Source organism: Colias croceus, chromosome 4 (assembly GCF_905220415.1).
Source record: "Colias croceus chromosome 4, ilColCroc2.1".
NCBI classification, from domain to species: domain Eukaryota; kingdom Metazoa; phylum Arthropoda; class Insecta; order Lepidoptera; family Pieridae; genus Colias; species Colias croceus.
In genome coordinates, this window is record NC_059540.1 from 12717270 (window position 1) to 12778217 (window position 60948).

The following is a 60948-nucleotide window of genomic DNA, read 5'->3' on the forward strand; positions in this document are numbered from 1 at the left end:
TACTTGTGACAATGCGGATACAAGTGTGCACACATTGTTTAAGGGCTGCTACGTAATAAAATAAATTATATATTTATGAATATTATTAATATACAATTGAAATATGTACTATACCTAACAATTGCAATAGAATCACTAGATACCTACAGTCGGATTATTAATTGAACTTAATTAATAACAAGTGACATATTGAACATTGAGTTTTCCCGCGTATTTCTCACAATATTCTGGTCGAGGCGGGCTGATAGCCCTATTGTTCGCCCGTACCGCGCCTGTGTGCGTGTGTGCGTGTGATAAGAGGTCGCGCGATAACCCTGCCGAGGCCGAAGACTCGAAAACACTTAGCGTTCCAATCGAAAGGGAGTCCTATTTTAATTTGATAGAGTTATATTTGAGTCGTATTGTATTAGCGGTTAAGTGCACATCGTGGTATTTATAGCGATAGCATGTGGTACCTACACTAGCGACAAACATGCCACTTTACACATGTGCTCGCGCCTCGCGCCTCGCACCACGTGGAGAGGGAATTCGGAACTTTAATGACTGTGTTAGGTTACACATTTTATGAATGAATCGCAAATTTGAACTTCAAGTCAAGATATGTATTTGGCGTATGGAACTCAACAATGATCTATAAAGCACACTAGATTTCCTTCGTAGTGTTTGAACAAACACGCTGTCTATACTTTACTTACAGACTACAGTTGATTTATAATCAATGATCGATGCATATAAATAGCATACATAATATTATTATTATAGACTACTAATAAATTGGCCAATTAATTATGTATACTTAGATAGACTCTACATAAATGTAGAGTAAATATTTAAATGATTCGGAAAGCTCTCACTACTTAAATAAAACATTAATCTTGCAGTAAATTCATTGGATAAGACAAACTAGCATAGCATCCTGGAAATTATCCTTTTCAATTGATTTCCATTTGGTTTTTAGTCTTCAAGATTATGACCGTTCTATATATGTACTTACATAATGAAGATCTAATAAATGTTTGTAAATAATGATAAATAATGAAGAGGATAAATTTAAGGAGACAAATAAGTATGGTAATCCTACTAGGTACTATTATAAAGGCGAAAGTTTGTAAGTATAGATGTATGGATGTTTGTTACTTTTTCACGTAAAAACTACTGAACCCATTACAATGAAATTTAGCACACATATAGAGGGTAACTTGGATTAACACATAGGATAGGTTTTATCCCGGAAATCCCACGGGAACGGGAACTATGCGGGTTTTTCTTTGAAAACGCGGGCGAAGCCGCGGGCGGAAAGCTAGTTCTATATAAAAATAACAATAAAAATTAATATATCAAACCATTATCTCAAATTGATGGGGCGGGTCATGGAAAAGTCAACAAAACATCAGACTCATAAAATACGATGATTTAACATAAGAGAAAATTAAAAAAGAAACTCTAACACTGCTGGTTAATGTTTCAAAGCATTTGTATATACGAAACAAGGTAACGTGGGTGTTATAACTTGCAAATAATTAAGATAAATAATATACACTATTAGTAAAACAATTTATCAAATGATAATCAATTTTGGAGATGATATAACTGTATCTCCACAGCGGCAAGCACGTGTTGTGTTGTGTAGTGTTGTATCCGGATAGCAAGGCGCTAATCACAAGCAAATTGTCGATAATTGCGGCCACAAACATCGATAAGTTCAACGCCTGGCATATCACATTGTTGCGCGTATTTTTAGAATTCTTCTTCAAAAATACTAAGGTTTGGAAACTTGGCTTTGTGTTTTAGCGAGTGGAAGATAATTTATTCAGAAGAGTTCCTTAATTGGTGTGACAAACAATAAGCTACAAAATTAGAGGCGGTCAAAAATGTACGTACATATCATAAGTCTTTTTCAAACATAACACACCAGATCGTGATATCGATTCCAGATGAGAGCGAAAAAAATTACCAAACACCATTTTTCTAATAGGAGGATCGGATATCTCAAAACATCACCAGGAAACCAGCATATTCTGGATTCAGGATTAAGTATATGGCTTAAACGTGTAAGAGGTCGCCTGTATCTTCTTCTCAGTTCTTTCACGATTTCGTTCTTTTCCTTAAATACTCTTTTAGTGTATTTTATGTAGGTACATCTAGCATTTGGAAAAAAAAGCGCAGCACACCAATTGAGAAACATAACGACACCGCGATCTTTCCCATAAAAGAACTCTGTAAAGTTACAAATAATTTTGTGAAATCGAAGTGTAGGAGCGATTCGAGTTTGGTGTAAAGGTGCGGCCGGGTGGCGAGGGTGCCGCGGGGTGAAACGAATAATTGTCACAATAAACTGGCCGTAATGGAGTGCGGCGCGCCCGATGAGTTAATTAGTGCCCTCCCCCCCCCCTGCGAGTCTCGCCGCACCCCGGACACACCCTTGCTGGTGATTTTGGCAACTTTCTTGCGCGGATTTGGGCACAGCGCCCGAGCAAGTTCGTATGTGTGCCGTGCTGCGATTTCCCTTTTCAGTACTTATTGGCATTCGATTTAAAATGATTTTGTCAATGTCAGCCCCGATATATATATATATCATATGTAACTGTATGTTACTGTATATATCAGCCCGTATGTCTTTCTGCTCCAAAAGTTAGAAATGTTTTACTCACCAGTCTTTCAAAGAGTTTTAAATTATAAAAATTTTCAAAGTTTTAATGCAGAACATGAGTGAAATTGTAATTTATTACAGTAAATAAACTATCAACCAACAGATCTATCTTACACGTTTGATATAACCAACCCCCGCGGAGTCATACGTGAACGAATTGGATACTGATAATTGTAACAAATTGTTTTTTCATTTCATTTACACGGAAATTGTAGGAAAATATTTTATCCATTTCACTATATTATTATCTACGAAGTTCATTAAATCGTTTTGAGCACTTGTATTTTTTCCACGTAAATCAGCGACACTTTTAACAGTCGTACCTACCCGCTTTCTGGGCGTTAATAACAACCAAAATTATTAGTAAACGGTTATTATATATCCCTTGTATGAAATGTCGCAAATATGATTGTACTGGCAATTTAGTATTCTCGCGAGTCCAGCCGCTAATCGCCTCGTTCAGGATCGAACGAGGTTTGAGACTTGGTAACGTTTCGACAACAGGTTATTGGTAGACCTGTTCTCCAACCTCTTTGGACTCGTTTTAATGGAACCAAATTACAATTAAAGCCTCATAACCAAAGACCGGAGCAAATGAAACAGTATACTGGCAGTAATAATCAAATTAATGAAAATTGTTTGTGGTATTTAAACGTGACACTTGACAAAAACTTTCCTAGATAAAACCCAATTAAATAAATTTAGAGATCAGTGATCTCGTACATTCCAATCATTTCTCGAAAAACTCAGTATTCTATTTATAATTCATAATTATAATTGATAAATAAATTATCCTTTCTATGAGGTATTTTATAAGATCGAATCCATCACACTCTACATTACACGGAGATAAAAAAGCGATAACGGTTTATTAATTTATACTGCGATGCATTCCACAGCTTACCCGAGATCGATTGCTCATAGGCAAGCATTCAGATTGGAATTCAAGGAGGAAGGTGTGTCGTGGGAGCTGCTTCGCGACGAGCAGGTGACTTTAGTGCAAGGTCTCTTGGAGCATCTCGGTTCCTGCTCCATTAAGCTCAAACTCTGCACTCATTTACATACACACAAGGTAAAAACTGTGGAATAGGCCAAAATAATAATGTTGAGTCTCCGTAAACATTTGCAGATTGGAAGTCAATTTGCATGAATCAACATGCAGTCTCAGTCGATGTTTTATATTTTTAATTAAGGAAATACTGATGCGTAATTCAATAAAAATTCATAGATTGTTTAATGTTTATTAATTTAATGCAAATCTGGTTGATGTGATTGCTTTAAATAAAGTATTAGCTGCGCGACGTAGTAAAGCGGTCGTGCTCTTTTTTATTTGTTTTTATATAACTATTTATAATCTTGTACTTATTCCATATAATTTGGCACACAAATGAGCAATTACCGCATAATTTCTTAAGAATAACCTTTTCAATAAGATGTAGAGAACGTTAAAGTTTTGAATGTATCAAAATAATGCGCCCATTCGTGTTTCGGAGCGACTTTTTGCGCGCTTGGAACAAGTGGAGTTAACGGTGCAGCGCGGGCTCTAAAGAGGTCGTTGGACCATATATTATATACGAACATATATCGCAACTTTTTGCCAATGTGATCAATCATGGTTACCCTTCCGACGGTCTCTAACACTTTTTATATTGGATCTCGGTTTCCTGATCTCCTAATATGGCACTGGTGTGGAGTTGCAATTATTTACAAGTTAATGACGCCAGTCGCTGGCTCCCTCGACTGCTTCTTGTCTAGTCGTGAATGTCTGATACTTACCAAGTTTAAAGTTATTCTTTAGTTGTTTCTTTGTTTGTTGTTTTGTTGGTTCTTTTTATTTTTTTAAGTAATTAGGTTCCAATCCATCAAAAAAAAATCTTCGTTACCTAGTTATTTTATTTTATCAAAACACATTTTTATATACTTTCTCATTTAACCAACATAAAGAAGTTATTAGTTCTTTGAAGAGTTTCCTCACTTCTCTGATAGCAGCTCACGTTAATTGACTTTGATCTCAGGCCGAGCCACAAAAAGTCGCAGCGCTGCGCAGTTAGGCAGCTCCAAGGCTCCATGCCGGAAGACAGGCTGTCTCACGGCCCTCGTCAGATTTACATTTTATATTTATTCTAATTTTATCACTAGTAAAACTGCTATTTTTTGTCTATTTCGTTTGTAAAGCTTATTAAGTACATTATTTATTTATTAAAAACTAGCTGGTCATACTGGATCTGCCCAGGTTCTGCCAGGTTTTTCATTTTTTTTTTACATTTATTGTCTTATTCCAGATGGGCACAAATCCAACAAAATAAAAATCATTAAAATCTGTTCAGCCGTACTTGAGTTATAAATGGTGTAAATAACAAGATTTTCTATAAAAGATAGATTGCATACAAAGTCGATTCATTGAGTTATCATCAATAAAATATTAATCATAATCATCGGTAACTCAACTTTCAATGTTTGATTAATTGAAAATATAAGAAAATACCGAATACGTACATTTTATGTTCTTGCTCTTGAAATGTTTAATTTTAAATTACAAGAGAAAGAATCAAATGCACGTTTTGTCTGAATTTAAAGCATATAAATTACCCATTAAGCTATTTACCTATTTCTCCTACAAACTGAAATCCATTTTAAATGGAGGATACCTAATTAATAAGTTGACACTTAAATTAAAGTAGATAATAATAGATAATTCCATAACTAGGTTTCCTTTTATAAATTGATATTATTTATATTCTGTTTTCTATATCTCTGTACTACTGTAAGGTAGAATTTATTAATGAAATCTATACAAAAGTCTAAACTTAACTATTTTTTCTTTTCTTACGTAGTGGAACTTTCCATGGAAAGTAAAGTACACGTCCATCACATTTATCGTGTTTTTAGGAAGCTTTTCCCAAACTTAATGACTTTTTTTGGACGAACGGAAAATTCCAACACAATGCCAAGTCAAACCAAAGCTATACTCGTGCGATCCAATTTATTAATGACTGTTTTATATTAATTAAATTCCTAAACAGTAAATACGTCCAGTGAGTCGACAAAACGCTTGCGTACGTAAAGTTAAAGGTGACATAAATTTGAATGCTAAGAAGGGGCGACACACATTACATGTATATCATTATTTCGGTTCTATAATTTGGTGGTGTTATTCTAAAAACATTTTTTTCATAGAATTATAAAAAAACCGTTTAATTTATTTATATTATATTACTTCGCAGAATGAAGTGAGTTTATTTTTCAATCGTTTTTCATAAACTGTATCATGGATAAATATGTACTGCGTTCTATGCTCATTATTTTGAACTCTTATTCTATTCAACCAATTCTTAAATTAAAATTTTCTTAATAAAATTAAATGTCCCTAATCTCTATCTCTCACCAAGCTACGATATGAATCGTAGTCGATCACGAATCTTGGTTTCAATTAAAATTGGTTTCAATTGCCTTAAATTAATAAAAAGGATCAAGGTCTCCTTAAGGCACATGTCTCTTTGAATGATTTTTTTTAAACTTTTTGCATTGAATTTGGGAAAGATTTAAAATATATATTTAACATCCTGCATTCTAGAAGTTAGAGGCTTGAATTTAACATGATTTTTCCAGAAAATGTTGAATCATTTTCTTCAGGCTTGAATTTAACATGATTTTTCCAGAAAATATTGAATCATTTTCTTCCTTTTAAATCTTACCTTTCATGTACATTTTGACCGGCAAACTATTTAATTATGTGAATGTGCGACGCTACCGAAAATCCTGCGTCAGCACAGCACCTATACAAGTTCTTAACATTATATCCTTTGTTGTTTGAAAGTATCCTTAAAAATTGACCGCTATATATGAAATGCTGTGTTTAATATATAGTTTGCTGAAGTCCCATTCGTGTCTCTAATCTGTTGTCAACAGTTTACTTACGAGTTTATGGGCGGCGTGAGTCGCTTGAGTTCTTGGGCGACCGCTGGTTTGCCTTGCTTTCCTATAAAAAGTTACGTTGAGGGCATTTATTTATTTCTAGACTACGTGCAACCTTGGTATTACATTGCAACGATTATGTTATGAAGAACAAGTGCAGCAAATAGCAGCAGACCTGTAATTATTGTAATTACCGTACGAGGTATCAAGTGTTTATCTAATTGATCCTTATTATATTATGTTATGCAATTTAAGAATGCAATTGCAGTGTTCGCATTGAAACGACGTAATGGGTTTCTAATTTACTTCGAAATGAAAATAGATTATGTACTTATGTTTATACTGCCGTTTTAAAATTCCAAAGTGTGCTGCGTCCAGTAGCATCGATAGTTAAAAAGAATACTTGATTGTTATGTTGATCCTTTATCGTGGTATTTAAATTTAAAGTTATTCTTCTATTAATCAATGTTACATCCCGATTAGCGTTGGGTACTTACTCTTTTACATTCTTCATTCATTGATTCGCATGTCTGTATGTTTCTCTACTTTATGTGTTTAATATACAATGATATTGCAGACACATTGAATAAATCGAAACAACCAAACATATTCACTACATACATCTGTATACAATCGTTGATCGCTCCAGTAATAATCTTAACATAGGCAAAACTAATAACCTAAAAGTCTAAACATACATGTTTCTAGTAGTCTAGTGCTATTATACGAGTGTATATGTATAGTGAATAGAGCGATGCACACAGCGCAGTAGTATGCGCGTGGTGTCACCGGCGCGACCCCGTTCAAGGCTGCGCCTGCACCTGTCGAGCCTTCGGTTATTTCCAACCACCAGTCGCTCCTCGCTAGTGCATTACTCCGCCGAGCGACGTGTCACTTGGCGCCGCGAGGCTTTCCGCGAAGCAAACGCTTGTCTCATGCAAGTAAAATGCGCATTAGACATTCTGCGTGCGTTCCACAGTTTTGAGCTTACAAGTTTCTTTGTAAGCTTGATAATCGCTACGTGGAAAAAACTAGGAATGCGAGCGAAATTTATTGAATTTCATATCGTTTGAGAATCTTCGCAATAAAATATACCTGTGCTCTATGTGTGCTCTCAATAAAATAGAATAAAATAAATTTCTGATAAGAAATAACAAAAAGATGATGTATCACTGTGTGCAAATTGAATTTTGATCATCCGTCTATATCAGCTAGATTGTTTATTTTACCTTAAACAGGGAAATTAATACATAACTCTAGGCAATGCGCCGAAAGGGCGGTCGAGTAGAGTCGTGCCTCGTTTGATCAGATTGCAGCTCAATTACATAACATTTCATTCATGAAATCACACGACACACAAACCATCACGACGTGACGTGATTTATTATTACTTTAACACGTCTTTCAACTACGTAATTAAACTTCTACTTTAACTCTACACTCATTACGTACATCATGATAAATATTTGCGCGCCTAATGAGCGCTGAGGTCATATTTTTTTTAAATTTACTAATTACTAATGTACTATTTGTTCACACATTACCATAGTATCTTTAGCAAATAAATAATACGTAATGAACGTAAGACAAAAATATCACAAGTGACACAAACTCGTTTTGAACTTTTGGCCTGATAACGCAATCGCTTGTTCGCATACTGGGTCGCCGCGACACCGAGCGATAGGTAAGCCGTAAGAGGCTGGCATGGCGGCTTGTGGACTCAATACAATACATCTCCTGCAATTACAGCGGCATTGGGATGTAATCGACTATCAAAATTTTATGAAATATGAATAGGTACAGATTAACGTTACTATTAAGTGTGGTTATGTCGAACTTCAAAATTTACTAGGGTACTATAAGGTTACTATGATAATTTTTGTATTCAGAAGCAAAACTTAATTAAATTATTCTAGACAGGAGGGGAAACATTAAATAAAACAAACTTTTGCATTAATAATGTAATTTATTGTCTACAAACAAACGTACAAATTCTTATAAACATGAGAAAGTATCATAGACATAAGAATACTATATAAAATCACTATACTGTTAATGATAATTAAAATTAAATATCTTAGCTTAAATCTAAAACTGTCACTAAAATCGACAAGGCTTCTTTTAACAAATTGCATTATACAAATATTGAGAGCACGCTAATCCGTGTGAAGCGCGTCACAATTTAATCATAATTAACATAAATATTGGGGCGAGCACCAGACATCGAGATATTAACCTCAATGATAGTACTACGCGCATATCAATGGACTGCTAATCTGTCGATAAAATGTATGTTACGATAAAAATATATTGCGTGCCACTTATTGGTCACCGCTGAAGGTACGCTTTCTAAATTGGGCTACCGTTCGACACTTACACTCGTTATATAACAACTGATAAGTATTTCATAATATATTTACATTATCCGTAAAACATACAGTGTCGTATGTGTTACACAAAAATCAATAATTAAAAGAAATATAATTTTATTGAACATGATTATAAAATTATGTAGAGTCACATTGCAATATTTTAGATCTTTTACAATTTACGTTAAACAATGGTTCATCAACAATGATAACACTTACACAATTAATTATTGTAAACGTGACATTATAAACATGTATACAATTATACACAAGAGCGAGTATTCTAACAAGTCTACCCGCCGGGGCCGGCCGCTACCGTGTACGCCGCGCCGCCCGGCGCCCGTGCCCTAGCGTGTCGCTACTATGTAATTACCGTCTTATTTATTGTTTATTTACACCAGCTTTAATGCCATTGTTTACAAAAGAGTTTAAATAATAAAAGAAGGTACAATATTTCGTTAATACGGGGTTATAAACATATTAATTCGTAGAATAACTAAAGCATTCTCGTAATCTCTACATCTATTATTAATAATAAATAAATAAATAAATAAATCATTTATTGCATAAAAACATGGTACATACAAAGATATTAAGATCAGAATTAAGGAACATTCATGTTTTTACTATAACTACATAGCATACAATAATTATTATTACCTAATTGACAAAATGAATGAAAATGATTAGATATTTATTTATTTAAGATGAAATGTTACAAATTTTTTCAAAGGTAAAATATATCGCGAAGTAATTTTGAAGGCTTTACGTAAGAGCCACTATAGTGTGGTGGAAAACATAACAGGCTGTATAGATCTCGTCATCCTTGAACTTTTGCACACGCCCGAGCTGAGATCCACCGCGCTACGACGACGTTATTTTTCTCAATTTTAAAAAATAATCAATGAAATGTTTACCATTGTGTGAATTTCCTTCAGCAATACTGGATGGATATAATAAACAAACACGTATTTAATTTGAGGTGTACAGATCATAAAAAAAAGTTTTGATCCGTGTAAGTGACGATAATTACTTACATTTCAAAGTTTTAATACTTATGTGTAATTTTCAAAACTTAATTCCTAAAATTTTATTTATTACAATCTTCAATATATATGTACGACTTCATTGTTTTTAGTATTCCTTATTCCATGTTTGTTGAAAACAAAGGCAAGGTACAATGAACATAAATCAAAATACGAAACCTGTTAAATTGTATGTACCAACTACTATATCGGTAATTATAGTTATAACTAATGCAACGTGCACTTCCTCGTATATCGTACGAGAACTGAAAAAAGTGAATAAAATGCGCTGCAAGCGCGGGCTCAGCGCGGTCTCTCACGCGGCGCGCGCGCACCTAGCAACAGGACTCGCCTTGACAACTTGGAAATTATCTATCCTGCTGTTTCGCTGACATTCGCCTCTATTATTTATTACCTGGTTTTCTTTTAAATATAATTTCATAGTTGCATGCTTGTAAATCTTTTAACCAGAATGCTTGTAATAACGTTATTCTAAGTGCGTTTCCGGCGGAGCTCTACATTCCTTAACGCGTTTTGTTTCAGTAAAATTAATTGCAGACATATTTCTGTGCGCACATGTACCTACCATTTTCTCAGAGTCTTACTTTATTATTGTTCCTAACCCACCTCACCTCAAAGTGGCCACTCGATTTGAATATTCAATTACATGATTAAACATCAAATTGTTGATTGATAATTTAGTGAGTATGTGACAACTCGTGGCGTCCGAGTGTCGTCCGAGGGTCGGCGACCCCGCGCCCCGCGCCCCCGCTCCCCGCACACCCGCGCCCTCGCACACCCTCGACCACATACCGTTACAACATTACAGATCTCGATAATCTCTCGTTTTAAAACCTGCAGAGACGCCCACACCGACAGTTTCGCGTTTATATAATTAAGCCGACTACCATCAAACACCAAATGAAGCTTTAATACCTTCTCTATTTGATACGTTGATTTTTTCAAAGCTTAAATTTGTTTTTTTCTGTAACAGTCCATTGCCAACTACAGACTTGTTTATGGTTTTAATAAAATTCTAACAAGTTGTGTAGAAACCGTCCTGGCTGTCGTCAAGATAGTTATTCCGATACAATTCACATCTGCTGTACAACCATACCATATAAATTATAATATAATATGTATAGAAATATCAGAAATATCTCCCAACATTCACGCCTTAATAAAGAGCATTGGTTTAAAAAATTAAACGAATAATTGGATTCCTGCAAGGCGACCGCCTGTTAAATATGTCCCTGATAGTATCTTGACGTTATCTATCAAATCTGAGGAGTGGCGGTCAGCGCGAGGGGCGCGGGGCGAGGGGCGAGGGGCGCTCCGCCGGAAATCGGCTCCATCAGCACTGACTTATCATATCGACGATATTCATCGTAATTAGAAAACAGTAGCCGGTAATGGAAACTGGACTGCATCTGCAGCGTGTTCGAGGATTACGCTGAGCCTGTCGCTTTATCGCGTTAAGAGCACTTGATTGCAAGTTATGACTCTGCTCTCACAACATTTCACGCTAAAGTACCTACACTGAATTAAATGATACGTATCAACGAAAGTGCATTTTCATTTAAGTTCTCTAACACTATAATTAACCATTCTTATGAGTCTTATATGAAAATACTAAGATAAAATCATCATATTATGTAGTGACAAGAATCTACAACTCTACCAAAAGCGATATACCTAAAATTCGTTCATACTGAACACGTACCTAAGCACGATATATCTCTATAATTTACATAATTGATATAACATGAGGTTCCCTCTTTAAATTCTTGTCGTCAATATCTTGAACATAAGCGGTGGGCACTTCTCCAAATCTATACTGGCGATAAGAGGCGATACAGCCGATGGGTGATAGCGAGGGACGACACACAACGCTATCTCTCAGCCTAACGCGCTGATAACGACGACGGGATCACTGGTAACATTCGACTTAAAAAATGTCCTTCAAATGAAGCACATGTAGCCAGTCACGTCAATATTGGTGTGACTGAAACTGATTTTTGTATTATGCATTCTTTATTAAAACCTTGTTATAGCTTCAATAAAAAATTATATCAACAAGTAAATAGGAAATTAAATTGGGAGTCCTTTTTACCTATCTATGTAGTAGGTGTGTACACATTAAAATAATTAAAATACAATTGTACAACAACCATTAATCACGATAAATAACACTATAAAACGACTAAACGTCAGTTCGATTAAATATGTAGTTTCTTGGCATGACAGTGTGACCACTGCTCGAACGGTGAAGAAAAAAAACTAAAAAAGACGTGTGGCACTCGGGGACTGCCCCAGTAAAGCTATTGCATAGCATGCCTTCAAGCCACACCTCCGAGCCCGTCGGAGTGGGGAGCGTGAGGTTTTTTCGTTACGGAATTTCTCAATTCGGTCCCCGCGCTCAAGGCCCGCGATAGAAGCTATGCAATAGCTTAACATTGTGAGGAAACCGAAATATCAAAGAATCAAAAGTTCGATGACATATTTGACATCTGCCAAACCACACTTGGCCAGCGTGGCCACACTTGGCGAGCATGGCTCCGCTTGGCCACTTGGCCAGTGGGAACGTATATGATGATGATGATGATTGTCATGCAAAATAGTAGTTTAACTCTATGTGATTAATGCATCATTACCTTAGTTTTTCCTTATGCTGTATCAAACAACTCCATATAGGTAAAGTCTACAAATGTACAGTCATATCATGTCTTTAAGTAACGTAACCTTTAGGTCACAACACTAACCTTTTTTATTTTCTAAAGTATATAATCTAGACAACCTCATTGAATGCCAACCGTTATAAGGTTACATATACCTGTATATTTAAAGTTATTATAACTACCAAATAAGGTTATGAACCTGTTTGATAGAGCCGTAGGTAGGGCCGTAGCCCGTAGTCCAGCGAGAAGTCGCGGCGGGCTGGGTGCAGGCGGTTGGCGGCGGACGGCGGGCGACGGGCCAGGTGCGGGCGGCGGGCCGGGAGCGGGCGACGGGCCGGGACCGGGCAGCTGCGCGGGTGACCTTTACGACCCAACGATAACTGCGCTCGTGACATTTATGACTGCCCGAGGTGCACTTCACCGTTAACTGAAACATTTCTTTTGTCTTCTTTGTTTACAGATCTTCATCCACAGTTATATCAATCGTTTTAATTACATCTTCAATTTTGCTCGTGTTTCAATTAATAACATTTTCATGTGTTCAATTTAGTACCATTATTCAAACATTTAATCTTATCCATTTCATTACATGTTCAACAAAAAATACAAAATAATATACAGACATTATGTTTTCCTAGAGTCAATTTACAAGCAATACATAAAACGAATAAGCTAATGTGATCCTACATTCACAATGTCAACTGTTCGTCCCATATATACAACATTTAAGTATTTAACAAGTTAAGTATTAAAAACTATTCAAAAATTACGTAAAATACATAGGTAAAATATGATTTCGTGCGCGTGCGCTGTATCATTAAAACGCAATGTATTTGTTGTTGCTCTCTGAACCTACGCTTCGTGTCAGCAGTGAAAGTGCGACGTTATGTGATCGACAAGTGGCAGTCTATCATGCAGACATGACTGTGTGTGTTGTGAACATCATGTGTACATACTACATACCCTGCTACTAGCCAGATCTCTTGTTGCGTCTGCTCACTCTCTACCCCGACTGAATGGCAAATTAAACTGTCGGCATTTAAATTCGATTTATAACCGTGTACGATGTAACCTTTGAATGTGATGAAGTACTTGGAGATAAAGATATGTTAAGTTTGATATGTACATGACGATGTGCATTCTATGAATAGGAAACTATTCAACATATTTGCCCTGCTGTAGACATTTTCTAAAGAGGTAATCGATTTTTGTGCTGATTCTACTGAAAGCTTTTCAAATTATAAAATAGATGAATAACCTTTCGAATCAATAAATCGATAAATGCAAACGCTCTTACAGCCATAAACTCTATCATACTAGTTGAAGGGAACTCTGCGTGGGCAATATTAATATCCGATGGTAATGAAATTGGACTTTAAATAGGTGATCACAATAAAGCGTGTACACTGTACATGTGACATGTCACAACGATGCGACACGCAGCCGATATATTTAGCTCGACGCGGACGCGACGCACACCACCGCACCACTGAAATATATTATGCGCTCTCCGCTCCCGCTCATGCTCAAGCGCACGCTCACCGCTAAAGCGCTCGCTTCTCGCTCGTTTGGTGGCAGCTACGCACCGTTCGACTATACAGTTCGATCACCTTTACCGGTATATTGATTTGTTATGAATTTGAGATACATTTTTTTTAATGCTTTAAACGCCAGTTTCTATTAGTGCTTTCTTGTTTTCTGTTTGATATTTTTAGCATAGAATTATCATTTATGCGACATATTTTAGGTAGGATCTGTCTGTATATTATCTGTGCTAAAAATTATGTTATAGATGAATATTGAATCTATACGACTTATGTTTGAAACGGATCTATCTAATGCATAATGTTGTCAACAATTCAAACAAAAATAAAACAATACTGCATTGACTTTTGTCAACTCTGCACTAAATAGTAAATACAGAAGTAGACAAATAAGATAAGATGGCTGCGAGCGTGCCGCCGCGGCCGCGGCCGGCCGTCCGCGTCGGCGCGGGCGCTCAGTAAACAGCGCCGACACCCTAGACATGCTAAGATATATTTAACGCAACTATCATAAATACGAAATTGTTAGCGATTCTATTTACAATAAGTGACCGTCTAATGACAGCAAGATAATGACACGGAGTATTTATTTAATAAGTATCAAGTTACTCTATAGTAGCACATAGGGCGCTATCTTTGAGAATTTGATGATTTTTATTATTTAAAATGATGAAATTAACCACATTTCAGTCATTGATAAAACATAAATAGAAATCGTTAATAATAATTAAAGACGGTCCTTGATGTTAACTCAAATCGATAAAAAAAATATCTGTGAAGTAGCTTGAACGAAGGGGCGCTCTACTACTGATGCTGGAATAGCTCTTTTGTCACATATATATAAAGCATGGGAAAATTCAAATAATGCTTTAGGGATATTCTGTGACCTTTCTAAGGCTTTTGACTGTGTAGAACATACCACTGTATTACGGAAACTAAATTTTTATGGTATTAAAGGTTTATCTCAGGACCTCATAGCTTCATATCTTCAGAACAGGGTACAAACCGTTGTTGTTAATGGAGAGAAATCTCGCGGTGCGCCGATTAACATAGGTGTTCCGCAGGGATCTATCTTAGGACCGTTTTTGTTCTTAGTATATATTAATGACCTACCTTATTATTTGCAGGATATGTGTGAAATAGTACTGTTTGCAGATGATACCTCATTAATATTTAATGTGGATAGACATGACTCAAACGTTGACGAAGTAAACTCTGCTCTTTTACGCATATCCAATTGGTTCACTGCTAATAATTTATTATTAAATGCAAAAAAAACAAATTGTGTAGAATTTATCCTTCCAAATGTAAAAAAGGTAAAAAGGGATATTATTTTAAACGGGGAGGTATTATACCCTGTGGATTCTACTGTTTTTCTTGGATTGACACTAGATGAGAAGTTACAATGGGGGGCCCATGTTGCCGCCACCGCTGCTAAGCTTAGTTCAGCTGCATATGCAGTTCGAAGAATAAGGCATCTCACCGATGTAGACACGGCTAGATTGGTTTATTTTAGCTACTTTCATAGCATTATGTCCTATGGAATTCTTCTATGGGGCAGGGCTGCAGATATTGAAACTATATTTATATTACAGAAAAGAGCCATACGCTCTATATATAATTTACGTGCTAGGGACTCACTAAGAGATCTCTTTAAGAATACTGGTATCCTCACTGTACCATCACAGTATATATTTAATAATATTTTATATGTACACAAAAACGCAGACTTACACACAAGAGTAGGAGATAGACACTGTTATGGCACAAGGAACAGAAATAAAATTGAAATGCCATTTTACCGGTTAGCTAAAGTTAAAAATTCATTTATGGGTCAAGGTATACTTTTTTACAACAAAATTCCTCATAGTATTAAAGAGTTTAGTAGTGCTAAATTTAAGAATTATGTAAAAAACGTCTTAGTTCAGAGAGCCTATTACAGCATTAAGGAATATATGGAAGATAAAAACCCATGGAGGGTTGTCGCGTGAGAACCGCAGGACAGTTCTTTGGCATATTATGATAATATATACGTACGGTTACTTACATATTTTGTAAAATTAAATTGTAATACTGAAATGATTTAAAAGAGCAACTATGGAGTTTCTTGCCGATTCTTCTCCATAGATACTGCTTTCCGAATCGGTGGTAAATGATAAAAATATGTATTGACGTTTCAAAAGTGCTTCTCGAAGAAGTCTAATTGAATAAATAAATGTTTGAGTTTGAGTTTGAACAAGTGTCGCGAATCTATGAGGACTTGTTGATCGCAGGCGCCGCACGCACACACGCGCGGCGCTAACGACCGCTGAGCGTGTGTGCGTGCGCTCATTTACACGCGTTAGCGCTTGTGTGTGTGTGTGTGTGCACTTGTTCAAACATCGCGCCTCACACTAGACACTCGCGCGGCTACAGACAATAGTAGCGCCTAGAGCTCGCACCTAATGCATCTCTATTTGTTTTCACTTAAAATCACTTATACTTATCATTGTAATAAGCGATCAAAGCTAAGCATCTAAAAAACGAAAAGGTTCTGTATTGAATAATATTTGAATCTTTTACGCACTAAAATAAATTCAAAAGGAATATAGCAATCTATAAACATCTTGTTTTTAAACAGCTAGGTACTGTACTCAAATAGAAGTTTATATTTTATTTTATTATTTGTTTCTAATGATCAAAATCCTTTCACTTTGTTAGTAATCGTCAGGGATTAGACTGTGTCCGCGGACGCGGTTCTACCGAATACCCGCGGCCCCGTCTATAAAGCGGCACGGCGCGGCGGAACACAGTGGAGTTTAGTCGGTAGGTCCCTGCACTCAGCAGGGTGAGTCCGACATAACCCAGGGCTCTTTCCCCGAGTGCCCTGGGTATGCCTAAATGCATTCTCCACTATAAAAAAAAAGGGATTAGACTGTGTTCGATCTTCCACTGAAGATACTGTCTCAAAGCAGTCTGAACTCTGAATGTTCCGCTCTATGAACTAATCTTTTAAACTCAATCATAAAGGTTATTTTCTGATATTACTTGTTAAAAAGATAAACCTAATAATATAATCAGATTTAAATTTTAAATAATCAGTTGGAAGCACACGGAGAGTCGCGGGCAGTGGGCACCTACGCGGCACGCCGAGTCGAGCGGCCGCACCTCGGCGGCAACCGCACAAGCATTAATTAAAAACTAATTTTCACGAACACGAGCAACGCAAACATGAATTATATTTACTCGCCCGATCACCCGGCTTCACCCGTACGTTGCCATTTAGCGCTCACCGAATGGTTGAGCGCACGCGATCCTAGCCATTATATAAAACGAGGCTAATTAAATTGCAAATTGTCTTTCAAAATAGTTTTTATATGCCGTCCGCGTTACGTCGTCGCCCCCCCCCCCCCTGCCTCCCGCGAGGCGCCTCCCCCCGCGGCCGCTGCTTCTCGCACACACCGGCATCGGCACACAGTAGGCGCACCTGGGAGCTACATACACATTATACTTGCCTATTAGGAATTAAAACAATTCTCATCTCTTGAGCCGTAACATTTCGAATCCAATATTTAGAAAGAAAAGATGAAAGAACAAATTTTCATGTTTGCTTAACAAATAAATATTGTTTTTGTTTTGAATTATGATTTCATTACATAAAATTCAGTCGTTTCATCATCTAATTCAAGTAAAAGATAGGAATAAAATTAAAAACATGTTATCGTATATTACTTTGTCCGTTATAATCGCCATATAAATTAACATCAACATATTATATTAAATGAAGACAAATAAAAACGGCTGGAATAAACGTAACCTACATTTATCTACATTTTATATTTTTATGGAACTAAATTGATGTCGCTTTCTTGTACAATATAAGGAAACTCGATGGCTCTACAAACGCGCTCTATAACGTTGTTTTAAATAAATAAGAGTCATATATTAGAGGTTTTATTGGTGTGGAGGCGCATGGTCGTTGATGTCTTTTGAAGGCGATACAGCTTCGCTGATAAGCCTGAGATGGCTCATATTATTATCTATTTGAGACTTTACTTCTCTCAATTTTTACGAGCCAATATATTTAATAGCCTCTCATGAATCACAAGCCCGTGTACGCTAGGGTTTCCGGAACCGGTCTCTTTTTTGAGAACCGGGAATTTCGGTACTTTTCCTTAATGGAACCGGGATTTCCCGGTTCTTTCGGTATTTTCGGGACTTGGGAGTTTTTTGTATTATAAAATTTTAAACAAGTGTTTTGTGTGTTAACAACAAGTCAAAAGTAAACTACAATCAAATATTCAAGTATTTTTATTGTAAATTCAAAGAAATCTAAAAAAATAACATTAGCATTAATCAGACTTTAATCATCAGTCTTCTTAAGTAATTAAATAAAAATTACCATCAATCAGCCTTTCTACTTGTCATTTATATGTAAGTAAATAAGTATTTAGGTACCTACTATCAATGAAATGGCAAAAAATAGGCAGCTACTTATCTTAAAATCGTTAGGGCACACTTTTCAATCCTCAAATAAAAGTTATTAGAATAATAAATTAATAACTAGCAAAAATAAATGTCATCCAACAAGTGGTGAGCATGAAACTTTGCCTTGTGTCGGGCAGAACGATGGTGGAATTCTGCGGCAGGTAACAGTTCAAACCACTCATCAGAACACTCCCCATTGTACAGACGATAGAATACACATAAAGATGCCACGTCTCGTCGTAAAGCTAGTGAATCCAGCCGCTCGGTAAGTGCTCGGTTGCCGATAACTCTGACGGTTCTTCGTTGCACGCTATCGAGTGGAAGGAGTTGATATTGTGGGGCGCCGGCCCAGAGATGAGAGCAGTATTCCATATGAGGCCGTATTTGCGCTTTATAAAGTAACAAGAGATGACCTGGCCTGAAATACTGCTTCGCTCTATTAAGGACGCCCATTTTTTTAGAAGCTAAAGTAGCTTTGCCTTCCAAATGATAGCGGAACTGAACGTCATCAGATATATCGACACCAAGAATTCCGATACTAGGCTTTATGCTCAGGGTAGTGTTCTCAAATAAGGGAGCTGTGAGAAATGGGGTTTTCTTGGCTGTGAATGTACATACTTGCGTCTTGTCAGGGTTAAATCGGACAAGATTTTGTCGACCCCACTCAGAGACTTCACCAAGGAGAGCCTCCAAATAAACCCAAGAGTTGGCAGTTAATGTTGCTTTCCATCACTTTTGAGAGTAAAGAGGTAATCGCGATAGGTCTGTAGTTGAATGGATGAGTTTTTTAGGGATCGGGATCAGTCTTCCACGAAGCAGGGACAGAGCGACCATGTATTTCGCGCGTTTTTTCTATAAGCTTGGAGCTATTTACATTAACGTTTTGAACTTTTGAACAGTAAAAGTGTGGAAAAGTAAAATAACAGTGAATGAAAGTTTTAAAGTGAAGAAAAATAATTAATTAGATAGTAGGAATAGAAGTTTGAAAGAGTAATAGATAGTATTAAATCATATTCCCGAAAGAACCGAAAGAACCGGGAATCAAAATTTATTTCCCGGTTCCATTTTACTAACAAAAGAACCGGGAATTCCCGGGATTTTCGGTTCCGGGATTTCCCGGTTCTGAACCCTAGTGTACGCTTAGTGATGTAATCATGTAATGTTTATAACATGTTCCTCGTTATACACTAATCTTCAGGTCAATAAAATACAATATTTAAATTATTTCGTGGCCTTAAAACTCTCCATACATACGTTATATGTACGGTTATCTCATGTCTTACACTTCTTGTAATTAAATACTCTGATACCACAATGCTAAGATTAAATGCTTAATACCCAGGAAGATATTCAATAATTATAATTAATGATCACTGATAAAGCACATACATTTCGATAACTAAGTAATATTTAGTAATTCGGCAGTTTATGAGGACCATTTTTTTATTTGTGTAGTATTTTATTATGAAGTAACAGCGTGAACGTGTCTCGCCGACATATTGACAGAGGAGGTGTGTAACGACAAACACAAGCTTTGTCCGGCAGCGAGAAACCCGTAGGCCGCTGCCGCTCCGCCGCTGCGCCTCTCCACAGTGGTATTTCCACAGAGCACTTTATTGCTAACTCGGGGTCGACGACCGAGCTCTGTGGGAGTTATTTTTATTTTATAAATTGTAATAAAACGTACATTTGCATACGAGATATGCGACTGCTTCAGATATATGGGATGTCGCGTAACTGCCTCTAGCTGGCCGCGGGCGCGCGCGCTCCCGCCAATTTATTGCTCACACGCATTGAGAAAATCATACATTTGTTTATTTACTCTTTCATAGTTCATAATACCAAACCACCTACTGCCTATAAAACGATGACATTAAAATAACACGCCACGAAATAACTTCATGTTTTACTTATAGCATGGACGAATATAATCTAGTGGACTGGTAATGGTCATACTAGAGATCGTACCCCGTAATTTCAGACTATTACTAGATGGCGCTCTGATTTGAGCTTATTATTTAATTTGCAGCTTTAAAAGCACCACTAGTGACCAATTTTAGAACTATGGAAACAGCAAACTATCGATTTTCAATTATTACATCTAGAGGGCGTTGTTTTAAAAACTCCGGTGTTTTTGAATTATTTTAGTTTTTAGTTAAGAGCGTTCATGCTCCTCACAGGGCTTAGTGCAGAATTACGAATTAGAATTATTATTAATTTTTTCAAGCGTTGAAATAGTTTTGCTGAAATCATCATATCTGCTGTTTATAAATGTGATACTGTCTTTTAAACTAATAATTTCTTGCTTTATACAATTTAAATCTGACGAAATCCTATTCATAATTGATGATTCCAGTGAGCGCCGCAGCTTTTCCATCTCTTCGGATATAATCTCTCGAATAGAGTCAGCTGATAATGCATTATTATTCACAGCGATAGGGGATTTAAAAGATGTGCCACCTCTACGTGTTGTAATGTTATCAGGACTTCGTTGTAACAATTGAGCGCATGAGCGTACTGGGGTATTTTCAGTATTCAGAGATCTTGACTGATGAGTGGAACATTCAGGGCAAAACCATTTTTTTTTAAATTCGCTTGTCAATTGTTTCTTTTTGTCAGTTGGGAACAAACATGCAATATGATAATTTCGTTTACAATGAGGGCAAGATAAAATCCCAGCGCTGCCTTCTGTTGTAGCTTTGCAACAGGCAAACTTCATAATGATTGGAAAATTTAAGTAATTAAGAAAAAAAAAATATAGTAATAAATTTCTGATAATATGACCCCTGTCAGGATCGATCTTCCTACTAACTGTTTTAAGTCCAGTTCACTTTGTACAGAGCTACGAGTGTCTTGTAATATTCAACGAAATTATGTTTCTTATTGTATCTGGTAAATCGTCACGATAGATGACAATGTTAATTATTTGTAACTTTTGTTTTTAATATACCGTCAACCACTTTTATCACTTTTACGCAAAAAGTTTCCAATGTTAATTTCAATAATAAATCATGATGTATAACGCGTATTCGTCCACAAATCAGATTGTTTAATAAAAACTTCCAACAAGATATACTATTTCAATTAGATTTGAATTTAATTTGTAACCCGCTTGATCAAACACGTACGCTTCACACTGACGTAAGCGACTGACTGTGTTGGTGTTATCAAGTTTGGGTCGCTGGCTAAGACATGCTGGACATTTCCAAGAAGACTTCTTTTCAGGTAACATGGCATAAAATCTCTTATCGTTGGTTCCAGCGCACTGCAAGTCATACGCTAAAGAACATAGGGAGCATCTAAGGAAGTGAGTACCTTTAATAAGGTTTCGACACCCACTACAAACATTCGACATAGTGATCAGAGTAGTGTATATATATTCTTTATTTTTTGTTAAAAAAAATGTCTATATCTTTTTTCTTCTTAATTATTCCCTTGTAAACAGTATTACATATTTATATGAGCAAAAAATACGGGAAAAGAAAAAAAAATCTAGATGTACGGCGATGATTTGAACCAGCGTCCATCAGTTTATAAGTACGAGACTGTCAATACAGCTACAGACACTTATACGTCTTACGTTGAAATTTATGCTCTAATTGTTCGAGTAATTCTTAGATAAAAACAGTTCATAGCAGCGTGGTCCATGATGGTGGTCACGAAGTCACTCTCGAACAGCGATGATCGAAGTGAAAACTGAAAAAATAGGCGGTTCATCCTAAGGAGCGCTAGGGCAGTGAACTCTCATAAATAATTATTATAATAAACTTGTGCTCATTCATTTAACAATTAATATATCTTTAATTTAAAATTAAATTTATCGTATACCTAAACTCCAATACGAATATCAAATGCCTAAATACGGAATCCAATAAGAGTGAAAGAGAAATTTTGCGACAGTCCTGCGGAGGTCCTGCGCGAAACCGCGATGTTGCCGCATCGCATGACAGCAGCAATTGCGCGCGACAAGCGCGCGACGTTGCCAGTTGCCACTCCTATATTATAAACAAACAATAAAAATACGCTCGCGAAAGCAAATTCGGGGATTTTCTAATTATTAATTGATGATCATTGAATTCGTTTTGAAATGGCCTGTACTTTATAATTTTTAGTGTTTAAATAGACATTTATAATGTGGTGCTCATTTTTTTTTGGTATGAATTTACTACGCTACTGTATTTTCTTTGTTTTAGTTCAATAATTGAACACCCGTACAATTTTGTCACGAGCCGCCTCTTGCCTTTATAATATTTTACGTTTTATATATTTTAACGTTATAGTTTACGTTTTTTGCGTATTATATTTTACGTCAAGATACTATTTGGCACATTGATTTTTTTTAGAAGCGACATCTAGTTGAGACAAGAACCATTCAATTATAAAAAAATGCCAAATGATACTGCGAGTGACATCTATCGACTAAATTGGGAACTGAGAAACGAATTACGCTGTTTACTATGGCTATGATAAGTCCTCTAGATATTTATTGGGTCCATGCTTATAGTAAAAACATTTAAAAATGAAGGTTACATATTATATATACTTTTAAATTTAATTAAGCAATATTTTTTATACTGTTATCTATTGATAAAATAACGAAGTTCTTTAGATTTCGTATCATAACATATTAATACAATAATCAGATAATAGAACTATAATGTCATGTGTGCAAAAACTTTTCTTTAGGTATAAACAACGTTAATTTCAATAATTTAGTCTTTAACTTTATTCATAAAAAAAGAATAATATCCTTAAAAGGAAGACTCATCAAATTAATAAAATGCAATATAAAATTGAGACTATGTTCCCTGAACTATAAATAGCTATGTCGTTTCAAATATAAAAATCGATGCGATCAACATAATACTCGGTATAAATTCTGATTACGGATTAAAAGTGAGCAAGGATTAGAATGGCGAATGGCAATGGAGGCACTCGTTATCAGCTACTCCTGGCTGATAGCTTTATCCGCTGGTCACCAGGAACGTGACACACGCCATATTTAACTTCGCTTAGCTAAATACCGCGAGTAGGTATCATAAATATATTTACTGACATAAAAACCGTTAAAGATCCTTTCTCTTGTATAGTTTTAGAAAGAATATGGACATTATGTAAATTAGTTAGTGGAAAGTCGGCGTGTTTCATAATTTACGATGAAGATTTTCTCTTCAAAATTTTAATAAATTTGATACAAATATAAAAAGAGCTGCTCTAAGTATATGTAGAAGAACGTCTAAAACTTATTTATTTGTACTGTGGTAATAATTTAATCAATAGATTGGAAGGTAATGTTTCAATAATCTATACTAATATTATAAGGCTGAAGAGTTTGTTTGTTTGAACGCGCTAATATAAAACTTTAATTCTAAAGTGTTGTAACTGGGAAGTTTGTTTTTTTTTCGAATCGTATGGGACATCCAGTCATTCGCAAATGTTATTTATTTTTTATAGCTGTAATTGTTAATAGTAAGTAGCATGTGCCGTGAATATTGTAAAGGATATTTTTCGCATTTTTTTACGAAACCTTGAAACCTCTCAATTGGTCTGGAATGATTGGATTGTATTTGAATTAGACTTATTTATAACTTCTTACTCAAAGCACAGAATATATAATAGTATTATTTGTATACGTAGTATATTATTATTAGTCTGTGGTATTATATACCGCAAAGTCTTATATATAAAGGTAGAACATCCTTTTTTTATATACGACAGTATATTTCTTCAAGCTAAATCCCTACATTTCTATAGGATTATTTCGTTGAATTAGTATCAAAGCCGATTTTTGATTGAAGTATCGTGAATGTATAATTTAACAGCACGTAAGTATATGTCCGTTAGAGAGCCGTTACTGTCGAATGTCCGATCGTTCGAGCAGCGGCCAGCGGGCTGCAGCCTGCAGGTTGCGGAGTGTGGACTGTGGAACGCGTAGTGTCACTCGCAGCAATTTGACGAGGTTTCTCGCAACTGGTCGCACGGGTTTTAAAATGTAAATAGATGTATTGGAGCCGGCGATGATTGGGGACAGGTCCGACGGGTCGCCGCCTGCGCCGTACACGCTGCCCGCTACAGCGCGAGCGGTGAGGAGCACGAAAAATATACGCCGTGTTGTTTTTCGTGGTGGTCTAAACTGATGTAGAACTTGTGTACTTTGCACATGTATGCCTCCAAAAGCCTAATTTCTATTTTAATTATACATCATTACAGAAATTGTTTGATATAATTTCCCGACGATAAACGCTTGAATATTAATCATTATCTTGATATTGATTTTTAATCATATTATGTCATTTAATAATAAGAATATCGGACAATGTAAATGGTTCATCAAAAAGTATTAACCCAAGAGAAACGTCGTTCGGCGATATCGAGCCGCGCAGTGCGTAGCAGTTACGTCTCGAAACCGGTAGCATTACGATATTATACAGAATATCAAATCGAGTGAATCGGGATTAATTGCAGGCACGTTAATCGACGTGTAATAATCATGCTGCTATTGCCCATGTACTGGAAACTCACTTCGAGCTATATTTAGCACGGTTCATTTATGTTGCAAATTAAGACATGGCTTTATAAACGATCGCTAAGGACTCGTCGTGCAGCCTGCGGACCCTGCGGGACTCAGCAGTCGGCACCTACTATGTAATAGAGGTATAACCATAGAGTTTCTGTGATCTGTGGGTATAACTAATGGCCATCCCGCATAAAATTGACGATAACTACATTTTTACACTGTAGAATGTTTTTAAGTTAGTTACATCGGAACGCTTCCAGAACGATGAAATAAAATTGTTTTTTCGCGACTATATTTTATAATTTGACATAAATAAGTAAAAATTTGCATAGTTATTTTAATAACATTCTGCATGATTAGCGGCAGCATTCTGCTAACGAGTATGTAGATGACTAATTTTCGTGTCGCAGTATGCGTCTGTGTGTGTGCGTGTGTCCATGTGTGTCGCACACGCTCACACTCGCACCACACTCGCCGTGATAACGGGCTATCAACTGCTGTACAGACAATGTTCGCTTTGTTTCTGATCGTTCAAATTGAAATTCTTTATTTTATTTATAAATTGCATCCAATATTAAACGTTTCGTTATTCGATGTACCCGGCTCCATTCATTCTGATAAATTCTCATGTCACTGACATTAATCCACTCATAATTAATTTGACATAATAAGTACCTAATCGTTCTCCGTATCCATTTAGGTGTTCAATATTACTTACAATAATTTTGGTATGTAATCTGACAGTAGGAATGTGGTTAAATGGTGAGGATTCTGCCTATACCTACAATGTGCGGTTGCGATTTCAATAATTCGGTCTTCGTTATCATAAAAATTCCGAAGCTACCAGTTTCTAGAGCGAATTTAAAGATAAGAAACTTGTCGCAGCGCAAATATTATATTATGTTGCCAAATGTTCTTCACTTAATATGATTATAAAATTTTAACGTGAATATTGACGAGTTTTATGAAGAGTTCTTCGTGTAGCAGTTTTTGCACGGCAGGAGAAAGCTTGCGTCAATCAACCTGTTGCGTGGTAAGCGCTCGGTTTTTGCTGACCATCGAGAGACAGCGGGTCAGCCGCCGCCCGCCCCGCTCGCCCCGCGCCCCGCACCCCGCACCCAGTGCCCGTGCCCAGCACTTCCTATGACCGCGATAAGACCGGTTACCAACCACTTTTAAAACGTTTTGGGCTTATTAAATCCACTTACGTGACTATTTTGTTCGACAAAAATTATCAATATTATCAATATTGTGAACAGTTTCTGTATGTGAAGGTATTTATTAAATCTTGCCAATATTCGTAAAAGCATGTTATGAAATATTTTTTTCTATACCTATTTGACATTAGAAACTTTTCCTGTTGCTGTGATTTGAACGGAATTACTTTTTTTATAATGAGTAAGCAAAAATAGACGCGCCTTGTTAGAAATAATAAGGCGCACACGAGTTTATTATCTGTGTCAATCCGATTGACCCTAACGCGAGGGTCATTTATCAGATTCGCGCCAACTTGTTAACGCTGTTTACATCATTAGACGTCCGTCGGTTACAATCAGATATGGAGTTTGAACACTTATTTAACAACAAACAAATAAACCACTACGTGATGTTTTTGGACATTTTTCAAATATTTGTCTGTGACGGTTAGCAACATTGTCTGGTCGCAGTCGAGCTGTGGGCGAGCTCTTTTAGCGGCCGATAAAAATAGCTGGCAACAATGCGCAGCGCGGCGCCACGCGGGTATCATGTTCTAGCGGCGCCTGCTTGCAGCGAGACGGCCGACCAGCGAACTTTACGAGGGCGAGCCCCGACCCGCCCTCCAAATATTAATAACATTATGTTCGATTAGACGTGTCCCTTCGGCGCCTGGGGACGTTGCGTCACGGCCTGAAATACACGCGCGGTCAGCGCGGGGCACGCGTCGCCGCTCCCGGAACGATGCTCCGACACGAACAGAATAAAACCGGCCGCAGTGCCAAACCCGCGGTCAACGACTCCCGAAATAGATGCATAACGTGTGTACCTATAGGAAATTAAGAACCGGTCGGCCGGCGACACTCCGTATCAATAAGAATTCGATTCGAAAGCGGAATCCACCTGAACGATTAATTTTATACAGCTTTCACTCGCCCCTCTGGCCGATCTCGTCCAGGCGAGTCAGTCTCCTGCTCGCGGAGACGCAGCAAATAATTTCCTCCACATCGTAACTCCAGAACCTTGGACCTTCGACGTAGCTCGATAGCGTCTCGCGATCGTTCTTTATCTATCTGTTAGTTAAGTTTTAATGATCCGTATACAATAACAAATTAAAAGCCTAATGTAATGGCTATACCGAATGGTCCTAAAAAACTTCTACAAAAAAATGGTGAAGTGCCGGGCCTTGACCCACATCTTTATATTCGGAAAGACAAAACTTTCCATCTACTAATGAATAATGTAACATATCTGAGTGCTATAATCAGCGGTCATCGTGAATTAAACATCGTTTGTGGAACTTACGGTATTCTCATACGACAATTCTCCACATCTTCCCAAATAATGGATCGTTTATGGCCACCTGAGGGCTGAGGCTGGCGCAAACGAGTTCGTCATCGACACTTCATTTATACGCATAGGTTTACAGCGAAAACAGTAAATGGAAGTACTGGCAGTGTTGCAACGATAATGAACTGTGACCCAAATTAACACACAATTGGGTAATTAGGATAATGTATGTTCCGACTGAACTTTAAACACATTTAGTGACTGGCGTTTGGAATCTAATTGAGGAAATTATGTGTTGTTACTTGCTATCCTCGAGAATGAATTAATAATTGATGTAAATCAGGACGTATATGCGAATAATTTACTTAATTAAATGGTATAGGTAAGGGTATAGGTATTCCTCAGTTCTAACTTCGAATGGATCATTAAGGGGTCTCAGTTATTAACGACTATAAAACGTATATGCATTGTAGTTTGCGGTATTTTAATTAGCTAAGTGTACGAGCATCGTCGGGTTGCGGCGCCAATACGGGGCCTTCGCCCTCGTGCTCACTCCTCCCCCCCCTGCACCCACTTGCGTACCCCCGCACCCCTCAGCCGTCCCCCGCACTTCACACGCCACGCATTACCATCAACATGATTAATTAACGTATTTATGACGATTAAACATGCTTATAATTTAATAATGTTAATCTATTAATAGCACAATGATATGAATTTATAAATGAAATCCTAATAATTACACCATGAAATAATAAATCGTCGGTATACATACATTTACTATAATATTTATTTATATTAGGTACTTATATATATTATGATAACTTCCAACTATTTTACGAGCTACAAAGTGAAATATAATTATTAATATTTACATTTTTCAAATATCTATGCGAAATCGTCACAGAGAGTGATCTAGAATTCTAGAGGAATGACATACGTGGCAAGCGAAAAGAACATACAACAAGCGCAGTCGGAATGTCGGTCTGTGGTGCGGCGCGTGCGGCGGTCGGACTGCTGCGGTCGGCGGCGCTCCGGCGCGCCCGCGGGCTCAGGAACCTACCTCGCTGATCAGCTTGAGCTCGGCCACCACGCGGCATCCGTCACCAACACCATGCGGTCGCGCGGTAAATATAACCGTTGGACCGGTTTCACTGGCGAATTCCTGGAGCGGCAGCGTCGAACGTGGAGTGCGGACGACATCTTTACCTGACAGTATTAGAAAATAGCACGACTCTAATGCTGCCCGGTAAGATGCGAACCGCGACTCCGGTGGCTTGACAGTCGACACAGGACGCGAGACGCGCGGCACATGCGAACACAGCGACGGTGCGAGGAGGACTGAGGCCCGACGGCAGCGCCGCAGCGCGCGAGTCGCGGAGGCTCGGAGGCGGCGCTGGCCCGCCCCACGCCCTCTGCGGCCCTCCGTATGCGACCTACTGACCATTTCTTGACTTCACCATTGAAGGACACCCGACGATCCTCGCCTTTCGCTCCAATTATCGCACGAACGCTACCTAGCCAAAACCTTCCTCGACGACCACTGAATTCGTTTTAATGCTCTGGTTTACTTTATGCAACCGCTACTCATATATCTTTCTATCTACCTAGATCACAAATCAGGATAAGTACTAAAAAGTAAATGAACAATTATAAAAACAAATAATTAGGTATATTAAGAGTGGGGACTGGGGAGTGACCTGCTCAAATGCTCTAAATTCTAATCATACTTACTAGGTACCTATTTTCCGTTGCAATCTGATGACGTGGGCATCTTTATTATTCCATTCAAAGTTTTCTAGTAGGTACATACTTTAAAAATGGCATCACAGCGAACAGAAAAATAGTTATCGGTGTGATATTAATTATTAACATCTTCAAAATAAGGAAGATTTACTTTCTAAACATAAGGAAAAAAGTACATAGGTATTATATTTTGTGTGTGTCAAAACTGCACTAACTAGTTCCTTCTCAAGTATAAAGATAGAGGGCATTTTTACAATGTTTAAACTAAAATTATAAATTACATAACCCATGCCGATAGCAATAATAATAATTAATTGACAATAGCTTGTCACTGGGTGCCGAATGGCGATAGATAACGGGTGATAAGCGGTGACCCGGCGATCTGTAGCCGATAGCGCCGCCCCGCGCCCCGCGCCGCCCTCGGGGTGCCTTGGGTCAGCGGGCCGCAATCTCTGATCACTGCATCTACACACATCGTGCTAAATCGCAACCCTATTGTAGAATTCAATTGCAGGAGCTCTAAACTTCTCGAACTCGACTTTGTTCTCTACCTACAATATCCTGACTTTGTGAAACATTTTATAGTTAATGTGAATCATTATAATATTATTAGATATTATCATGGTTAAAAAAACTTTATGGTATCTGTAGAATCTGTAGAAATTAAAGACCTACCTACCACTGGAAATGAATTAAATTGTAAAACTTGATTTTCAATAGGAAAACAAAGAATTAAATACTTCTGTGTCGTAAATGATTGGCTGAAAATAACTGTAGGTACATGATTTATACGGAGTTCCACAGGGGTCCGTATAGAGACCGTAGTTCTAATTTCCTTGTGAAGTTAGATAAACCCGAAGAGCCGCTGTATTCTTATTAGTTCCTACGTAATCGGTGATACACTTGATTAGGATATCTACAAAAACTATAGTTACAGATATAAGAAACACTTTTTTAGTGTCGTTACTCATAGGTTACAAGTAACAACTAACAAATTAATAGCGCTGCGTAAATAAATAAAAATCGATGTGGGGCAGGATTCCACTCCGCAGTAGGTACCCAGAAGAAGAAATATATTTGAATCTTCGTCTTTCACAAAAGATGGTACTTGCATTTGAATAGATAAACATCATAAAATATTACAAAATTACATAGACACACAATTTGAACACTCGATCAGTCTCTGTCCCTAACAAAAATATTCAGAAATAAGTACATAATATTTTGCCATAACTGACCGCAATAAAAAAACAGGAAGTGTGAGTTGAACTCGTGATACTAAAAGTTCAAATCACATAAAGCTAAATTTAACAAAAAGCTGAAATCACGTGGAGAGCTAGATTTCTACAATATTTTTATAAAAAAGGTGTAGATACCTACTGTTTGTATTGGCCTGGTGACGGCCTGCCGCTGATGGGGTTACGGACGAATTTATACTATACCTAAGTACCCGTGGCCCCGTCGCGGTCGTTGATGAGGCTTGACGGAACACAGTGGGGTTTTGGTCGGTAGAAATCCGACATAACCCACGGCCCCTTCCCCGGAGGCCGTGAGTCTCTATGCAAGATTTCCCCACTTACAAAAACTAAGTATATAAAAAGTTATACCTACTGCTTGCAAAGGTACACAGTGACTACATAATATTTAGTAGGTATTTAGTAATCTGTGGTATAACCGTATAACCATCTTACATGACCGTACCACATTTATACATAATATTATTTATTATGTATTAGCTGTGATCCGCGGTTTTACCCGCAGTGCTCCGCTCCTGTTGGTCTTAGCATGATGATAGATATAACATATTATATAGCCTTCCTCGATAAATGGTCTATCGAGATTAGCGCGTTCAAACAAACAAACAAACTCTTCAGATTTATAATATTAGTATAGATTATTTATTTATTGTATTTATAATACCTAAAAATGAAGCTAACTTAACTACCGTTTATTTAGATTAATAAATTTTTAATCACATAGATCATGAAGCAATCCTTCCGTTGGGTTCCATTACTGTGCCGAATGCGATTGAACTTCGTACATAGGTAACTCTACGTTGTTAAAAAAATACATAGAGCCTATGATGTCGATAAAGTGTTTTGAAATGTCATTGACCATTGTACTCAGCGTAACTTGTGTTTTTTGAAACATGTACCTATTTCCTTTCATCTTTGCGGAAGTAACTCGATATAGTTCTGTGGAAGTAAAAACACAACATCAGCATTACTTACTCTGTGCATCAGCCCACGTCTTAAAAATCTCACATGAAATAATTTCAAATTCAGCTTATAATAAATATTAGGTACATATAATTATCAATAATTATGAAAATAATAACACTTAACACTTAACACACCCAAAACACTATATTGATAGGTACAATAATAATTATAATAATTATCTACTTTCTTGAAGTTTGAATTTCGCGGGAAAAGTACCGTTTGTACATCGTTTGCAACACCTGCCACAGATTACTAAATATCAAGTATAATAAAGCGTATAAACTTAGAGTAGGTAGGTATATAATAATTATAATATCTATAGAGTGCGAACAACGAAGTGGGAACAGTAGGCACAGGTGGGAACAACAAGACGTTCCCGCCGCGAGCGCTCGTAGTCGTGGTTGAGTGCTATCGAAGTGCGTTTCTCTAGGGATTTTTTCATATATTTACGAATAAACATGGTGAAATGTGCAGTTCGATCTTGCAAGAACGATACTAGAAAAAACACAAAATTGAAATCCAGTATCACATTTCATCGGTAAATCGATTGTTGTATTTATTTTAAGCTATTGCATAGCTTCTATCGCGGGCCTTGAGCGCGGGGACCGAATCGAGAAATTCCGTACCGAAAAAACCTCACGCTCCCCACTCCGACGGGCTCGGAGGTGTGGCTTGAAGGCATGCTATGCAATAGCTTTACCGCGGCAGTCCCCGAGTGCACACGTCTTTTTTTATGAAAATAAATCTAGCATCGCGGGGGTGAAGGGGAAGTGGGAGGCGGACACGCGCAGGCTCGCTCGCGCACCCTTCGCGCACCTCACTGCCGCCACGTGATCGTAGTGATGTGACTTGACTAACGCTGTACTCGATAGTTTACAAGAAGAACTATATTTTAACATAATATTATTTATTTAACTTTAAAATTAAAACTCTTTTAAAAATGTATTAAAAATAATTTTGTGGTCGCGGGGGTGAAGGGGAAGTGGGAGGCGGACACGCGCAGGCTCGCTCGCGCACCCTTCGCGCACCTCACTGCCGCCACGTGATCGTAGTGATGTGACTTGACTAACGCTGTACTCGATAGTTTACAAGAAGAACTATATTTTAACATAATATTATTTATTTAACTTTAAAATTAAAACTCTTTTAAAAATGTATTAAAAATAATTTTGTGGTGTGTTTTGTATCATACACTTTCTAATGTATTATAGTGTAAATATAAAATACTAGTGGTCCACCCCGGCTTCGCCAGTGGTACATATTTCGCAATAAAAAGTAGCCTTATGTCCTTTCTCGTGTATCAAAATAATATGTATCTCCATACCAAATTTCATGCAAATTGGTTCAGTAGTTTAGGCGTGATTGAGTAACAGACAGACAGACAGAGTTACATTCGCATTTATAATATTAGTATGGATTTAATGTTACGATGTTATATTTTAACCGGTAAATTGATTTTTGAAGATTTTGATAGGTATAGAATTGATAAAATTGAATAAAAATTTCTAATTAAATTATTTATTATTTCATTTTAAATTATTAATTATTTCTTATTTTTATTTAACATTTTTTAAATACCTACTATTATTATTTGATTTATTATTAAAAAAATAGTAGTAAACCCGATCTTTTATTTTATTAACTTTAATATTTAAGAAGTCCACACGTTTTTCAGATATTCCAATTAAACATTATATTTTAAACTACTCATAATTAATACAAGACATATTTAAATGGAATAAACACACGTCTTTATTCACTTCTCAAACAAATTTAAAATTACATAATATTTATACTTTATTCATACATTTCTCTTTTAATAACATATTGGACATAAAATTTACTTATGATACATATAATTTATTTTCATAACTTATCGATAGCTCAACACGCAATTGATATCTACCCATCCCTATTTGTCACACACACATGACACATCTATATAGTATCTATAGCTCATCTGCCTACGATGCGCACCAAGAAGCTTATATCTAATACACTGGAGATTGCACTATGACCATTAACCCCTCCGCAGTGGGGCGCGGCCATCGTGGAATATGCGCATTTGTGGGGCCACACTGTGGTTCATCCACAGACAGATCCAGGTGAAGCACACTAGTGCTTTTTAATCGCGATTTCTCTATTTTTTTATATGAAAAGTACTAGAAAACTTAAGAAATAATTAAACCTCATTAAATTTCCGACTATATTCATCATGTATGAAGTGAGCAATAAAAATAAGCTTTAATAATTGATGGTCAAAAATGTAATACTGTCATGTCAACTAATTTTGATTATTTTATAAAAATGAAACATTTTTCAAACGAAATTTAGTTTATTATGAAACCTTACATATATTCCTAATAATATAGCTAAAAATCTCATACACCATGCGTAAATATTTTTTCTCCAAATATGTTCAAAAGTGGACTGAACTGCCGTGTTTTTGACAGCATAAAAACCAGTAAACGTGCAGTAAACCGACCAAATAGGCAAGTCATGTGATTCTATAGGTAGCTCTTTCTATTCTGTATATATACCACGGTAGGTTAGAGGGAACTAGAATGATTTTTAATAAGATTTTAGAGACGATTTGTATTTGGTCAAATCCGCAAAAGTTTACACCTGCCACTGTGTGGTTCCTCCACTGCGGAGGGGATAAAGTATAGCCACATTGATGCTGACTGTCAATAATATGACTGTAATATATTATGTGAACAGCATTTAAAGTGATTAAAAGCTTTTTCTGCTATTTAGTAATGTATATTACAATAATTTATTTTATTGTGATTACACTAACTGCACAGTAACTGTGATTACAGGTTTAATGATCAAAAGACTATCATCCATTACTACTTTAAAAAATGGCGTCCGCGTCCCCTACGATAAACTGTCAACTAAATGTCAATAACTTGATAACATACGAATACGAGTGAACATTAAATTTATATTTGTAAATGTAAATTGTCTATTAGTGCGGTCAAATCATTATCAGAGTTATTAAGACTTTGATAATATCTAAGCTGCTTATTGTAATTACTCTTTTTGATGCTATTTGTACGGTGTAATAAAGGCCAAACTCAGTGACAACTTAATACCTACCTACTATTCGCGTGTTTGAAGTATGAAATAAGTTTATTAGTGATCTCACAACATGGCACAAAGATTTCCTACGGGTGGGCCGAGTCCCGCACCGCCCTCCAGCCCGATGCCTCCACAGCAGCGCTACCCGGGCCCGGCGCAGCCCCAAGGCTCTCCCATGCCGCCAAGGCCCTACGCGGGCCCTAACTTTCCAGTGAGTATGATGGTAGAGTAATGCAATTTTATTATCGGTATTTCTTTAGAAATTTGCGGCACGAATTAAGGGGGGGGAGGGGAGGGAAAGAGAGGGGGGAGGTAAGGGGAGACCCCCTGTGAAGTGGGGGGGTGCGGAAACCCCCCTTCTATTTTTTTTTAAATTTATACTAGCTTACCGCCCGCGGCTTCGCCCGCTTTGTCTAAAACCTAATAAATTATATACTAAAACCTTCCTCTTGAATCACTCTATCTATTAAAAAAAACCGCAAAATCCGTTGCGTAGTTTTAAAGATTTAAGCATACAAAGGGACATAGGCAAATAGGGACAGAAAAAGCGACTTTGTTTTGTACTATGTAGTGAAATGTAGTTAGAAATATACTGAAGATTATGGGCTTTCTTGACTGCTCCGGCGCTGCAGAATGTGGCGCTTGCCCCCATGTACCTCGTTGCAGGCAGGAGTCTTCACGCGGGTGCCACGCTCCTCCGCGCCTCCGACTTTTTTAATACATTCTAGTGTATGACAGACAAGTACCACGTGGAATCGGGGTGGACAGATTTGGTTCTGTTACTAACAATTTGTGTGCAATGTACATACAATAAAAAAAAAACATTTTTTTAATAATTATACATGTTTGATACATTTTACAAGGGCAATGAATGGATCAATTTTATTTTTTTCCAATCAGCGTCTCCACATATTATATTCTTTAATAATATCATCGAAGTTTGGGTGTTGTTAAAAAATCTCTATACAACACGCCACTGGGACTCAATTCTTTGAGTACGAGTCCCATCAGGGGCAACAAATGGGTTGTCTGGGTCTGAGTGATTAACTTTTTTAAAAACATACCCATGTTGCCCCAATCATATACTACTTGCCAATAGTCTGTATGAATTGTTGTCCCTCAGCAACATGCTTTTGAATGAACTATGAAGGAACTATGGTTTTTATGTACATTTTGACATTTGTTATCTCTTTCAAACACAATTCTTGTAGGTAGTTTTGTTAATGTAACTCAAACAATTTTGAACATAATCTCAAAAATTAAAATTAAGATTTCTCTGTAATTACACGTTTCCGCACGAGAAGCCGCTAATGTATGTTTCGGGGCATTATTATCGATCGAAAAAAATCACGCCGACATTCGTGCCGCAAGTTTCTAAAGTCAACCCTTATTATCTATTAAAAATAGGCTCTTTCAACTCTGTAAGTAAGAAACAAACCAAATAACTTACATATGCATGAAAATCTTAGACTATACATACTTGAGAATAAATGAACCATGCAACGGCTTGAAACATGTGAATTGCTGTGCCAGCATTTTAATTTTGTTAGAATTGTTTTTATAATATTAAAACGAAATTGCAAAATATAACAAGTAGCTTTTTGTTTATCACAATTATAAGTATGAATGGCTATGAAGAAAACAAAATTTATTAGGTAAAATTTGATGCATTATTGCATACAAAATTTTTTAACTTATGTCTAAAATGTTTATGTTTAGTTATATTGGATTGTTTCCAGTAAAGACAAAAGGGTTTGAAACTAGAGATGCAATCAAATATGGATAACTTGAGGCATTAGATTTATCTTATGCACAGAAACAAACTTTTTTTACTCTGAACCAAATTAAGAGTATTGTATACTAATCATATTTTTATCCGAGTTACATTGGATTAGGTATCATGTGGTGTGCGCTTCAGAAAGTGAGACTTGAGTATGTGCTGATTTAAAGAATTAATATTTTCAAAATAATATGTCATTATTTAGCATGGGAAATATTTACAATGAAGGTTCTATAATCTAACTAAAAAGTATTTGGAAAAATTTCTTCTGTAACAAAATTTTTATTTTACTTAATTTTTATTTAACAAAAATTTAATTAATTGTATAATATATTATTTATTTATTTAATTATTTATTGCACACACAAAAGAAATAGAGACACATAAAGTACAGATAAGATTAAAATAATGTGTACAAACGGTGGCCTTATCGCTAGATAGCAATCTCTTCCAGGCCACCGTAAGTAATAATATGTAACGAGAGACATTAAAAGGAGGTGGGTGAGCAAAAAAATAAGGCGTTAGGGAAAAAGAAAGAAGATATTACTATAAAATAAAATATTATGCTAAATAATTTTGTATCCTGCATATTTGTATTGTTATTAGAGTAATCCTCCTGTTGTAAGAGGTAAAAGTTATTTTTAATGTGTTTAGATTTAATGATATAAAAAACAAACATAATATTATGGTATAGAAAATTCGTTTGACACATGCGTGTGATTTGTGTTTGAACCCCCCTTGATTGATTGATTGTGATTGAAATTATTCTACTCTTAAAATTTTTTCTAACTTATATTAATGAAATATTGTTTAATTACTGTGAAATTGGAACAGGTCAGCTACATCATAACATAATCGTGTCTCGTGATTGCAGCAGCGCAGTGGGTTCACGCCGCCCCCGGCGGGCGGCCCAGGGGCAGGTGGCGTGCGCGCGGGCCCCGGGTACGGCGGCGCGGCAGGCCCGGGCGCGGCGGGTGCGCCTGCCGGCCCGCCGCCCGCGCCCTACGCCGCCGCGCCACGACCCGCCGCGCCGCCGCCGCAGCCCGCCAAGCGACCCGCCGACGCGCGACCGCCGTTGCCGCCTCAGCAGCGCCCGCAGCACTACACCGGGTAAGAGTCCACGTCACATAATTAATGAATGAATTTAAAAATATTTTTTTTGTTCATTCACAAAGCTCTCATATATTCATTGATACATTTTTGCTAGTTTTATGATCCATGTATTAGTTCTCGCTGGCTATTTACATTTAAATTTGGCAAAACAAAAAAAAGAAGAATAAAAACGATGTTCCCTGAAAAGGTCTTGGCTCAGCACAATGTCATAATTCTAAAAACCATGATGCTGATATTCTGCCAAGAGGAAGTACAGCGTACTTAACAACAGGAAAAAATAGTGATAATATTACCAGTACCAAACGTGCACTGATGGAGGGTTTGTGTCGTTCCAGCGAGGGCTACGGCGGCGCGGGCGGGGCGGGCGGGGCGGGCGGCGCGGGCAAGCGCAAGAAGCGGCTCGCGGACAAGATCCTGCCGCAGAAGGTGCGCGACCTGGTGCCCGAGTCGCAGGCCTACATGGACCTGCTCACGTTCGAGCGCAAGCTGGACGCCACCATCATGCGCAAGCGCCTCGACATACAGGAGGCGCTCAAGCGGCCCATGAAGCAGAAGAGGAAGCTGCGCATCTTCATCTCCAACACGTTCTACCCGGGTGTGTATGCTATTTTTTATTTTTATTATTGTAAAAAATAGCTCCCCCCCCCCCCGAATTTGCTCCTGTAGTTTGAATTGAACAAATTAATCCTTGTACTACTTTTTACCCGACTATGGCGAAGCAAAAGAGGAGTTATGATTTTGACGTTCATCTGTTCCCTCATAACTCCTCAACTTTTGTTTTGCATTGTCCGCTGGTTATAGATTGCATGACGTTCGTTAAATTGACTACAGGGTCCTCTGGGGGACTTTATGTATAGAATTTAATTAAGAAAACAGTCTTCACTCATACTGTAAATTTTTTTAAAGGATATGACTTGGTCGTATGCTATCTACTGCAGCAAGAGTAGATTTATTATATGTAATTTGATTTGATATTTGTCCATCATTACAGGTCAAGGTGATAATGCAGTAGCGTCTTGGGAGTTAAGAGTCGAAGGGCGCCTGTTGGATGACTCCAAAAATGATCCAAATAAGGTATATCTACTTTAATATAATTACTGTTTTACCATATTGAATATTATATTCTATTATTCTGTAGTTTTTTTCTGAATTCGTACACTACGTTCCGATGTCGGAGCACGCATATACACGGCGGAGCGGGGTGTTGCAGGTGAAGCGCAAGTTCTCGTCGTTCTTCAAGTCGCTGGTGATCGAGCTGGACAAGGAGCTGTACGGGCCCGACAACCACCTGGTGGAGTGGCACCGCACGCTCACCACGCAGGAGACGGACGGCTTCCAGGTGAAGCGGCCCGGCTACAAGAACGTGCGCTGCACCATCCTGCTGCTGCTGGACTACCAGCCGCTGCAGTTCAAGCTGGACGGGCGCCTGGCGCGGCTGCTGGGCGTGCACACGCAGGCGCGGCCCGTCATCGTCAACGCGCTGTGGCAGTACGTGCGCACGCACCGCCTGCAGGACCCGCACGAGCGCGAGTTCGTGCTGTGCGACAAGTACCTGGAGCAGATCTTCGGCACGGCGCGCCTGAAGCTGGCCGAGGTGCCGGCCCGCCTGGCGCCGCTGCTGCACGCGCCCGACCCCATCGTCATCAACCACCTCATCTCCGTCGAGCCGCCGCACGACGCCAAGCAGACGGCCTGCTACGACATCGACGTCGAGGTGGACGACTCGCTCAAGGCGCAGATGAACAGCTTCCTGCTCAGCACCGCCAACCAGCACGAGATCCAGGGGCTCGACGCCAAGATACACGAGACCGTGAGTCCCCCGTTCGACGTTTATACGCTTTCGTTCACTCGCTAGTCGATAAAACTATAACGATTTAATTGCTGCATAAATAACTATTTGCCAGGTGGACACGATCAACCAGCTGAAGACGAACCGCGAGTTCTTCCTGAGCTTCAGCAAGGACCCGCAGCAGTTCACGCAGAAGTGGCTGCTCAGCCAGGCGCGAGACCTCAAGGTGACCCGCTTTTCTCTTTATGTACAGGCTATGAGGATAAACACCGCTGCCGCTAAAAACATAGTTGGCTTAATTACAAAAATGTTTATCTGAATTTAAAAATTATTTAAAACTAGTGGTCCGTCCCGACTTCGCCCGTGGTTCATATTTCGCAATAAAAAGTAGCCTATGTCCTTTCTCGGGTATCAAAATATCTCCATCTCCATACCAAACATGCAAATTGGTTCAGTAGTTTAGGCGTGATTGAGTAACAGACACACAGAGTTACTTTCGCATTTATAATATTAGAATGGATTGTATAGGGAACCCCATTAGTATTATTTTTTAATTTTTAGTATTTGTTGTTATAGTGGCAATGGAAATACATCATTAATGAAAATTTCAGCTTACTAGCTTTCACGGTTCATGAAATACAGCCTGGAGACAGACAGATAGACAGCGGAGGCTTAGTAATAGAGTCCCGTTTCCCTCTGGGTACGAAACCCTAAAAAAATATTTGAAAAAAAAGCTTTTAAATATTTAATGTTTCAGAGCTAAAAATGTAAATTCTCACCAAACTTCGTGGAATAAATAAATTCTCTTTATTTTGATTCAATATCAAAACATCACCCTAATATTCAATCTTGAATTCTCCATTTTCTGAAAAAAATTACTATGGAGTGACATTTCAACGAATATTATTTTATTTAGAATATTTTGATAGACTATCAATATAACACGAAAAAAGTAAACTGGTTAATACATAAAAGTCAAGATTTCAGGATATTAGGTATACAAAAAAAATCGAGGGATGAAAATAATAAACTAAAATTTTGTTTATTTTAATACCATCGCGTGCGCAAGAGCAAAATAATAATTTAACACCGGGGCGCAAAACATTTTCTACAGAGAACAACGGGCAAGAAACTCCTTAGTCCTTTTCAATCAACGCAATGTCATATTTTACATATTTTGAAATGATTTTGCCAGAGAACTGTCCTGTGGTGCGATAACAATTTTACATAATTCGCCATCTTCCATAATTCATTAATACTAGAAGACTCTCCAGACTCAATATATAAAGCGTTTTTAACAAAATCTGTCAAATCAGTGATTTTCCTTTATAAAAGCCTTGACCCATGAAGTAATTTGTTACATCGGAAAGCCGGAAAGCACGCATTTCTATTTTATGTCTGTTCTTTACTGTTATATTTTAACAATTTAGAACGCTCTGCACTGGTCTATAAGATTGCTATGATCCATCTCTCTCTAACCTGAGCCTTATTCATTGCCGCCATCTCAAAGACTACAATATAGTATATGTATACCTACTGTTAACTAGACTGTACACCAAAAACGTTTGTTTTGATAAAATATAATTTATAACTTAATACTTAAGTTTGCTTTTTCCTGATAAGCGGAAGCTAACCGAGCGAGAAGTCTTCAAAAGCAAATTTCTTGTATAACGTTTTGACAACTATTTTGATTGGTTAATCATTGATGTTTGTAGAAATGGTAGTTCGGGTGACCATGACTTTTGTATGACTTGGCACCATCTCACGAAATAAATCGGTAAAAAATATTTAAACATTATACTTTTAAAAGAGATTATAGCCTCGATAATATAAAAAAGTTCAGGGAATGTCTAAATAGTCTCTCCTGGGCTTGTGTTTATGAAGAGATAGATTTTAACGCATCATTTAATACATTTCATGAACATTTGTGCCTTTTTCATAACCTTTGCTTTCCGTATATTAAAATCAAACTGAACACTATCGGCAATGTACCTAAAAATTGGATCAGTAAGGGTCTAAGAAAAAGTTGTAAAACAAAGCGTCTACTTCGATACAATTACTATAAAACAAAAAATGCATGTAATAAAATTAGATATCTGAAATACTCGAATGTCTTGAAAAAATGTATTTATAAGTCAAAAAAACTAGCTAACATTAAATTTATACATAACAGTGCTAATACAACTAAAGCAGTTTGGAAAGTAATAAAAAATAATAAAAAAATTGGTTGCCTGTAAAGTCGGTATACGGGCGAAAGTTTTACGTGACAACGACTTTTTATGTCTGTCTCTCTCGCTCTTAGGCGGGCTAACCATGCCCGAGTGGAAGGGACGCGTGCCTCTCACTCGCTCTCATTGTGAGCGCATAACGTGAGCGGAGCGTAACGCAGTTTCTTGAAGTGTCACCCGGCAAACCAATTTATAAGACGTTGTCACGTCAAAAAAAAACCATAGATTTCATAGATACAATAACATACAACAATATTACAATTACAAACCCTACACATATTGCTAATACTTTTAATACACATTATATAAATTCAGTTTCAACCATTAGAAATGACAATTTTATTAGGTATAAAAGTAATATTAGTTTCAATACGAATACTATGTATCTAAATCCCATGACGACTGATGAAGTAAAGATAAAAGTAAATTCGTTGAAATCGACTGGCTCTGTGGGTTATGATGGATTAAATACGAAAGTGATAAAGTCATGTATCGCTGAAATTTTAGATGTTCTCACCTATCTTATAAACGCCTCCTTTTTATTGGGGATTTTTCCAGAGGCTCTAAAAAATCGATAGTAAAGCCGTTATTTAAAAAAGGCAACAAACATGACGTAAATAACTATCGCCCTATTACCTTGGTACCCATTCTATCAAAAATATTTGAAAAGTGTATGCATAAAAGATTGATTAATTTTTGCAATAAATTCAATATTATTGTTAAGGACTCTTCCAAAGAGTATTCAAGAAATGCCAATAAGAAAAATAAAAATAAAAATGTATTACAAACAAAAATCAAAGTAGAAATTTTTTTTTCCGGCATGCATGTGTGTGTTTTGGTGTTTAGGTCTTGTATGTGTGTGTGTGTGTGTGTGTAATAGTGGGTACTATATACTCAAGTTATAAGATTTTCCGTTTCTTCGTAATCTAGAGTCAAAAGCCAGTTTTAAATTTTTACTTCTACATCACGCAGAGTACATGGACAAATATCAAGCAATTTATTAATTTTATTATATAGATGTACAGAAAGAAAACTGTGTTGTCTTTTCAATAAAGCAGTTCGACACCTCACAGGATCAGTTACATTTGTGCATGTCCGTTTATTACGAAACTTATTGGGGTCATAAGGAGTCGTAACATGTTGTTTTATAATAGCATGATAAATATAAAGTTTCCTTACAGACAGTATTTGGCATATCTCATATAATTTTGTTGTTGGAAACCTATAAGGCTTAAACAACATTGTTTTGAGTAGAGACCGTTGTGCTCTTTCAAGTTGTAGCATAGTGCTTTTAAATGTTCCGCCCCATACCCCAATACAATAGCCAATGGCAGATTGAACTAAAGCAAAATAAACAGTTCGTAGAATATTACTATCTGCCACATGTCTCAGGTTTCTAAAGACCCATGTATTAAGTGTTCTAACTCTAGATGATATCATATTAATATGTGGCTGCCATGTTAACTTCGCATCTAAGAGACCTAGATATTTTAAAGATGTAACTTGATTCAAATGTGCACATGAACATGTTTTATTTGTAGCCGAGTTACAAGTATGAATCTTTACTGTTAGATTAGGCTCTTTAATACGGGAAGTAGTAAATTTAATAAATGAAGGCTTAGATGTATTTAAGGTTAATACATTTTGTTTAAGCCACAGACTAGATTTATGAAGACCGATTTCAGCATTTATCCTAACTTCGTCCCAAGTATCTCCATGGAACAACAACGCAGTATCGTCCGCATAGGAGATGATTTTACCCTTATTTAGTTTTAATTGGCATAAATCGTATGGCACGTAAGAGATAAGACTGCGATAAAAATGGTATTATTCTATGCTACGAATGAAAATTATAACTTACGGTGTTCATCTATACAAATATTATAAAGAGGAAAGGTTTGATTTTTTGTTTGTTTGTTTGTTTGTATGAATTGAATAGGCTCCGAAACTACTTGGCAGATTTGAAAAATTCTTTCACCATTCGAAAGCTACATTATCCACGAGTAACATAGGCTAGGTTTTATCCCTGAAATCCCACGGGAACGGGAACTATGCGGGTTTTTCTTTGAAAACGCGGGCGAAGCCGCGGGCGGAAAGCTAGTCTAGTTATAAAGAGACAAGTTGGAACGAAAAACGCTCTCACTCGGCCCGGTTTTGGTGCCACGGTGTACAGCCTAGTTTGTAGTATAACGTCTTTGCGTCATCTAGTCGTAACGACAAACTCCTAAGCGACCCTGTATTGTTGTGACTTTACGTTTCTCACGCCACGCCGGGGCTGACCGGCGCGTGTTTGCAGACGATGAGCGGCAACGCGAACGGCAACCCGGAGGAGGAGCGGCGCTCGGCGTTCTACGCGCAGGGCTGGTGCGGCGAGGGCGTGGCGCGCTACCTGCACCAGCGCCTCGCCGCGCGCCGCCGCGACCTCGACGCCGCGCTGCCGCCGCGCCCCTAGGCCGCGCCACCAAACCCGCGCCACCAAACCCGCGCCACCAAACCCGCGCCACCAAACCCGCGCCACCAAACCCGCGCCACCAAACCCGCGCCGCCGACCCCTCTTTGCATAACGCGCGCGCACCTGACCCCACTCCGCTGAATCTGCGCTCCCGACCTCTCTGCCCCACCCTGCATATTCTCTACGAGTTTATTTGAATCTTTATTAAATATTATGACTTTGTATTTTGTAGCGGATAAGTTCTTAATTAAGAGAAAATCAATAAACGTTTAATATAAATATTTTTATGTGTTTTTATTCACTGTATCCGACATGTCGAAATAAATTTACCCAATATACATACACCCAGAGACAGACCATCGCAAAGAGTAAAATTCTCTCATCTTATCGAGAAAACTCATAAAGCAATTAATTATGCAATAAAGTGTAACAGTGTCATATAACAACTAAAATAGCCAAGGGTACGTGTTACTGCGCTATAATGTGTGTAAAGTGAGGCTTTTCTCACTTATATCCAATAGTCTAAATGTATAATCGACTGTAATCATTAAATTTATTAATTAGATGCAATATTTGCATGTCTCGCTACAAAACCTTTTAAAGTAGTGCGATAAACTTGTCAACTTGTTGTAAACGAAATCGTACTGATCATCTAAGTACTAGAACTATAAATAAACAAAATCTTTATTTTGCCAAAACGTTCTAATTCCAACTATAAATTAATTTTTCAAAAAAAAAAAAAATTTTTTCGTTATGTGCTCATAATCATTCGGGAAACAGGTAATTTCACAGAACAGTAAGAACAAAATAGAAGTGCGATGTGGGCGTGGCCCACGTGTCACTAGTAAGGTAAGATCACCTAACTCGCTCTCAGTTGTGCGCAGAAAAATATTCGAGTCGGTTGTCAACTGTCAAACCTTATTTCCATATTTATTCATTATTTAGAGCGTGTTGTTCGGTATTAGAGTGGAAAAATGATAGCAGACGAAATAATATCAGCAATCGAGGCATTTCATACCATCGGTAGGTAAGTCTTATTTTAATTTATTTTAAATATATTTTATGTTACAACTTCGCTTGTCGTAATTTGTCAAAAATTTATAAAAATATTAAGTCAAAATGAACCTTAATCCATAAGAAATAAGTACTAATATAGATTGAACAGCAAACAAGACTTTCTGGAATATTATTGAAATAAACAAACGAATGTCGGATTAGTGATGCATGTGGCGCATATCGACAGTATCGATACTTTAGAAAAGACAAACATTTCAAATATTAAATTTTATTCTATTTTTCCTTAGCTTTCATTTGTCCTATTTATTTATAGATTTTCGAAAGAGCCTAATTTAAAAAAGAAATGGGTAATAAATGCAACGTGACGAGTTAACTGGATGCCGAACAGCAATAAGCAGTCTAACAAAGGCCACCGATACATCAAACCTACGGCAGTTCCAAGATTTAAAATAATGCATATTTTCTGTTTGTTTTGTAAATATAGATTTATACTATTCTATTCCGTTTTTTATTTAAATATAATAATATGAAAAGACGTACTTAGTAGTAATAAACATACTCCAAAATGTGACACATTATCCTATACTCATATAATAGAAAGAAAAAAAAATGCAGAAAAATATATTTATTTGTGAATTATCGATAACAAGGCTGACATCCCTTAGAGCATAGCATCAGGTTAATGTCAAGTTAATGTCATTAATTTAGAGTGACACAAATTTCAACCTTATCTTTATGTGTAGAGGTTCAAAGTTATATGTATTGAAAACCAACGCCATCTGTTGTGGAATAGCTGAATGTTTTCGAATTTGGAATTTCTGAGCAAAGAGAAACAAAACAGCTAATATACCTAGGGATGTTATACTAAAATAAACCGTAACTTGGTTCGTTAGGGTACATATTGAAATGCTGAATTTATAACCTAAGTCAGTTTTTACTCAAATTAAGCTGTCCAATCAAAGGCATAGTTTACTTGTAGTGTACTGTATAACTATCGGTTTAAATGTGTGGGTTTGGCGACACTGGTTTTCATACTAATGATGACATTATAACACTTCTATTATGTTCTTACTGTTCTGTGGGTAATTTGTATATCAACAATCATAGACACATTAGTTCCGGTAGAAGCGGATATAGCGCATCGGTGACACTTCCTAATTAGGACGTGAAGATGATCGCATTGGTGTCTCAGCCGAGTAAACATTATCGACAGGTGATGTTTAGCGCAACTACTCGATGAGGCGCTCGGCAAATATTAGACGATATTGTTTCATAAGATAAAGAGCTGAGAGACTGCGTAGTGTGTACGCCAGCGAGAGCAAACATGCCATAATTAATGACGTGTTGTTGCGTTTGGCTAGCTCAAAAACTAACAAAATTTGCCTTATTTTTCATTCGAAGTATTTCAGATGGTTTTGTACGACGTTGATAAGAAGACGAGGAATTGAAATCCTTAATCTCAATAATAACGTCGTAAAATTACATTAGATTACACAGCTCCAGCGGTGATATCAATGTTTATAGAGTGATCCGAGCAGAGCACTGGGTAAATGTGTTGTGATCGCCAGCAATGGTACACGACCAACACGACGACGGGCCGACCTGCGTGATGACAGACTGTGAGTACTTTCACGATTGATTTGCGTAAAAACATTGTAGATTTTCCTTAATTTTCACTGCAACTATAAAGTATCTCGTGCTTCAAACGACTTTCAAATTTGTAAAACAAAGTAGGTAATTTCCTCCGGTTTGATGTCGAATTAGTTTTAACGCATTATATTGAAGAAATTATAAAGTCAACCGTTCATAGAGTGGTAGATTTTAAATCAGCCTGTCTTAGAAGAAATCTTATACCTACTACCGAACCATCAGCTATAAATAAAATCGAAGGTAGCGCGATATTCGTACTAAATGTACCTACTATACCTATCGTACCTACATGCTATACAGCGCGCGAGTATGATATCTGCGTGAAGAAAAGCCTGGAGGACAAGAAGAGCATGCGGCGGGAGGGGAGACACGGGCGGGCGGCGCTGTGGCGGCAGGCGGCGGCCGAGCTGGCGGGCGCGGCGCTGCTGCTGCTGCTCACGTGCCTGCCCGCGCGCGACGCGCTGGCCCCGCGCCCGCCGCCCGCGCACAGCGCGCTCGCCGCCGGCCTCACCGTCGCGCTCGTCGTGCAGGTACATCGCGCCTCTTCCGCCACCGAAGCTATTATTATATTTTATTTTAAAAGTCTTCGTGGTAAAGTAAAATAAAAAAAGTATGTAAACAGGTACGAAATAACTGTCCCAGCTCACGGGGTACTTATTCTTAATTGTAAATAAAATGAGTAAGTACTTACATGTAAGTATTTATAATTTTATTTATTTCTTATATCAGTAGAGTAGGTGTTTATCGTCGTATGAACGATTTTTTGAGGCCGCTTAGTCCATAATATGGTCTACCACTAACTTAGTCTTTTCAGGGTGTTAACTATCTATCGAACGCACTTCTTGCAGTGCTTCGACCACATCTCGGGCGCGCAGCTGAACCCGGCGGTGACGCTGGCGCGCGCGCTGGGCGGGCACGAGAGCGCGGCGCGGGCGCTGCTGCTGGCGGGCGCGCAGCTGGCCGGCGCGCTGCTCGGCGCCGCCGCCGCCGCCGCGCTCGGCGCCGCGCCCGCCGCCTGCCTCACGCGCCCCGCCGACCGCGTGCCGCTCTACCAGGTGACGCTCTTTATAATATGTTATCATTACGTAATTAGTGTGAAAAAATATAAAAAAAAGTCTAAATGCGAGTATGATTCGCGCACCGAGGACTCTGAACAAACCTGTTTTCCCGTCCGACTAGGGCCCTTCCGGCCTCCTCCACTAAAGCGACAGCCCAAGCCGTATGTACCGCCTACTAGGGTGAACCTTCGTTTCACCCACGTATTCGTGTTAAGATGTAGAAGCCCTTCTGGCTAACATCGAGAGACCCCACAAAAAAAAAACCTATTTTTTATTATGTAGGTAGTAACTTGTAACTTTAATGTTTTTAGCAATTCTTCCTTTGCCTGTGGGGGGTTTTTCATTCAAGAACAACATATTCCTATCATATTATTAACTTCATGATAGCATTGTATTTTTTATTTCATCCAAAGATGTCTAAATTTGAGCCAAATTGGACGCTAAATGACGATTTGTGGGAACTTTTATGGTACTTCTGTTTTGTAGTGGAAGGCGTGACACGTTGTACGCCCACAATGCATGAGTAATAATACTGCTAACTAGTTACTAAAAAGAATTTTTCCATCGAATGGTTACTGTTGATGAAAATTGTTAATTGATATATTATGATAATCTTAAAAAAAATCCTGGGGGCCACTTGGCCATGAGTCAATATTCTCAGTAAAACCAAATATTCATGAGGAAAAAGCTCACGCTGCGTATTTACGCGCCAACGCATGTACTTAGCGGTTCTTGGGAAGAGAGTTTTTAAATTTTATGTGTCATTGTCATATGTTCTGTCGGGGCAACGGGTCACAACTTTTGAAAATATCAAAAAATAGGTACATTCGTGAATAGCCTCAGCATATCAGTAGTTCTTCAAATATTGAATCCGAATGTATACATACTTCTTGAAAGATGGGGAAAAGTACTTGCTAGCGATGAAAAATACTTTCATTAAAAGAAAAACTACAGTGCTTCCGCGAAAAGTAGGTATTACGTTATTATCAAAAAACGGCGGAACTTTTGTAAAAAAATCATGTTTGTTTTTCGCAATTATTCCCAATATTATGTTATTAAGATATTGCTTTTTACCAAATGTCCAGATTTTGTGTACACGGTTTTGATTCCATTGCGAATGTAGAAATTAGCAGCATAAATGGGTGTATCTTTTGATTGCGTTGGCTTATATAGGTACATTTGTTGTTGTTGGATTATACAAATTCAAAGAATGCTTTGGGGATATTCTGCGACCTTTCTAAGGCTTTCGACTGTGTAGAACATTCCACTCTATTACGGAAACTAAATTTTTATGGTATCAAAGGTTTAGCTCAGGATCTCATAGCTTCATATCTTCAGAACAGGGTACAAACCGTTGTCGTTAATGGAGAGAAATCTTGCGGTGCGCCGATTAACATAGGTGTTCCGCAGGGATCTATCTTAGGGCCGTTTTTGTTCTTAGTGTATATTAATGACCTACCTTATTATTTGCAGGATATGTGTGAAATAGTACTGTTTGTAGATGACACCTCATTAATATTTAATGTGGATAGACATGACACAAATGTTGACGAAGTAAACTGCTCTTTTACGCATATCCGATTGGTTTAATGCTAATAATTAAAATGCAAAAAAAAACAAATTGTGTAGAATTTATCCTCCCAAATGTAAAAAAGGTGAAAAGGAATATTATTTTAAACGGGGAGGTATGAAATCTACTGTTTTTCTTGGTTTGACACTAGATGAGAAGCTACAATGGGGGGCCCATGTTACCACCACCGCTGCTAAGCTCAGCTCAGCTGCATAATATGCAGTGAGAAGAATAAGGCATCTCACCGATGAAGAGACGGCTAGATTGGTTTACTTTAGCTACTTTCATAGCATTATGTTATGTCCTATGGAATTCTACTATGGGGCAGGGCTGCAGATATAGAAACTATATTTATACTACGTTGCGTGCACGAAACTCACTAAGAGATCTCTTTTAGAATACTGGTATCCTTACTGTACCGTCGCAGTATATATTTAATAATATTTTATATGTACACAATAACGCTTATTTACACACAAAAGTAGGAGATAGACATTGTTATGACACAAGAAACAGAAATAAAATTGAAATTCCAATTTTCCGGCTAGCTAAAGTTAAAAATTCATTTATGGGTCAAGGTATACGCTTTTACAACAGAATTCCTCATAATATTAAAGAGTTTAGTAGTTCTAAAGGGGTTTGAAACTTTTTGTATGGACGCTGGCATATCGACCCGCCGCCATTTTGATTTTTTTTCAAAATCGCGGCGCACGATTTAAGTGGTATGTATGGATAGAGGACACCTAGACGAACAAAAAATGTCTAATAAGATAGTACCCTAAAGCGTCACATTACCGAGATATTTGGAGGTAAATATTCACTTATGAGTACGACAAACACTAAAAATAGACTTATTACGTGTATATATGCATGATATTATCTCCAAATAATCACTCCCAGGTAGATTATTATTATTACAGGAAGAAAGTAGGTATTCATTACATTACTTACATTTTTATGTAATGTATGTATGTTTTTATGTAATGAATCTACCTACTTTCTTCCAATAAACTGTTATTTACCTCCAAATATCTCGGTAATGTGACGCTTTAGGGTACTATGTTATTAGACATTTTTTGTTTGTCTATGTGTCCTCTATCCATACATACCACTTTAATCGTGCGCCGCGATTTTGAAAAAAAATCAAAATGGCGGCGGGTTTGATATGCCAGAAAGTTTCAATGCCCTTTAAAACTTATATAAAAAATGTACTTATTCAGAGAGCCTATTACAGTATTAAGGAATATATGGACGATAAAAACCCATGGAGGGTTGTCGCGTAAAAACCACAGGACAGTTCTTTGGCATATTATGATTATAATGTTCATAGTTATTTGTAAAAACACTGCACAGTTTTAAATATCAGTACAGAAAAGTTGTGCTTGCTGAATTTCTCATCCAGCCCTAATAGCGCTAAATGTATACACTCATATCATTATGTATATTTATATGTGTATGTACATTTCATTGTTATATTTAGACATATAATATATTGTTTCTTTTTTATTTTAATTATAACTATCTTACTTATCTTTTATTCACCTATCTCAAAATTATAATAAGCGTTTATGCTATTTATTTAACCACCCAAAAAACCGTTCTGGTGCTCCAAGCGTAGCAAGTCGAGGGGACTACTAAAAACCGGCGCCTCTCCATACGGAGAGGCAAATGCTGAGTAGTCCACCTTATCACAAATACTGACCAAATCTATACATATAATAAATCTGTAGAAGGGTCAATTCTGTACATTGAAAATATTGAAAAAATAAATAGCAGGGGGTGTTACTGGATCGATACTAAACCCAAATATGTGATTAAAAAAATTTTTGTCTGTCTGTCTGTCTGTCTGTCTGTCTGTATGTGAAGACATCACGTGAAAACTAACGGTTCGATTTCGATGAAACTTGGTATAATTATACCTTATTATCCTGGGCGTAAAATAGGACACTTTTTATCCTGGAAAAATACGCAGAAAAAAAATATCTTAATTTTTGTGTTTTATCCATAGACGTTGCGTTGTTCTGTAGAACCGCGAACACACGTTGCGTTTTATTATAGGCCTAGCCGTATTTGGGTTCAATAGATATTTATAAGATGTCATTATCAGAGTTAGGTACTCAAAATGGAGAAATAAACCATCCACGCGAAGACCAGCATCCGCGCGGACGGAGTCGCGGGCGGAAGCTAGTACTAGAATATATCTGATGTAATATTTATTTTTTATTTTCTAATATTTATTCTTTCTTAAATGTATTAGTTGTAAGCTAAAATGTTGTATTTGTGATTAAATGTATTTTCTTTCTTTCTTTCTTTCTAAAATTAAATTGTAAAACTGACATGATTAAAAAGAGCAACTATGGAGTTTCTTGCCGGTTCTTCTCCGTAGATACTGCTTTCCGAATCGGTGGTAAATGTTAAAATATGTAATGATGACGTTTCAAAAGTGCTCCTAAAAGAAGTCTAATTGAATAAATAAATGTTTGAGTTTGAGTTTTGAGTTTATTTTTCATAGCTTCAAGAGACCGTATACTTAATTTCAGCTTGACATACAGACAGACGGACAACAATGAACGTGTAATGAACAAAGTGATCCTATAGGGGTTCCGTTTTATCCTATTGAGGTACGGAACCCTATTGAAACAAATAACTTATTCGTCGGTGAAAAGCCCATGAGTTATGAATTTGCCGCCAAAAGAACGACCGACACGGACACGACACGTTTGGTATCGGACGCGGGCGCTACGCAAGCAAGCTCGTGCAGGTGCGGTGTGTCGGCAGGCGGCGGCGGTGGAGGCGGCGCTGGGCGGCTGCCTGGCGCTGGCCAACCTGGCGGCGTGGGACGCGCGCACGCGGCGCCTGCGGGACTCGTGGCCGCTGCGCATCGGCCTCGCCGTCGCCGCGCTCACCTTCGCCGCCGTAAGTACACTGTTTGCGGACTGCGGTGAACACTTGAACACTAACAGTAGTCTCTCACGCACCTGTCCAAACACTTCAAATATTTTCTTGATAAAATATTAAAAGCTATCAAACGATGTGAAAGTGTGTAGCCTAGTATTTTAATTTATATAATAATAATCTCCTTACGTCGACGCGACGGTTGCCATTTGAAATTTTATTTTATTAATATTTGTTATCCATCGTGGACCGACAAATAATTTATAATTAAAATAATTATTGCGCGCACGTACACGAGGAACTGACGAACACTAAGACTCCTAATTTCTATTGTAACAGTTCTGTTTCACATGATTAAGCGTGTAACATTGCAGGGCGAGATATCGGGTGCCAGCATGAACCCGGTTCGCAGCTTCGCGCCCGCGCTGCTCGCCGCGCGCTGGGAACACCAATGGGTGACCAAATTATTGTCTAACCGAGAGAAAACAAATTACTCGTATCACTTTAAGTCAACTGAGGGGTCAGGGGAACGAGAAGGCTCACGTAGGCCATTTCGCCGAAAATTGTTTGCCATATTTTCACTTGTCAATTTTACTTCACAGAATTTTATTTCGCCCTATAATCATTTGCCAACTTATCATATCAGTTTGTTTTATTTCCCAACCTCACAGTTACCAACTATACGTTTGGTCTGCTTTACATAATGACACTTTTTATAATGCCAACTTTTAAGTAGCAGAATGTTTGGGTTTGCGTAATATTCATTTAGTTGTTTATGGTTTACCAAACTTAGGTGGATTTCGTTAAATAATTATGTAATATCTTTAATAGGACCTAACCTGACATAACTGTGTCCTTTTACAAAATCGATTCGCTTCTGGCTTCGTTACCTATCTAAGACTTCTGTTGTTACCTTAAAAAAAACTTGTTTGTTTTAGGCTAGTTCAAGACCTGGGTTTCGCCAAAAGATACGCATGCGATATACAGTTTCATTTTTTTATCATAATATCAATGTATAAAAAGCCGATCTGCCGAACAATATTTTCTGCGAAAAGGCAGGATACCGAATTTGCGGCTATCGCGGGCCTTACGTCTCTCCCTATATCTAGATCGTGTTATTCGTGAAATCGTGTCAGTAGAGCCGGGTGTAAATAACAGTTGTGTGTCGTGTGTGCGCAGGTGTACTGGGTGGGGCCGCTGAGCGGGTCGTGCGTGTGCACTGCGCTGTACCGGTGCGTGTGGCGCGCGGCCCCGTGCGAGCTGGCCCCGTGCGGGTGCGCGCCGTGCGAGCTGGCCCCGTGCGGGTGCGAGCGGGGCGCGCAGCTCGCGCCCGCCGCGGCCCGCCGCGCGCAGCTGCACGCGACCTCGTGACCAGATCAACCCGAATACGACACACTGTAGCTGTAGCGACGACACCTCGTTCCCATTATCCATTAGTACAATTAGACACCTAGGCGACGCCCGTCCCTTTATGTCTATTTCCTTTAATTATTTAAATTTATTGAAAATTACCTAGGTACAGTATTGTAAAATAAATATTGTAAGCATAGATAAATATTAAATACTATAATATACTATGGTGGGCGAGAGAGGTGTTTTATTTAATTGTTAATCTTATCGAAGTGATAAGAATCTTTGTGTTGTAATTTTAGATTTAGATAAATAAAATGATAAGTTCGTTATGATCCAATCTCATGAAGTGACAAAGATGCTGCCGGAGATCTTTCAAAGTGCTCACTATTCAATTAAAAATTAAACCGGCCAAGTGCGGGTCGGACTCGTGCACCAATTATAAATTCTATATTTGGACATTGTTTTGTCAAGACGTTGTCACACGAGACGCGAACCACAATATACAGATAAGTACATACAGTAAGGAAACTTCATACAAAATGTTCGAAATGGCTCTCCCCCCCCCATCAAGCGTGTTTACGAGGCCGAGGGTATTGAGGGGGATCGATAGTAGCGGTTGACACATCCACAGATTTTGAATGACAAAGATACGTTCAGTATAGAAAAAAGTTTAAAGTGATGTCAATTTCATTAAATAAATATCGATTGTTTCAGTTTGTAGCACTTTCAATAAATATATTTATAAATACCGTATCTCACTACAAGTTAAAAAGAGACTATTTTTTAATTTCTATAGATATGGCAGCATGAGTTTTAATTTTAGGTTTTTATTTTCTATCAAAATGATAACTTCAAATAATCAATATTAGGAGTCCATTCTGCTTAAAGATCGCAACTATTTTTACGCAATCTAAAAATGGAAACCTTAAAAAATCTTGTTTAAATTTATGTGCATAATTACGTAAATATTAGGGAAGAAAAAGATAGATATTATAATTATTATTGTTAAGCTATTGCATAGCTTCTATCGCGGGCCTTGAGCGCGGGGACCGAATCGAGAAATTCCGTAACGAAAAACCTCACGCTCCCCACTCCGACGGGCGGAGTTGTGGCTTGAAGGCATAGCATGCAATAGCTTTACCGCGGCAGTCCCCGAGTGCCACACGTCGATTTATTTTTTATTTTTTTATCGATACGTACGTGGCGTCTCCACTTTGTCAATCACTAAGCCTGTCAAACTATTTTCTTTTACTTCCTAAAACAAAAAGGTAGAGGTTCTATGCTCGTGTAATAATAATTTCAATTTATTTTTGCATATTTTGTGTTTTTTAATTTAATTTAATTAATCGTTTTAAAAATAATTTAGTAGGTATACCTACATACAAGTATTGTAAATTCTGGTTTAAAATAATTATTGAATATATGTATAATACAAATATCAAGCATTATAAATAATTTAGGTATGTACATTAAATAGCCTTCGGCCTCCTTCGGCGTCCATAAGAAAACAAGATTTCGAAATAAAGCACTGATAAAAACGTATTTACTTTTACAAGGTGTATAATTAATTCGGATTGTTTCTTCTTATAAATTCATAGGTATTTAGGCTACACCATTTTTGTATTATAACAGGTTTTAATCTCAAAATTACCACAAAATCAACTGTGAAAAAAAGCAAACAGAAATATACAGGCCGAATTGATAACCTCCTCCTTTATTTTTGATATCACTTAAATATCAAAAAGGTAACAGCCCTATATAGCTATACGTCATAATTTCATCGCAGGGGCTTAGTTTCCTAACTGTATGTACGTAGTAGGTATATATCTGTCAACTGTGCGCGAACTGATTTAGGGTGATACTATACGAGCGGTTTTCCCGCCGCGGGAATCCGCTCGCCAAAGCTGCCGCAGACCATCAAACTACACGGGACGCGGTTTATCGCTGTCTTCTGTCCATTTGAACATCACGAGCGAGCGCCAAGGTCCCGCGCCGAATGATGTAATGTAGCGGGAAACCGCCCGTGTAGTTTAAAGCGCCGGTTATCAGCGGCGGTTTGACGCTGCATGCGGCGGTCGTATTTGTCCCGCCTGTGAACCGCGACGGGAAACCGCGCAGTGTAGTATGCAGCATACAACTTTCATATTAAATTGTGACTAGTGCGGTTCAGAAGCGGAGTCCCGCGGCGGGAAAACCGCTCGTATAGTAGGTATTACATACGTAGTATATTATTATTAGTCTGTGGTATTACCCTTAATATGTATATTAAAATAATTCAATACTAAGATTCAATATAATAAAAAGTGCGACATCAGTGGATCGTATTCCGCGGTCTCATTGTCTGTACGATGTACTTAACGTACAAAGGGACACGTGAATTCACAAAAATATATCGAAATACAAATATGGAACACCTACTAAATACTAATCCATCATTGTAGGTACTGCAAGATCTTGCAAGATACAAATTACAATATTTGAAATGTTTGAGACCTCTGCGTTTTTGCATGCTTGCGTATCGCTCATTGAAATATGGGAGGCGTTACAAATTTTTTATTTCATATTATTAATTTAAACAACGAAAATTGGTAACAAAATCCCACCATACAGGGTCTAGTCTGTGGGTGCTATCTCTAACCAGTTCAAGAAAAAAAACCTGTTCTATTTTGATAAACTGTGACAATAACATAACGATAATCAATTATCTCCATAATCAATATACCTAATATTTATTCAATAGACCAGGTTGATGATAAAGAAGACAGAAGATGTTAGTTGGAATATTTCATATTAATATTTATTTTAGTTAAAAACATAATAATAATTGTATCTTTAATTCTTAAAATAAACAAAACATTTGCTTTCTTGCCTGGTGGTTACAACTGTGGTATAATAGTGGTATATTCTTTGTAGTTTTCTTTTCTTATTTCTAGTATATTTTTTTTTTGTTTTCTCTCAACAAATTATAGGAATAATGAAAATGTGTTCCAACCACAGGTTCCAACGAAGTGAGGAGTGGGGGCCTGGTGACCTAAAATACAGGTAATTTTTATTACCTAGTTTAGGCACCAGTCTCACACTTATATATATATGTACTGAAAATGTATACTTATTTATGTAACTGGTGTGAGAAAATAAACTCTTTTTTATTTATTATTTTTTTATTTATTATTTTTTTATTTTATATTTAAAACCTGTAATATTATATTGTTATGCTAAACTACCGTGCTTATCGATAAAGGTATTCTGTGAATGTGTATGGAACATAAATTAGGTACCTACTTAAATATTAATAACTATTAAAACCTTAAGTCAATTAATAATTTCTTTATCCCAACGTCGTTGAGACCAAAATATAATCCTGTCATGATAATTTATTCATAAACCTATAATAAAGATGTACAGTTGTTCCCCACATACCTACCCTTAATTCTTTACAACCCCTATTTTGGTCGGGTAGATACCACCAGAGTATTAACTCAAAATAATAGGTCATAGTTTATTTATTAGTTAACTACGTCTACTTAATGAATAGTTGTAACTTTCCAAGCCTAACAGGTTTTATATTTTAATTATCTATAGGAAACCCGACGGTACCTCACTGGTTCTTAGTGATTATTTTTATTTATTCATCAGCACTTTCATCATTCATGTCTTCGACGAAGTTTTTGATGGGAGGAAAGCTGCTCTAGATTAAAAATGGGAACAATTATTTTAAAAAATGACAACAATTCTTTCTGACAAAAAAGAATCACTTGCACTTCGAGAAGCTGTCGATGTACAAACTGTTTTTTCTATGTACATTTGACTTATCAACCATCAATAGGAATTAGGATCCCGGGGAAATAACTATTTCTGTTTCACTTGTCACTTTTAAATTACAAGCATATTTTAATCTTCATATCATAAGCATGAGCATTTAATCGGCGGGTACTACTTGATTTACTCTAATCGGCGGGTACTACTTGATTTACTCTAATCGGCGGGTACTACTTGATTTACTCTAATCGGCGGGTACTACTTGATTTACTCTAATCGGCGGGTACTACTTGATTTACTCTAATCGGCGGGTACTACTTGATTTACTCTAATCGGCGGGTACTACTTGATTTACTCTAATCGGCGGGTACTACTTGATTTACTCTAATCGGCGGGTACTACTTGATTTACTCTTTGCCTTAAAATTGTTCAATGGTAAAATCGATTGCCCCCAATTGCTTCAAAGACTTCCAGATATCCTCGTAAGGTTTTGTTGCCGCTGTGTCCTCCTCAACGCAGAACCGTATCGGGTCGGAACTCACCCATTCCGAGAATTTGTAAAACTGTAAATGACTACAGTCAGATGTTTGATATATTTGTAGATTCCCCCAAAAAGCTCCGCAAAACATTTAATTCACTTTTTAAGGAATAGGATCGATTAAGTACATTATATAAGTATCTATAATCATTGGTTTTCCTTTTTTTTCACTAATAAAATTGTTTGGTGTAATTGTATACTTTAAAACTTATTTTTCGCATGCTGTGTTTACCTATAAGTGTTTTTTTACATTGATCTTATAATTGTGTATGTGTATTTTGATATTTTATATGTAATGTAAACAAACGTTGGTAGACCAAAATAAATAAATAAATAAATGAGAAATATTCAGTGTGATTACTTTTATTTATAGGACATAGGTAGTTATAGGTATTCCTATAAATTAGTATCTACGACATCACAGGTGTGAGGTGAAGGCTAAGGCACAGATTAGATAAGTACTAGGCTAAAGTCTGGGCTATAAATTACCTATAGCCTATAGCTTATTATGATAATTACTTTGGTTCCTACATTTCAAGTTGATGAAATCCCCACATACCTAGGCTATGTAAAATATTAGTACATATACTATTGTCATACAATTTCGAAATTTATATTCTAATATTACAAAAGTAATCGTTTGCGTCAATGAATAGATAGGTAAGTAGTTAGCACTTAGCAGGCAGATCATAGAGACACGGACCGTCGGACGCCGAATAGGCGCCTCGCCAGTCGGCAGCCGCTCCCACAAACTGGTTCTGTGACTTCAAGATAATAATATTATTATAATGCGCAAACAACCGACGCTAGAGAAATGTCGGAAAAACAACAATAATACCTACTCCGAACAATATTACAATTCAAATCGATTTCGTTCACACCGCACACGTCATATTATATATATACGTATATTATATGCAAATCACTTCTTCACAATATACACCTAGTTCAAGGTTGTCATGGTCGCGCCTCCTAGACACACAAAACAAATTATATAATTACATATATTATTGATACCTATCTACAGAATTTCAGTGTGCATGCAGCATGCTTGCGGTTTTTTAGTAACTAGGTACTCATGAAGAACAGCATTTTCCACAAATATCTATTAAACTAGGATAACTTTAGCTCAGTAAAGTCCAGAGGGCAGCAAATAAATTATTAGCGGTTGATCTGATCTGGATGAGTTTTGTGTAGTCTGAAATGACATAAGGACTTCTAGTACGGATCTCGATCCAACTGCGGGATTAGGGCATTTATCGGATTTTTGCTAAAACCCAAATTTTTAGGTAAATTTATAATTAGGAGAATAGATTTCTACCATGTAGCCTATCAAAATTTGTCCGCTGGTATTTTTAATTATTTTTGGTTTGTGTTTCGAAAAAAATTTCGTTCACTTACTTACTTTTAAATAAAAGCTACATCGACTACATCACGGCAATTAATTATAAAAAGATTCTAAAAAATCACGATTGCCGTTGCGCACCTGGCCGCACCTCTTCCACCCTCGTCCCTCTTCGAAGTCAGGTGCAAACAGGTATGATTTCGGTACATTTATCGTATCGTGTAGCTACATCTTTTAGTTACCTATAATATATCAAATTAAAGTTATTTTTGTCTATTAATTGTTATATATACAATACTTAGTTGCTTAATTACGTACTAATCCTGCAGTCGGATCTTAAAATATTCTTATATCTATCTAGATAGATTTGAAGCTAGTAATATCACATCTATACATACATACTTTATATAATAAATCTGTAGAAGGGTCAATTCTGTACATTGAAAATATGTATTGAAAAAATAAATAGCAGGGGGTGTTACTGGATCGATAGATACCAATTACCAAATCCAAATATGTGATTAATAAATTTTTGTCTGTCTGTATGTGAAGACATCACGTGAAAACGAAAGGTTCGATTTCAATAAAACTTGGTATAATTATACCTTATTATCCTGGGCGTAAAATAGGATACTTTTATCCTGGAAAAATACGTAGAAAAAAAATGAATCTTAATTTTTCAGTTTTATCCATAGACGTTGTTCTGTAGAACCGCGAACACACGTTGCGTAGGTATCTATTATTATAGGCCTAGCCGTATTTGGGTCCAAGATAGTATTTATAAGATGTCATTGTCAGAGTTACTCAAAATGGAGAAATAAACCATCCACGCGAAGACCGACATCCGCGCGGACGGAGTCGCGGGCGGAAGCTAGTAAGTAAATAAATGGTCCCTGATCCCTTAAGGGAGGCCCGTGTCCCAGCAGTGGGAGCGTATATGGGATGATGATGATGGTGATGAAATAAATGGTAATATTGTTTCTTTGATATTAATCTGACCATCAAAAAATCGTTTAAATGACCTTTCGCATTTCAAAATTGGTTTATTTTATTTGATCTGAGTCTTACGTCAAATTTAAACTGTAGTCACAAAATGGCGCAGAATCTACGTGTGTCTGCCGTCTGGTGGGTAACTATATCGTTTTTTACAATTTACACCATTATAAAATCCTGTATGAGCTAGAAATGAAAGACTTTTGAGATTTCCGTGAAGTTTGTTGTGTTTTTCGCATTTTTTGGCGCAGTTGAATTTTTCTTTCATAAGATCCTTCTCCTGACAATAACGAACACATCAAAATAAGAATTATCAGAATCAGTTCATCCGTTCAAGCGTGATGCCGTGTCCAAATGAAATAGAGATTCATTTTTATATATTACTAGCGGTCCGTCCCGGCTTTGCCCGTGGTACTTATTTACGTTTTCTCTCCATAAGAACAATCCTCGTAGGTACTTCAAGGAATATAATAAAAAAAAAAAATTATCGAAATCGGTCCACCCGTTCACGCGTGATGTGGAATAGGGATTCATTTTTATATACAGGGTTATTTGTAAAACACCGGCAACCTCGCAGGACAAGATGGCTAACATCATAAGTAACAACATTTGTTCTACGACTTTTGGCATAACGCAATAAATTATTTTTAAATGATTGTTTAAGCTTTTATTGTACTCTCCTAACATTTGTAAGTCTATGTTCTATT

General features: G+C 37.3%; 2 protein-coding genes across 2 annotated transcripts; both read left to right on the top strand.

The window, feature by feature from the left end:
* The first annotated feature begins 34528 nt into the window (after positions 1–34528).
* On the top strand, positions 34529–44195 carry LOC123691267 (brahma-associated protein of 60 kDa). The gene is made up of 7 exons (XM_045635567.1): positions 34529–34912; positions 37356–37591; positions 37930–38189; positions 38586–38668; positions 38805–39404; positions 39499–39609; positions 43908–44195. The coding sequence occupies exons 1-7, from the start codon at positions 34772–34774 to the stop codon at positions 44061–44063; spliced, it is 1587 nt and encodes a 528-aa protein (XP_045491523.1). The 5' UTR covers positions 34529–34771; the 3' UTR covers positions 44064–44195.
* A 2912-nt stretch (positions 44196–47107) lies between these two features.
* Positions 47108–54244, top strand: LOC123691032 (aquaporin-like; the record flags this gene model as incomplete). The annotated part of the gene is made up of 6 exons (XM_045635208.1): positions 47108–47260; positions 47579–47785; positions 48962–49169; positions 52033–52274; positions 52628–52708; positions 53433–54244. Coding segments are annotated over 6 exons (1083 nt in total), but the record flags the coding sequence as incomplete, so codon positions are not given.
* Between the last annotated feature and the right edge of the window lie 6704 nt (positions 54245–60948).

Excerpts from the sequence above, each read along its gene's own strand:
- LOC123691267 (XM_045635567.1), top strand. The coding sequence starts at position 34,772 with ATGGCACAAAGATTTCCTACGGGTGGGCCGAGTCCCGCACCGCCCTCC. Across the intron at positions 34,913-37,355 it reads ACGCGGGCCCTAACTTTCCA|CAGCGCAGTGGGTTCACGCC; the intron begins GTGAGTATGATG and ends TCGTGATTGCAG. Across the intron at positions 38,669-38,804 it reads CCAAAAATGATCCAAATAAG|GTGAAGCGCAAGTTCTCGTC; the intron begins GTATATCTACTT and ends GGGGTGTTGCAG.